The sequence below is a fragment of the Dendronephthya gigantea genome, unplaced genomic scaffold (assembly GCF_004324835.1).
Source record: "Dendronephthya gigantea isolate DGI-Jeju-01 unplaced genomic scaffold, DenGig_1.0 000024F, whole genome shotgun sequence".
NCBI lineage: Eukaryota > Metazoa > Cnidaria > Anthozoa > Malacalcyonacea > Nephtheidae > Dendronephthya > Dendronephthya gigantea.
The window spans coordinates 1,705,107-1,777,195 of record NW_021163034.1 but is presented as its reverse complement, the minus strand read 5'-3'; the positions used below and the strand labels follow the sequence as shown (position 1 = coordinate 1,777,195).

The following is a 72,089-nucleotide window of genomic DNA, read 5'->3' as shown; positions in this document are numbered from 1 at the left end:
TATGAACCAGGAACTTTCTAATGTGGTAACTTTTGTACAGTATAGCAATAAAATGGCAATAAAGCCCTCTTATTTAGGCCTGTTTGTGTTATGAACTTAAATTACACTTTAAATGCATTTTTCTCAACATGCCAAAAGTCAGCAATATCCGATATGGTATGCCAGATATCTCAAGAAGTATTGGAGCTATCTGGCTGACATTTTCGGAATAGAATCAGTACAAGTAGTATCTAATTCAATGGAATGTATTGTAACCTTTTCAATTCTTTTGCCCGTAAAACTGCTAAAACTCCACCAACCTAAAAAGTTTTAGTTCAACTCCTAGATCATGTTATTTTTTAGTAAATAAAAGTTATTTTATCATTTTATAGCTAATGGTTGTGTAGTTATCATGTTTGCAATATGGCATCAATTTTGCTATTAAGCGTGGCATTTTCTGGTAACCGAGGCAACACAATTTTGCAATTGTATATACTTTTTGTCAGTGACCATAGCCTAACAACATACTAAAGTATCAGCTTGGTACTATGAATAAGAAGGTTAAAAAAAATTAGTAGAGGACTCCTCTTAAACATAACTCGATATTTGATTGGTAAGATTATAGACTGGTTATATAAAAAGGTTTCGATGGAGATAATTTAGATTGGTCGTAAATTAACCTAAGGATCAGTTTTTGCAGTTTATTTGGGTAAAATAAAATACTTTATAACGAGCAGTTCGGCTTTTTATCGAGACGTATTTGGACATAAATTTTCCATTCGGAAAAATTAGTTCTATAGCGGAGGCCAACGAATCAAATTAGAATTGCGCAATGCCTCGCATAGCATTATGCGAAGTGCGACCCACGATTTGTTTAATGAAAGCTGATGGAACCATTATAGCAATCATGGAGCTTATCATATCTATATGAGATAATCTGTATCTGTAATCTCATATATTACTGTTATTTAATTAGACTTTAATAATTGTTTCCAAAATCTCGGAATTCATTCAACCCCATATAAGATGACGCATTGCCGTCCATAGTGATCTCATATGGAACCTCGTAATAGCTTTCGGTCGTTTCTGAAATATTTGGCTCCACGTATGTCATATTCGTATCAACATCAGCTCTTTGCAGGGGGAAGTTTTCTTCACATTTGTTTGTCCTGAGCCAACGACGACGACAAAGACACAGAACAATGCAAGAAAGGAAAATTCCAAAGGAAATTCCAGACGCCACCAATGCCACGATAATATACCATTCAGCTCCATAAATTGATTTCTTGGAATCTGTTTTGTTTTCAAATTGAAAAAAGAACGTAAAGGGTGTTAAAAGAATTCAACATGTATAAATTCACGTTAAAAATCCCGTAAAAGTCGTTGTTTTACCTCTGCAGGATGATAAGAAGAAGAATAATGCAAAAAATTCAACACGAAACCAGTTTTTACAAGATGTTTAGAGAAAAATTGATCATTGATTTGGTGGCAAGCAACTGTCTAATATATATGCTCTATAAATGAGTTCAGAATAAATTGTAAAATGACTACATTGAAGAGAACAACATGCACACGCAGCGGCTAAACGAAAGTTTCCTGGGCTTTATACTTCACGAAAATACTTAAGCACTAGAATGTAGCTGGATTTCTCTTTGGTTGAAAAATACAACATGAACTGCATAGATTAAAATAACTCAATTTCTTACTAATATGGACCATATCCATGCAGGTAAAAAGGTACGTTACCTGCACCAGGTCTCTTTGTACTTGGAATATTTTGTGTTCGTATTTCTGGAAATGAAAGTTAAATTGATATTATACTTGAACGATCACAAGGTTCGCTTGCATTAAAGTTGGGTAGCAGTAAATCCACCGAGGGCGGTTGTTTAAAAGCTGTTTAACGCCAACTCTGTGTTAAAATTAGGACACCAATATGGCACTTATATTATTTTATATAGAGAAGTATTTAGGTTAAACAAAAACTACAGAAAATTTTTTTATCAAAAGTTCATTTTTTTATAAAGTTTACTGGTTTATTTCATATATATCTTGCCATCGACAGGCGAAATGGTGGTCTTTGAGCCTTTTTTGAGACGATCTGTTGTTATGGTCCATGGCCAGAGAGACCCTGAATATTCAATAACATTTATATTTAAAAAAATAGTCGCATCTCATTTGTTGTTTTTATAAATGCCGAGTTTTATAGCATTGCATGGACGGACTTCTGATCGATAAATATGATTTATAGATGTAACAAAATCTAGCACAAATGCCAGGAAGAGCACTTTAAAAATGTTTAACCAAGACACTTTCCTTGGTATATAGCTATACCTGTTGTACCGCATTCAACTCCAGCGTCTTCGGCATGCATGCAAAAATGTGTTTCCCATCCACTGTGAGAACAACTAGCTATATTTGGTTCTTTTCCTGTACAAGCGACCTCGTCAAGCCATATTGGGCTTGAGCCAAAAGGAAGCCGTTGGCTACTAAGAGCCCTCACAGCGTCCGGATAACCAAGTTGACGACAAGCAACCCTAGCATCACTGAAATCCCATCCATCATCACAGATTGTTCCCCATCGCCCTTCGTGGAGTACCTCAACACGACCAGTACCATTCGCCTTCAATGGTCCTTGTAACCTGATTAACATTCCTGCAAAGTTTGCAATCTTATTAACTAAATCATGCATTTTCCACAGAAAATAATATTTTGAGAAAGGGTCATGAGAACATGTGAAGTCAGCATTGCAAAACAAAAAGCCGTGTTACACCTCTCTGGCCGTTCTTTCTGGTTTAGACTAAGACGAAATCTGACTTTCTCATAGCCATAATGGCATTGTGTTGCGATTGTAATAAAAACCTGTTGGAATGGGTTGACTATAACCAGGGGCCAGCTGGAGGAAAAGACAAGTTAACTTTTAACTGAGGTTAAAGACAGAATTGGCCAATCAGAGTTGTGTATTTCTGAGTTAACTGGGATTTAACTATGCGAAGTGTAGTTAAGGTGGTCTTATACCAAAAAAAACATTTCTTTCATTTTGAAAAACATAAAAATATTTTCATGACATATTGCAAGCCAAGTTGTTCTGAGTGAAAAAAAAACTTGTAGGAATCTTCAATCACTATATAGTTACCCAGACCAGTCAAACTCAATGGTGGAATATAGACGATTTTTGTGAACACGACAACAAACTAGGTTTTACGCTACAACGACGGAATTAATCTTATTTAGTTCTAAATATTTTTGCCCCGGAGCTATAAAACTTCTACAATCTATCTAAAATAAATAGTCCCTATTTTACTTAGACTGAACGAAATACAACACTTTCATGTTCAAGTCCGAGCTAATTGTCTTTAAAGTCAACCATGAAAATTTCATCAAGCTAGTTTTATTACTTTTTCAGTTATCGCGTGTACGAAAGAGGAGGAGAATGAGAATTTTAGTTTGCTAAGAGAAGCCAAGAAAAAGTTTTGCATATATTCATAAATCATAGAGAACAATACAATAGAAAAATGACAAAATAGAGTAAGCCAATCGACTCCTTTTGTTTGCTTGGGGTAAAACCCTAATTAATTAAACTTTTCGTTTAGGATCGATTAAAGAAACATTTAAGTTTGCATCCCTGGATATTTTTAAAACAGGATAAATCGTGATATTCAATGTACTAGAGTCACCAGACCGGCCTAAAGAGTTTTATTCAACCGCACTATATTTGTTTTTTGTGTCAAAATTTTTGCTACTCATAAAGTTTCACTGTAGCACTTAGAATGAAATTATCATATTTTCATTAGTGCCTATAAGTTGCTGTGTGTTTATTAGAATAGTGACCCTACTTAACCCACTCAAATGCTTTGTTCGGTATAGCTTTACCTGTTGTACTGCATTCAACTCCAGCGTCTTCGGCATGAATGCAAAAATGCTTTCCCCATATACTGTAAGAACAATGACCAATATTTTGTTCTTTTCCTGTACAAGCGACCTTGTAAAGCCATATTGGGCCTGAGCCAGAAGGAACCTGATCCCTATTAAGAGCTCTCACAGCGTCTGGATAACCAAGTTGACGACAGGCAACCCTAGCATCTCTGAAGTCCCATCCGTCATCACAGATTGTTCCCCATTGTCCATTGTGGAGTACTTCAACACGACCAGTACCATCCGCCTTCAAAGGTCCCCGTAACCTAATTGTCGCTCCTGTAAAGAAATTGCAATCATGTTGACTAAATCATTTCCAACAAAAAATAATATTTGCGATGCATTTAAATACCACGCTTGGCATCGTTTGATGCTTTTGAAGATCATTTATATGACACAGAGGAGTTAGAAACCCGCACATTATTCCATTATTCCCTTAATTCCCTCATGTTTTTAATGACTATATTTGCTTCAGAATATTTATAAAGTAACTGGAAATGATAGCTATCGACTTATTAGATTAATTTCATACTATAAACTTATAGGTCTGGCTATAGCTCAGGGAATATTTATGTAATTTGAAATCGCTAGGGGACACAGCTGCACGCCGGAATTTCTAATTAATATGGGAAACAAAATTACTGGATGCTAACTGATTTAAATACCTCATATCGTTTCCTTAAACTATAATGAAAATAAGCGGTTTTTACAAATAATTGTGGTAATACTCAAAATTCCATGCGAAGATTGGTTTCAAGGTCTATTAATTATGCATCAAATTGTATGAGATCTGCCATTAAAAAATAATGGTTTTCGCATTCGAGGAAACGTGCGCGTAATAAAACAATGTGTAAATTGAGTGAAATAAGACGGTTAAGCGTTTTTTCACTTCATTTTATTTCGAAGCCTTCATTACGAAATTCATCATCATTCATTATCCATTTACTCGGGGATAACATGAATGATCTGGAATAAGATCTGGATAACGCATCTATAGATAGTGAAAGTGAAACCGGAAGTCGTCGAGCGCCGCACGACTCGACTCCACCTTTCCATAGATTTGTCCTTATTTTGAAGTACGCTTTGTCTTATCTTGTTTGAAGTACGGTACTCAAACAAAGCCTTTCATTATCTCTGAAATTTTCACCTCTAAATATCCCGAACTCTTACGCAATCATTTGAGCGGTTTAGCACAATTGGCTTAAGGTAAATCATAGTGCGTTCACAGCAAAAGATTATGTCCGCGGCTTGCTCAAAACGGCAAGCGGAAGCTCTCTCACAATTCATATTTAGATTGATTCCTCACAATTCGACCTACCTTTAGATTGATGCAAAACAGTGAAGACGAAAATTAGACCATCAAATACGATGGATCTAACAACGAAGACGCTAAACATCTTGCCCAACTGACTGGAAGAGATCAATAATTATGATATTTAGTCTTGAGGCTTTATATAATATTCAACTGATTAGATATTGACCCTCGTGTATGCATATGTTCCTTAAATTACACAAACGTTGGTTAGCGTGCAGATGTTTTTATAAGGAAAATAAAAAATATAAATTAGGAATAAATATTGCATGGAAGTAAGGTGTATGGAGAGGATTAAGCAAGCTTTAATGTAACCAACCTCCCTATCCATCCATGCAAAAAGAAATTTCAGGAAAAAGAAAAACCTTATTACAATTTGCGTTCAAGTATGAAGCGTTAATTAGGAATTTTGGCCGGATTACTTGCTCGGTGGATAAGACGTTAAGTTCCCTTTTGCGTTTTCCTTACAAAGTATTGGTTATTGCTGATTTGTTTCATGCGATGATCGCTTTTTCTCGAAACCCATATATCAGTGCTGACTAGGCACTTCAGATGATAATTTCCTATAATTTAAGACAGAAAAACTAATTTCTGGACAATAATATAATAATTTCATCAATATCGTGATCGTTCTGTTTACATTTATACGCAGAAGGCTTTTCTAGACTCTAGTCATGTACACTGCTTACGCGTAATAAGTATAGGGAGGTAACATCTATGATGCGGTTAACTCGACGTCGCTAGTCAAATATTTTGCTTGAAATAAACCTAACTTTATTGCAGTTTCATATAAGGTGTAAAACAGCCATCATTTTGCAGTTGCTTTCATGTCGTCGAAAGGCGGTGAAAGTGCCTCCATTTAAAGGCGTCGCCCGTGAGAATGGCAACGCTGTTTTTCCTTTTAAAACTGAATACGTTAAGCGCTGAAGATAGCCCAAATGAAATTTTTGAAAGACATTCTTCATCATCTCATCATCTTTATTTAAAACACCAAGTCCATTTCAAGAAAAAGTGCTCTTTAATGAAGACGTGATATTTATATACCTATAATTATTAAAAAACGTTTATATAAAACTATTTACAAAATACTACATAATTTATACACGCAAAGAAAATTAATTTCCCTAAAGAAATTTTAGAGCTAAACTCGGCGAGAGATTTTGCTCCAGTGAGTTCGACGGGTATGTCGTTCCATTGGATAGCGCTTCTATAGAAAAAGCTCCTTTTAAAGGAATCGGATAAGGGTCTTGCAACAAAAAGTTTGTGATTAGAGTCTCGCAAGTTATGTTCATGCATCACTGAAATTAAAGTAAATTTTCTTGAGAAGTAACTAGGAACCATTTTAATAACTGTTTTGTACATAAATGTGTTAAGCTGTTCAGTTCTTCTTCTTTCAAAGTTGGTCCAACTCAATGGTGATAAAATGTCAGAGGATTTGTATTATAATCGGATCCATGCAGTGATTATTTTTGCAGCTCTATTTTGTAAGCGCTGTAACGTTTGTCCTAGGCCCTTGCCCAAGTTATCTCAGATAATGCAGCAGTAATCAAAGTGTGGCTGTATTAAGGAGTTGTATATCAAGACAAGGGTTGACTGAGGTAGTAATGATTTTAGTCTTCGCAAGACTCCAGTCACCTTAGAGATTTTCGAGATTATAATAGAAACATTATACTTCCACGTCAAACACTCGTCCAGACCCAACACTTATGATTTTTGACTCGCTCGATTTTATTTAATTTAGGTAAAAAAACCGTGCGGGTGAAGCGCGCTTGGTTTTTCTAGCCGGTCACGGTCGCATGGGCAGATTTTCAAAGCCCGCAGGGGTGAAGCAGGGGGTAATTGAGAATGCCCTAAGGTTGGATGTTTGGCGGGGTCCAAGGAATCACGATTAAAATTGCCTAATATGGCTCGTGCTTTGACTAATAAAATCTGGGGAAACCATGGTAATAAAGCTTGTATCATATGTTTCATCACTTTTTCTTAATTAAACCTTGATAATTGCTTTCTACATCTCGTATTGCATTCAACTCCGTATAAGATGACGCATTCCCGTCCGAACTGATTTCATATGGCTGCACGTAATTGCTCTCAGTATTCGTTTCTGGAGTATTCTGCTCCACGTATGTCACATTCGTATCAACATCGGTTCTCTGCTGGGGAAAGTTTTCTTCACATTTATTTTTCCTGAACCAACGACGACGACAAAGACACAGCACAATGCAAGAAAGGAAAATTCCAAAGGAAATTCCAGACGCAACCAATGCCACGATAATAAACCATTCAGCTCCATAAATTGATTTCTTGGAATCTGTTTTGTTTTTCAGAATTAAAAGAAGAACGGTCAAGGTGTAAAAAAGCGGTACCTAGATATTTCTTCGGTTGAAGAAAATTTGTTACTAATATCCATGCAGGAAAAAAGACACGTCACCTGTTCCAGGTCTCTCTGTATTTGGAAAATTTGGTGTTTGTATTCCTGGAAATGAAAGTTAAATTTCTATTACACTGAGGTCCAGTTGCATCAAAGCTGGATAGCGCTATATCCATCATTGCAGAGTTTGCTGGCCTTCATTTTGAACGAAATACTTAAGCACAAGATTTTAGCTGGATTTTTTTTCGGTTGAAGAGAATACAATGTGAGCGACATAGATTAGAATTAATTAATTTGTTACTAATATCGACCATATCCATGCAGGTAAAAAGGCAAGTTACCTGTTCCAGGTCTGTCTGTACTTGGAATACTTGGTGTTCGTTCTTCTGGAAATGAAATTTAAATTGCTACAATACTAGAGTGACGATCACAATTAAGATCCGGTTGCATCAAAGCTGGGTAGCCCTATATCCATCATGGGCGGTTGTTTAAAATCCGTTCAACTGTGTTAATTTTAAGACACCAAGATAGCGTTATATCATTGATTTTAGAAAAAATATTCAGGTTAAACCAGCAGTACAGAAAATTATCTGTACTCTGTAGTGTAAAACGTTTACTCGTTCATTTCATATATATCTTACCATTGACAGACGAAATGGTAGTCTTTGAATCAATTTCGTAACGATCTGTTGTTATGATCCCTGGGAAGTTAGGCCCTTAATATTCAATAACAATTACAATCAAAAAACCATTCGCATTTCATTTGTTGTTATACTAAATGCAAAATTTTAGCAATGGACGGATTTATACCTGTTGTGTCGCATTCAACTCCAGCGTCTTCGTCATGGTCGCAATAATGTATTCCCCATCCACTATGAGAACAACTAGCAATATTTTGTTCTTCTCCTGTACAATCGACCTCGTCAAGCCATATTTTGCCTGAGCCAGAAGGAGCCTGATCCCCATTAAGAGCTCTCACAGCGTCTGGATAACCAAGTTGACGACAGACAACCCTAGCATCACTGAAATCCCATCCATCATCACAGATTGTTCCCCATTGTCCTTTGTTGAGTACTTCAACACGACCAGTACCATTCTCCTTCAATGGTCCTTGTAATTTAAGTAGTCTTCCTGCAAAAGTTCGCAATCTTAAATTATTTACTAAATCATGCATTTCCCACAGAAAATAGTATTTATTTATTCTATAGTGACGACGAATTAAGGTCATGAGAACACGTGCAGGTCTCAGTATTGTAAACAAAAATCCGTGTTAGACCTTTTTGCCGTATTTTCTGGTTTATATCTGACTTTCGTATAGCCATAATGGCATGGATTGAGATTATAATAAAAACCTTTTTGAATGGGTTAACTTATATAATCCGGATTTTTATTAGCTATGTGTCAAAATGTTTCCTAAATTGTTCGGTAGCTATATAGGTACCTGTTGTATTGCATTCAACTCCAGCGTCTTCGGCATGGTTGCAAAAATGTATTCCCCATCCACTATGAGAACAACTAGTTATATTTTGTTCTTCTCCTGTACAATCGACCTCGTCAAGCCATATTTTGCCTGAGCCAGAAGGAGCCTGATCCCCATTAAGAGCTCTCACAGCGTCTGAATAACCAAGTTGACGACAGACAACCTTAGCATCACTGAAATCCCATCCATCATCACAGATTGTTCCCCATCGTCCTTTGTGGAGTACTTCAACACGACCAATACCAATCTCCTTCGATGGTCCTCGTAACTTAATTGTCGTTCCTGTGAAAATTGCAAACTTGTTCACTTAATCATTTCCAGCAAAAAAAATATTTGCGATGCGTGTAGATATCACGCTTGGCATCTTTTGGTGATGCTTTTGAAGATCATTTATATGACACACAGGAGTTAGAAACTCAATAAACCAATATTCTATTTCTATTTCATTGATAAAATATTATTTACGACTATAACAAACAGTAGTTATTTGCAAGTCAAGTCAGTGCATCAGTTGTGGCCAAAAATCGCCTAAATTTTGGATGTTTTTTCTAAACATGAACACTATAGTTCAATTTTATATGAATTAAAGCCGTAAAGAACCTTAATGTTGTTAGATATTTGGATAGCACTTCGTATTTCAACTATACTAAAGAGGTTCAAATGTAAGCAAACCCGCTTGCTTATCATTGCTGTAGTATCTATATACTGTATACAAGCCTTGCTCTAGCGGGATTTTGCTGCCTCTCTTAAGGTGACTGATGAAAGTACCATACAAGGTCCCACAAACTTCTGACAGTTTTAAACGAATACCGCAACACACTGGCAAAACCCATATAACAACAACCGCAACATAATATTCTGGCAAACGTATATAATAACAACCGGATTTAACACACTGGCAAACACATATAACAACAAATCCATCGCGGGCAATATACGTCCGGACTTATATTTTGCGGATTAAAATAAGAAATTTGGCGGGCTATGTGACTAATGATTGTGAGAAGTGTTTTAAATCTACATTCGAAAAAACCTCCAAAAAACCCTTTCAAACATTATTTATTGCTCCGTGTTATAACGCTAATTTTAAGTACCTCTTGTCTCGTCTAGTGTGTTACCGTTAAAGAAAATTATTTTCTTAAACACTGTCTTTCAAATAGAGTTTATTCTTTTAAGTGAACGCATAAAATTTTAAATTGTATTTCCTATTTGATTAAAAATGAATCGAGAATATATTAAATTTGGCGATTGGAATTCGAATACATTCGAAACGCATTTTCAGCTCACGGGCAATATATATAGACTATAGTAGGCTACTATATCAATAATTGCGACTAACATACCTTCATTTTGGTACACGACAAAAAATATACCAACAAATATTTCAGATATAACGACGGAGTTTTTTGCCATCTTTCACAAACCGCTTATACTAATATATTGATATTCAAACTATAGCGTCTGCGTCTCTCTCTCTCTCTATATATATAAAGTTATTCCGGGTTGATATTGGACGGCCTCCACCTTTTTGAGTGCATCTACGTTGTGTATTTCCTTCGTAAAGTTGGATAACACTAAAATAGAAAATTTATGCCGGGAATCAATGAAAAAATGTAAAATAAATATTCAAAAGGTGTAGATGTCATTTGTTATAAAGTAAATATGGGAAATGATGGAGGACATATAGGCGGTTATATTTCCGACACTCGAAACTTCGCCAAGGTACCTTGCGGCGTGCATAAATGAAATGCATGGACTATTTTCAGCCACACATATAAGTGTGTTTTTAAATGTACAGACGGTTTCGACATGACGTCGAACTTGTCATGTAGATCAAATTTCCGCTGTCAACTGTAGAAATAATAGAGTCTCTATTTGCGAATTTACACTGACGTGCGCGTGATGCACTTATGACGTGACTCAAAAACCACGCCAAGACCCTGATTATAGGTTTTCAGGGCTTGTAAATAAAATTGGACTATTGCAAAGTGTTCCTTCCGTTCGCGACGTGCGCGAAGAAGTGATCACATAGGATAAGTTTCAGGAGGACTTTTGTAAGATTGTATACTTTGGTTTATAACTTCTGGAATATGCGTACAGTTAGCGTATTCCAAATCAAATCCCAACATTATTCTAAAACTGCAGCGAATGCAACATTTTGAAAAAACGAGTCAAATGTCTTTGTGGTATTATAATTTTGTGGTCTTAAATGCAAGGAGAACGTTTGCTAGTTTCACCCGCTAGTAATTTTCCAACATTCCCCCATGCAAGTGCATTTTAATTAATTAATTTTGTACTTTTAACGGCAGATTCTTAAATAAAAAGAAGGCATTAAACAAACTACAATTGGAAAATCATCAGAGTTAAAATTTTTCTGTGCTTTAATTAGGTTATTCTAATGCTTTACATTATTCTTGGCTTGATTTGTTAGTATGTCGTGAAAACTGTTTTAAATAGTCCCTGTGTTTGAGAAAAATCATACAATCGCAGTTGATAGAATACTCATGGTTTGGAGAGTAGATGGAAGTACAATACAACTCATTTTCTTTGTTATTGTCCTGGTTTGTGAAAAAAACTAACCAATAGCAATGGCTTGGCTAAGCTCCTCAACCGTGACTTGAACAACATGTTAATTCAGACCTTACTATTGGTTTATTTGTTCAAAATAGAGTAGACACGTGACGAATAACGAACAATTGAATAAATGTTCCCCGACATAGTTAAGGAGTTCTATTGTACTTTTACGTAGTCTCTCAACCATGTATATATTTGTTTATATTTCATTTTGAGTAAAATTTTAGTTATATCTACATGTTGTTTTATATCGATACTGCTGCTTCAAATATGCTTCCCAAAAGGAAATCATTACACAAACCGCAGATTTTCAAATATCATACAACGTTCGAGCCGTTTTTGGGTGTGTAACATGGTATTACGACAAGTTTGCCCGCGGCTGGGCAAATGAAATATCCAGTCAAATTATCACAGCAATTAATAGGGCGTGTATGCACATAAAACTACTGTTTCTTAATCAAACCTTGATAATTGTTTCCGAAATCTTGGATTGCATTCAAATCCGTATAAGATGACGCATTTTCGTCCACAGTGATCACATATGGAACCTCGTGATTGCTTTTGGTCATTTCTGGAATATTCGGCTCCACGTAAGTCACATTCGTATCAACATCAGATCTTTGCTGGGAAAAATAATGCTTTTGGCATTCGAAGAAACGTACGTGTAATAAAACAATGTGCAAATTGAGTGAAATAAGACGGTTATGCGGTTGCCTTTTTTCACTTATTATATCTCGAAGCCTTCATAACGAAACTCATCATCATTCATCATTCATCATCCATTTACTCGGGGATAACATGAATGATCTGGAATAAGATCTGGATAACGCATCTATATAGTGAAAGTGAAACCGGAAGTCATCGAGCGCCACACGACTCGACTCCACCTTTCCATAGATTTGTCCTTCTTTTGAAGTACGCTTTATCTTATCTTGCTTCAAGTACGGTACTCAATCTAAGCCTTTCATTATCGCTGAAATTTTCACCTCTTAAATATCCCGGCCTCTTACAGAATCATTTGAGTCGTTTAGCACAATTGGCTTAAGGTAAATCATAGTGCATTCACAGCAAAATCTTATGTCCTCGGCTTGCTCAAAACGGCAAGCGGAAGCTCTCTCACAATTCATATTTAGATTGATTCTTCACAGATCGACCTACCTTTAGATTGATGCAAAACAGTGAAGACGAAAATTAGACCATCAAATACGATGGATCTAACAACGAAGACGCTAAACATCTTGGCCAACTGACTGGAAGAGATCAATAATTATGATATTTAGTCTTGAGGCTTTATATAATGATTTTCTATTCAACTGATTAGTTATTGACCCTCGTGTATATGCATATGTTCACAACTTTGGTTAGCGTGCAGATGTTTTTGGAAGGGAAATAAATAAAATATAAATTAGGAAATAATATTGCATAGAAATAAGGTGGAGAGGATCAAGGAAGCTCTAATGTAACCGAACTCCCTATGCATCTATGGAAAAAGAAATCCTTATTACCATCTCGTCCATTTGCGTTCAAATATGAAGCGTTAGGAATTTTGGATTACTTGCTCAAGTTCAAACTTGGAATTAACGTTGTGCATTTCAACTTTGAACAGTGGATAAGACGTATGCAGAACCGAATCAAAACGAAGCCTGTTGCTCTTGGTTTTCTAAACAGACGGGTAGAACTAATGATTTTGAAACAAAGAAATACGCCAATGTACGAATGCCATGTCGATCGAAAAGAAGCATGAAATTTGCGTTTCAAGCCTGAAACGGCAATAAGAACGTAACACGAGTCAAATGCTTGCAAACTGGGAATCAAATTGGCAATTCCATCATTTACACCACTGTATTGTTATGATTCAATAATTCACTGTAGCATCTGCCTCGTACCCAGGCGTTTTGTGGGAAAAATGTTAACTAAAGATTGTGTACAGCTGCAATATAGAGATCAGTGGAAATTGACGTCACACTTACGTCAGTGCTCAACAGATGTAATCAACCCCTACCATCTCCCCCTTCCCCCCCCCTCCCTCCGCCAGCGTTAATGTATTAGGAAAAGTACTATTATTACTAATACATTTAAACATTAAGGTACCACTCTCGGTAAGATTATCAACCTACCACAGTCCACTCACTCTCAAATTTTCAAATTCCATCCTCAAAATTATATTTTCAAAGGAAATTTTTCAAAACGCGTTTGGTGTGAATTAACCAACATACAAATTAATTATGTTTCATGTTTGTTAAAATTACAAACTCACCCTACATCATAGAGTTGGCCTGCTTAATGTTTTCAGGACACAAACTCATTCGAATGTAGTGTATTATTATTATTATGCATTATATAAGTAATACGTGTGTTAAAATAATGCAGCACATTATTTTTCTTAAATAACTGCTGAACATCACAAGTTATATATAATATTATACAGAACCTTATCAACCGTGTAAAATTGACGATAGTGCAGCAATTAAAACACATCGGGGAGATATTTGGCTGTAAAAAATTCTGGCATGGATTATTGGAAGCAATACTCGGTTCTATTTGTCTGCATGATAATGAGGACGCGAGTTTTTTTTAAAACAGAATAATTACTTTAACTCCGTTAATTTCCCTCTCGCGTTTTCCTTATAAAGTATTGGTTATTTCTGATTGTTTTATGCGATCATCGCTTTTTCTCGAAACCCATATATCAGTGCTGACTACTGCACTGCACATGATAATTTCCTTGAATTTAAGATCGAAAAACTAATTTCTTGACAATTATAATATAACAATTTCAATAATACCTTTATCATTCTGTTCAGTACATTTACGCAGAAGGCTTTTCTGGACTCTAGTCATGTACACTGCTTACGCGTAATAAATAAAGAGAGGTAACATCTATGACGCGGTTAACCGTTAACTCGACGTCATTAGTCAAATATTTTGCTTGAAATTAGAAAAAGCGCTCATTAATGGAGACGTGCATTTATTTATATACCTAATTATTAAAAAAACGTATAATATATCAAACTATTTACAAAATACTGTATATATACTGTAAATACTGAATATATATATAAATACTGTAATATATATATATATATATATAATTTTGAGATTATAATATAATAGAAACATTATACTTCCAGTCAAACTCTCGTCCAGTCCCAAGCCTAAACACTTATATTCGATTTTATTTTATTTAGGCAAGATAAAATCATTTATAATGAGAAGTTTGGCTTTTTGACGAGAAGATATTTTGACATGCGTTTTTAAATTTCCATTCGGGAAAACTTGGTTCGACAATTCACATAAAGCCGATTCTCCATTATATACGTGCACTCCGCCCGCGCGGGCGAGGCGTTCTTTGTTTTTCAGGCCCGTCATGGTCGCATGGGCAGTTTTTCAAAGTCCACAGGGGTGAAGCAGGTGGTAATGGAGAATCGCCCTAATATTGAATGCGTGGCGGGGTCCAAGGAATCACGATTAGAATTGCCTAATACGGCTTGGTTTGACTAGTCAAGTCTGGTTACACCATAGTAATAGAGCTTATATGATATGTTTCATTACTGTTTCTTAATTAAACCTTGATAATTGTTTTCTACATCTCGGATTGCATTTAACTCCGTATAAGATGACGCATTTCCGTCCGAACTGATTTCATATGGCTGCACGTAATTGCTCTCAGTATTCGTTTCTGGAACATTCGGCTCCGCGTATGTCACATTTGTATCAACATCGGTTCTCTGCTGGGGGAAGTTTTCCTCACATTCATTCTTCCTCGACGAACGACGCCAAAGACACACCACAATGCAAGAAAAGAAAATTCCAGTAGAAATTCCAGACGCCACCAATGCCACGATAATATACCATTCAGTTCCATAAATTGATTTCTTGGAATCTGTTTTTTTTTAAAAGAAGAATGGAAAGGGTGTAAAAAAACGTTAGCTAGATTTTTCTTTGGTTGGAGAAAATACAATGTGAGCGGCATAGATTAAAATAACTCAATTTGTCACTAATATCTATGCAGGTAAAAAGGCAAGTTACCTGTTCCAGGTCTCTCTGTTCTTGGAAAATTCGGTGTTTGTATTCCTGGAAATGAAAGTTAAATTGCTATTACGTACACTGAGGCGATGATCACAATTAAGGTCCAGTTGCATCAAAGCTGGATAGCGCTATATCCATCATTGCAGAGTTTGCTGGCCTTCATTTTGAACGAAATACTTAAGCACAAGATTTTAGCTGGATTTTTCTTCGGTTGAAGAAAATACGATGTGAGCGACGTAGATTAGAATTAATTAATTTGTTACTAATATCGACCATATCCATGAGGGAAAAAAGGCACTAATATCCATGCAGGTAAAAAGGCAAGTTACCTGTTCCAGGTCTTTCTGTACTTGGAATATTTGGTGTTCGTTTTTCTGGAAATGAAGGTAAATTGCTATTATACTAGGGCAACGATCACAATTAAGGTCCAGTTGCATCAAAACTATATCCATCACGGGCAGATTTTTCTGGCCTTTATATTCTACGAAAATACTTAAACACAAGATTTTAGCTGGATTTTTCTTCGGTTAAAAAAAATAAAACGTGAGCGCCATAGATTAGAATGAATTAATTTGTTACTAATATCGACCATATCCATGCAGGAAAAAAGGCACACTACCTGTTCCAAGTCTTTCTGTACTAGGAATACTTGTTGTTCGTTTTTCTGGAAATGAAAGTTAAGTTGCTATTCATACTAGAACAATAACAAGTTTAAAAGCCGATTAACGCCAAACCTTTGTTAAATTTATGACACCAAAATGGTACGTAGTTAAATTATTATTTTAGAGAAATATTTAGGTTAACGGGATATGGTGATAATACCAAAAAACTATCACTTCGAAAATATCTTGACAAGTAATAAAGTTAACAAAAATTCGTATGTAAACGAATTTTGTAAATAATTATAACGTTCTTTTAAAATACACAAGAATGATTTTCATTGCCGTGTCTCTTTAAGGTGGCTCGATACAGTTTTCAAAAGTTTTCCATCGTTCATCACTTTGACACGTTCAAACAACGCATTGTTTTATATATTTTGATGTTTCTTCTTTTCAAGCGTATTAGTCTTAGTAACAAATTATATATATAATATATAAGATATATAATATATATCTCACCAAGGAAAGACGAAATGGTGGTCTTTGAACCAGTTTTGGGACGAACTGTTGTTATGGTCCGTGTCAAGAGAGATCCTTAATAATCAATAACAATTATCACTATCAGCGTACTAAAATTATTGGATGCTGATTGGTCGAGAGGAGAAATATTATTTCACTAATTATATATCTTCTGTAATATTTGGCAAATGCTGAAATTTTATTGGCTAAGAGGAGTTCGATTTCGGCATTAATTGCACCCTTTGCGTGCTGTAATTGCACTCTTGCTCATGGCTAATAAAATCGCTCTAGGATATACAAATAGGCAATCACCATTCAGGATACAAAATATGAATTTTAAATTCCTGATATAATTCCAAATTGTACAATTCCTCGTAAATACCAAGCAATTGTTGCGATAAAATGAAAAATTTATGTAGAAGTTCAATAAAATAATTGTATCTTTAGATTTCAGGCAAATTTTCTTCGGACTTCTGATCTATAAATAGGTGATTTATAGATGTAACAAAATCAAGCACAAATGCCAGAAAGGGCGCTTTAAACTGTTTGTGTTTAATAGAATAGTGTCCCTATACTCAACCAAGATACTTTTCCGGTGGCTGTACCTGTTGTACTGCATTCAACTCCAACGTCTTGGGCATGAAAGCACCCATTTACTCCCCATCCTCTGTGCAAACATCTAGCCATATTTTGTTCCTTTCCTGTACAAGCGACCCCGTCAAGCCATATTTGACCTGAGCCAGAAGGAACCTGATCCCTATTAAGAGCTCTCACAGCGTCTGGATAACCAAGTTGACGACAGGCAACCCTAGCATCTCTGATATCCCATCCATCATCACAGATTGTTCCCCATCGTCCATTGTGGAGTACTTCAACACGACCAGTACCATACGCCTTGGAAGGTCCTCGTAACCTAATTGACGTTTCTGCAAAAGTTTGCAATCTTAAGTTATTTACTAAATCACGCATATCCCTCATTTTCCTATTTATTTAAGGCCAGAATAACACGTGAGTTCACAGTATTGCAAACAAAAAGCCGTGGTACACCTTTTTGCCGTATTCTCTGGTTTAAACCAAAACGAAATCTGACTTTCTCGTAGCCATATAATGGCATGTGTAACGATTGTAATAAAAACCTTTTTGAGTGGGTTACCTTATAATCCAGACTTCTATTTTGTGTCAAAATATTTGCTACTCATATTAACTTCAGTTTACAATGAAATTATCATATTTTCACTATAGTGCCTATACGTTGCTGTGTGTTTAATAGAAAAGTTAACCAAGATACTTGTACCGCATTCAACTCCAACGTCTTCGGCGTGTTTGCAATTATTTACTCCCCATCCTTTGTGCGAACAACTAGAAATATTTTGTTCCTTTCCTGTACAAGCGACATCGTCAAGCCATATTTGGCCTGAGCCAGAAGGAACCTGTTTCCCATGATAAAGAGCTCTCACAGCGTCTATATAACCAAGTTGACGACAGGCAACCCTAGCATCTCTGAAATCCCATTCATCATGACAGATTGTTCCCCATTGTCCATTGTGGAGTACTTCAACACGACCAGTACCATCCGCCTCCAAAGGTCCTCGTAACCGTATCCTAATTGACGCTCCTGTAAAAATTGCAGTCAATTCATATTCACTAAAATAATTTCCAACAAAAAAAGAATATTTAAGATGCGTTTAAATATCACGCTTGGCATCTTTTGATGCTTTTGAAGATCATTTATATGACACAGAGGAGTTAGAAACCAGCACATTATTCCCTAAATTCAAACAATATTCTATTCCCTGAATTTTCGTCCATTTCGATCAGTAAAAATTACACTGAAATGAGGAAAAAAAAAATTTAATTGATAAAATATTATTTAATATTCTTGTACGTTTGTATGGTGACATCAAATAAGTAAATTAGCTTGTCGGTGCAGGCACCACGTAAGTATTAAATACTCCAAAATAATGATAAAGGACTTCATCTATTGCACTGATGAAGGCCCGGGTTTACGTACCGAAAGCTTTGCAGTATTGAATACTTACCTGGTGTACCTACAAGCTAATTCATTAAACGATATTATTTGCTACAATAACAACATTTAAAGTGCAAGTCAAGTACGTTTTTCGTTTCGGTTCTGCTCAAAAATTGCTTAAATGTAGATGTTTTTCTGATTCGAATTCATTTAAAGACGAACTTAAATGTTAGATATTCAGACAGCACATCGTATTTGAAAAAGTAAAGTTCGAAATGTGAACGACCTGTTTGTTTACACAAGCTTGCATATTTAAAATAGAATATAGAGTATTTCGTTAAGAATCATTGCGGTTAAACCGCATTCTCCGAGCTGGGCAGATTTAAATAACGATATCAGTACTTGAATGCAGAGTTCCTGCATGCAACGCTCTGAAATACCAGTAATGTATGTCTGCATGTACTAAAATACAAAAGGACCGGTTTGGCCGTTTTTACCGTATAAAGGAAAGACCCTACAAAGTGCAGACACGCACTTTCAAATGGATACCGCATCACGTTGGCAAAAAAATAATATTATTATAAATAAAAATAACGACAACTCTATCGGGCATTAAGGCGATTCTCCATTACGCACGCTTCGCCCGCGCGGGCGAGGCGCGCTTTGTTTTCCAGGCCGGTCACGGTCTCATAGATAGATTTTCAAAAGCCGCTTCGCCCGCGCGGGTGAAGCGGACGGTAATGGAGAATAGCCTTTAATTACATGTACGTACGTCATATTTTGCGGTTTGAAATGAACAATTTGGCGGGCTAAAGCAGTACTGCATTGGCTTCAGCTATAGTGGATTTGCTGCTGATATACGTTACAAGACAACACTAAACAGACTATAAAACAGCCATCGAAGTGAATTGGATCCAACAAAATTGGATCGTGTAAACAGACGTTAAGATATATTCTATTCGAAAAAACTCCATATTCCCAAAAACCCTTAAAGATTATTACAATGGTTACATAGTTGATGTTCCTTGGTATAAAATTGTTGTGTATATATTAAAACGCTAAATATAAGTGTCTATTGTCTCGTCGTCTAGTTTGTTGCCTTCGGAGAGAATTCCTTTTTATACACTGTCTTTCAAAATAGAGTTCATTCTCTTAGGTAATATATAACATTAATACATTCCCTCCCTATTTGATTAAAAATAAATATATATAGAGACTATTAAATTGATACTATATTAAATTTGGTGATATGAATAAATTCGAAACGCATATTCAGCTTACGGGCAATATATATAGTACTATCAATTGCGACATACAACATACCTTCGTTTTGGTACACGACAAAAAATATACCAACAAACATAACAGATATAAGGACGGAATTTCTTGTCATCTTTCACAAACCAACTATACCGATATATTGATATTCAAACTATAGCGTCTCCACATAAATAGTTATTCGAAGTGGATATTGCACCTCCTGTCTGGTTCCTACACCTTTTTGAGTGCATGAAGATTGTGTATTTCCTTCGTAAAGATGGATCACGCTAAAACAGAAAATTTATGTGGGAAAAAGTGGAAATGAAATATTCCAAAGGTGTAGATGTCCGTTGTAAGAATTGCATGACACTTTAAATGGGAAATGATGGAAGACGGTTTAAATTAAAGGAATCTCCGGCGCTCAAAATTTCGCGAAGGTACCGTGCATAAATGAAATGCATGAACTATTTTCAGCCACGCACAAGTTTGTTTTTACAACTGACTATAATGTATACAGACGGTTTCGACATGACGTCAAACTCGTCATGTTAATACGCACTTCTAATTTCCGCTTTCAAACTGTAGAATTATTAGAGTTTTTATATCCAAATTTGTACAGACGTGATACAGTTATCACGTGAATCAAAAACCACGTTAAGACTGATAATAGGTTTTCAAGCCTTGTAGGGAAATTTTGTATTATTGCAAAACGTCCCTTCCGTTAGACGTGCGAGGAAAAGAGATTGCATACGGTAATATTCAGGAGAATATTTGTAGGATTGTACTTTGGTTTATAACTTGTGTAATACAGTTATAGCATGTTGAGTTATTTTAAAACTGCACTGAATGCAACAATTGCATTTTGCTTTGTTGTGATTCATAAATTTTGTATAATTAATTCATTTAATTAAAAAAATTAAACGATACTTACCTTGAGTTGATGTTTGATGGGAATTCTATCACATGACATAGGCGAGGCAGGAGTTCACATGAGAAGCACTACATGCGGAGGGGTAAAACGAGAATGCCCGTCGCTTTGTCGAATTGGATCTTTTACACACACTTGGGAATGAAACTAAAAGGCAGGAAAGTATAAAATTTGTAAGCGCACCAGCTTAGCAAAAATGCATCAACTAATTTGCATCCCAGATCAGGGTTTCACGAAGCACAGAAGGATAGTTGGTGATTAAGGCGGCTAGCAAATAAATCGATATTCAGATTTGGTGTAAAATCACTGATTTTGCATATATTCCTGTTCAACTGAAATAGTGCGTGACTGATAACCTATCTGCCGCGATATTAGTTACACCTGACACATGTACGGCAGATACCAACAAATTTCGTTCGATATACACCAATTCCATATGTCAATGGACAACAAATTGAGGTCTCTCGATCTAGTGCCACCTATGTTGTTTATGCGGGCAACCGCTGTGCAAAATAATCCAAATAAACCTGAACATGCATGGGATTCTTTCAAAAATTTGAAAAATGATTTAATAGCAAAAAATCTCCAGATAATTAATATGATATAAAGCTTCGTTGGCCATCTTATATATATCTTTCCTGTATTTAGACACTGTCATAAATTATACCGCCCCTTTCCACCAAGCCAAGTGTTGATGCGTCAAATTTGATCTGCTTCAATTAGATTATTCTAATGCTTTATTTACACTATTCTTGACTTTGTTAGTATGTCGTGAAAATTCTTTAGACAATCATGTGTATGAGAAAATTCATGTAGCTAAAACATAATTAAGCATGCGAGTTGTTTTCGTTTTAAGTAAAATTTTAGTATATAATTTATTTACAAGTTGTTTTATGTCCATACTACCCCTTCGAATATACTTCCTAAAAGGAAATCATTACACAAACCACAGTTTTTAAAATATATACAACATTCAATCCAGTTTTATTCTACCCTTTAGCGTTTTTGGGTGTGTAACATGGTATTACGAGAAGTTTGCCCGCGGTTGGGTTAATGAAATATCCAGTCAAATTAGCACAGAATTAATACAGCATGTATGTGTACATAAAACTAGTGATTCTTGATTAAACTTTGGTAATTGCTTTCTACATCTCGGATTGCATTTAACTCCGTATAAGATGACGCATTTTCGTCCACAGCGATCACATATGGAACGTCGTAATTGCTTTCAGTCATTTCTGGAATATTCTGCTCCACGTATGTCACATTCGTATCAACATCAGCTCTTTGCTGGGGAAAGTTTTCTTCACATATATTCTTCCTCGACCAGCGACGACAAAAACACAGCACAATGCAAGAAAGAAAAATTCCAATAGAAATTCCAGTCGACACCGCGAATGCCATGATAACATACCATTCAGCTCCATAAATTGATTTCTTGGAATCTGTTTTGTTTTCCAGGAATTAAAGAAGAATATAAAGGGGTGTGAAATATATTCGCGTTCAAATTCTCGGTTTTTTACATCTTTAAAGCACAAATTTGCTATAGCTAGCTTTCTAGAAGATGCTCATGAGAGTTACATTTTTTCCCAACTGATTCTTATTGCTTTTAGGCCAAAAAGTTCAAGTTCTTTGCAAACAATCAAACCTGCCTAAACTATCCCTCTTAATATATCCTGTACACAAGTTTACAGTTCACAGGGGCTAGTTGAAAATTTTCGTGTTTTCAAAAATAGACAAAGATGGCGGCAATTGTATATAAACCCCGTCCATTTGTTTACAATTTTTGAACTGTTTTCCTATCGGTCACATTAATATGTTAAAACAGGAAACAACATTTGCGGTATTCTGTCTTGACTCGCTTAACGGGAGGAAATACAGGGTGTATCAAAAAAAATGTCCCAAATGTAAAAATTCCGTTTTTCAGGATATTTTGCAGAATTTGGGAAATTTTTGTGTTCCTAGAGATAGTTAAGACTTAGCTGGTATACCTAGGCCAAGTTTGGTTTTACAGTAACAAAATTATGTTACCGGGGGGGTGGTTCCTTTCCACTGATATTGAGAGGGCTTGCGCGCGAAAATGTGAAGCTGAAATTGAGATATTATTTAGCTGTCTAAAAGTAGGAAAGCTTTTTAATAAACTGTCAAAGTTTCAGGAAAAATAATGCATACTGGGAGCAACGAAATGGTGAATGAATGAAATGGTGGACATGCTGTGGATTAACATCACGAATAAATCGCTTTGTTTTTGTGTTCAGTTTCTCGCTTTAATTTATTCATTTGCACAGCCTTGCATGAGATCGGTCACGCTAAAATCAACCATGCATTTAATCCACTGCGCGCAATGAAATATTTGTCACTTTTAGTGGTCGCGCGTTGCTCCCAGTTTGCATTATTTTTCCTGAAACTTTGACAGCTTATTAAAAAGCTTTCCTACTTTTAGACAGCTAAATAATATCTCAATTTCAGCTTCACATTTTCGCGCGCAAGCCCTCTCAATATCAGTGGAAAGGAACCACCCCCCCGGTAACATAATTTTGTAAATGAAAAACCAAACTTGGCCTAGGTATACCAGATAAGTCTTAACTATCTCTAGGAACACAAAAAATTGCCAAATTCTGCAAAATATCCTGAAAAACGGATATTTTACATTTGGGACATTTTTTTTGATACACCCTTTATAGGTTGAATGCAGGTATAAAAATACTCCTTTAGACCTACCGTCAACAGGTGGACTAGAGATCGTTGGGTCATTTCTGGTGGAATAAGATTCTTAAAAAAAAGAAAATTAAGTCAAATTAGGAAAAGGCATATCTTTTATAGGGGAATGTTAAAGGAAAATTTTGAAGAATGGTGCCTCTGATTGGTCTAACGATTAATTTTTGCGCACCTAAGTGGAAATTTCAAAATGGCGGCAAGTCGTGTAGTCAGTATAGTCAAATTTACTCATTAGGAAATTAGAAAGCTGGAAATTACTTTATATATATTTTCATTATAATCCACATCTGTTTTTATTCTGAAAAATCATTCGCCTTGGGCTCCGTGAATATCACTAACTAAAAACCGAATAAAACTGAATTTGTATAATTTCAATAATTATTTTATCATTCGCTTCTCAATTTCAGTGTCCTATACGGTTGGTTTGTTAAAAAATATTCGTAAAACGAATCTCCGAAGCGAGCCATTGCAAGCCCCAAAGCAGCCAAGTTGTTTACAAAATGGTCGTTGAAGCTTATGATCGGAAGCTTTCATGCTCGCAGCCTCGCAATTAATCTTTGCAATAAATCTACCAAACAAAACTGGGAATGCAATAAAGTAAATGATAATAGAATATATAATATATGATAGAAAATCTGAGAAAAAACACGTATGTAAGGGTACATGAAGCCTGTCGAAAACTAAGAGAGTTTTTGTAGCAAGATTAGTTATAAGACCCTTTCAATTTGATCCTATAAATTTCCCGAAGCGCATGATTGTATATTTTTGCGAGCTTTGGCTGCACTTGTGCGGATCTTTTTCATGCCATGTCTAAAATTTAGTCTTCTTAAAGTCATTTAAATATCTTTTTCTTTCATGCTTTTACCTAATGTGCGACATTCTACTCCAACATCGTTGGAATGATCACAATTACTTTGATTTCCCCAGCCATAGTGATAACAATGGGATATCTTTTTCTCTTTTCCAATACAAGAAACGCCATTTAACCATATGCGTCCAGAACCAGGAGAAACCTGGCCGCCTCGAAGAGATCTAACCGCATCTGGATAACCAAGTTGACGACATGCAACTTTGCCATCTTCTAGATCCCATCCATCATCACAGATCGTTCCCCATCGCCCATAATTGAGTATTTCAAGACGGCCAATACCGTTTTCACTCAAAGGACCTTGTAATCTCAGTGATCCAGTCTCCCCTGTTTATTATATGATGATGACAGTATATTTTACCAAATAAACTCATCGGAACACGTAAAATATTAGTATTGCAAGCAAAAAGACGTATTTTAAGGTGGCTCCATACAGTATCTCGAAATTTTTAGATGCACATTTTAAACAGGTATATTAAGCATCTAAATAGTTCACTATATATATAGAAGCCTAATATCCAGTGTTTAAAATATAAACCATATGTTTATTATAAACACATTTCCTAGTTATTTTGTTTTTTAGTGTTATTAGTTACTTAATTATTTTATTATCTAGCTTCTTACCTTCGGTACTGCATTCCACTCCAGCGTCTTTGCACTGTCCGTATACATATCCCCATCCACCATGAGAACAACTGGCTATATTCTCCTCACTTCCGTCACAAGCGACTCTTTCTAACCATATTTTTTATACTGAACAGTATAAGCCGGAACCTCGTCGTTTCCACCAAGAGGGCGATGAACATCTGGATAACCCAGTTGACGACATGCAACCCTGGCGTCGTTAATATCCCATCCATTGTCACAAATTGTCCTCCAATGTCCATTGTGAAATATCTCAACGCGACCAATACCGTTTGCACTCAATGGCCCACACAGCCTAAGTGATCCAGGTGACTTTCCTGTGAGAGCTGTTTGAATCGTTAAAATAGACACTAATGTTATTTTGTGATAAATGTTTATGGTATTATGTTTATGGTTATTCTTCCGATACTTTTAAAAAGTCATCTCACAGCTTTCGACGAGCCGGAAGACAAAAATGTATTTTAGCCTACAGCCTACTCTAAAGTAAATTTTCATTTACTTGATAACGATCCAAAAAATCGCTTTAAAATTATAATAATTATTAAAAAAGTACAGTTGATGTTCCCGAAAAATATGTTGCTTTTTGACCCTCCTAAAAACTTTTATCATTCGGCAGGCTCGCGACCTGGGCTAAAATTATAGCCTCAAGACTGGGCAGGGCCAGAAACATGCATGTATACCCAATAGCAACAAATCTAACACATGCTTTTTACAGCGTCTCTTTAATTACTGTTTATTCGCATGGTAAAGCAATGTGAATTTAATTGAAACATATTCAGTTTAAAATATACTGAGTATTTACCATATTTACATACCTTTACATTTACACCATACAGAACCTATACCAAGAAACATGGATAATATTACGATGGAACGTCTTGTTATCATTTTCAAAACAACTAAATTGACATATTCATACTTGAGCTGTCAGCTATATAGCAATTCCGTATAAAATAATTATTGGTTTGGACACTGGATTCCGGCCTGGCTCATTCCTTTTTCGGTGTGAATGATGTATATGTTGCCATCGAAAGCGTTTTTGGCAATTGGAATTATAAAAAAATAACATGGGAAGATTTGACACATGACGAAAGTGTATAGTACGAAATATTTACTAGGCGTAGGTGTCCATTGTTGAAGTAGCGTAACGCTTTTGAGAGGAAAATTTGTTTATAGTGTACTTTGCACCATGCCTGCATGATCAAATGCGTGGTCTATTTTTACCTATAAAGAAGTTTCTTTTTTACAACGGACATTAATGCACACCGACGGTTTTACATGACGTCAAGCAGTCGTGTTGATGCGCACTTCAAATTTCCGGCGATCGGCAAACTGCAGAATCTAAAACTCTACTAAAGTTATGACGTGACTCGGAATACCACTATTATTATTAGTGTTGACTATTATCTACGGAAAAACAATAATTTGTGGCTCATGTTTATGCATATATTCATGCATATATTCATGTTAACAGCCTTGAAAGCAGGGTTGGTAAGTTACTGAATAAATAAGCCAAACATTGTTATTGGCGGCCCTTTGATTCCTTTGTTTTAAACAAAGAAAACAAATGTTATGTTAATATATTTGGCTTATTTATTCATAAAATCTACCAACCCTGCTTGAAAGACAATCGATTTGAAAAGTTAAATATAAATCTTCACAACTTAGCATCAAATGTGGTATAGCAACTGCCTGAAATAAACAAAACACTTCTCGACCTTTCGACCTGATGACCTGATGACGTTAGGAGAGTTAGTATGACGAAAGCCCTCAGCTCGAGAAGTGTTTTGTCTATTTTAGGCAGTTGTTATATACCACCTTTGTTGCTAAGTTGTTAGAAGACGCCGCCACGCTGCTCCCTGGCTATGTTGGAATAAATCTACACAATAGCAAGAATCCCCACACAGAGATTAGCCTCCATATACGGGTTTCCACAACTAGACAGACACGAGCACATTCATATAGGCAACTATATAGGAATTACCAGGACACGCGATACATGCATGAGGAATGAAAATTAAAAAAATAACCTCGAAGTTGCAACTTAGTTAAGACCATGGTAACAGTTGAAAGTATATATGTTAGTGGGTTAAATAAACTGTTTATCCATCCATTACCATAATCTAAGAAACTGGGCAGTCAAGCAATCAAAAAAGTGTAATAAATTCGGCAATATGGTTAACTTATTTCCTTTCCTAACGTGCCAATTAAGATTAGGTGGGTTTTAAATTTAAACCTTGTGAGCTTTTATGGTCAGTTCCTTTTTAGGTTATTGCCTTACAAGGCATTTCGAAAGTTGTACATGCAGTATTTCTCACAACTTTGTTATTGAAATTGTTTATTTCCTTTGTTAGGAAACAGGTTCATTCTCCGGCTAATGTGTACATGCGATGGTAGTTTGTGAGTAGAAGAACAAAATATTTCAATGTTTGGAATCTTTTTTATTTTTTTTTGAATTGTCTGCTCGCCGTGGTTACGATTGTATATTAAATCTCTTATGTTGTTGAGGTACATGACGTAAATGAAAAAATGAAACCAGTTTAGAATTTTGAGTGTTCTGGAGTCAGTTGCAGTATATACATATATATACCAGCCACCCTTGAATATTATTTTCATATCAGGGATGCACGGCATATAGCGCTAGCAATCGGATGGTGATTTTCTCCACCTTTCTAAAAATCCTTGAAAAGCAATTTTCGATGAGTTGTTTGCGATACAATGTATGCATAGAAACATTATCCGGTAAATAGCGCCATCCGGCTTTCATACAACTGGCCGCTGGTTGGGATATGCCTTTTTTCTTCGTGAAAGATATTTTAGAGGACAATTAATGTTCACATGCATGCTTGCATGTCTGAGTTGAATTGATTAATCTTGAGCTATCAGCTAGATAGCTACTTTCACACTAAACCAATATATCTCCCTGTGTATGTTTAATGTTTGTGGTTACTTGTGCTAGAAATCAATTGCACGGAATTGTTGTCGAAAAAGGGGGCGTGGAATCAGGAAACGGAAGGCGTGGGGTTGATGCACGGATGACGGTTATAGCTACTTATTATAAAGTTTAACAATAAGGAATCCTAATAGCTATATTATTTATTCCTTAAAACATTCATTTAATCGTTATACATTTAAAATGAGACTGAAGCTCTCCGCTTGCAGAGTCTTTTCAAACGGTCAAAATGCAAATATACGTACAGCCGGTACAGGAGGGATTCTTAAATAGGAAGATATTGATGCGGACGTCGTCGTTGAGGAAGCCAGAATCGCGTGACTTTATGCCGGTGTAAATTAGTAGGATGGGCGACTCTTGGGAGAATCCGAGAGATGCTTCCAAAACCCAAGGCTTAGCGGAGTGTTTTACATGCTTTTCGGGACACACGACGAGCTTTTTTAATTCTTTTATAATATAATAAGAAATTACGAGGCTAAAATAAAATTTATTCATAAGATCAAACATGAAATTCTTTTTAATTATTTGTTGCTTAGCAACGAAAACAACTCGGTGCAAACGGCTCGCAACATTAAGTTCATAATTTAGGCGAGTTCTTGCTCAAAAACCTTTCACAATGAATGAGAAAAGTACGAAACGTTTTGGATGGACTCTAAATCTCATCGATATTGGTGGTACCAATCTTTTTTTACAGTCCTGTTTTAGCTGCGCTGTTTCATGTGCGTTCAGACGTGTTCTTAAATGTAGTTCGTACGTGCCGATATTATGATTGAAGTTGCCGACCTTAGCAAACTCATTATAGGTATACTGTATGATCTAGGTAACCTTGAGCTTGCCTTGAGAAGAGTTCCGGAAACTAAAATGCATTGTGGCAACGTCTTAAACAACTACGGAGGAAATGTTGCATAAAACTGCCTAAAATGGGTTACTGAAACTAACGAACGCCAAAAGGCAGGAACGTCGAGAGATCTTTTTGTTCTATTTTAGGCTGTTGTTATGCCACATTAATTTGATGCAAAGTTGAAGTCGTTGCCACGGTGCTCCCTGGTTTAGAATGTATCTGCATGTTAGCGTGCGACCTTGGTCAACCTAGCAAGCCAGGCGTCTCTATACCTACGCCCATGTGATTCTTTTGTTACGTTTATCAAAACAGCGTGTCTCTAAACATCGAGAGAAAGCTTCCCTGTGTCGAGGCAGTAGCAGATAAAATGGAAGGAGGATGAGAAGTTATGATATTCCTTGCTTGTTTACATTTTGTTATCATGCAGAAATAGTCCATATTTTAATATTGACCAAAGCAAGTTATTTGTTTATTCGGAAAAAATATCTTTGGCTCGCATGTGCTGGCGGTTCTTCAACAGATATCGGAAATTGCTAATATATCACATCCTACCGTTGCTGTAATGCTGTTGTGCTGCAAAGAATCGTTACGACAGGCGTTCGAGTATCTGTATAATATTGCGAATGTGAAAGTGAAAAAGACAATTGACTCTAATATAACAAGCAGACATGAAACCCTCATATCCATAGTAGAATTTTTTAAACACCGCATGCAATAGCTCCGCGCTGGCGCTGGGTGTACTTGGGTTTAAGTGAATGATGGATTGTTCGTTAACTGCACGCGAGTAACCCCCGTGGTAACACGAGCCTCTCTCTTTAATATGTACAATGTGTGTTGGCTTGATAGTTCTTCAAAAGAACCAGCAACCGGCGAATTTAGCGTGATTTTGAGCTGATCTCTACTAGATATATACTGATCTTAATTGAAGTGAAGTTTAACTTAATCAATTTGACTACCTAATCAGTAGCAAAAAGACTTTTTATTAAGAACAAGCTAGGCTATATTGCATGTGTCCATTGTCATTCGAATGAAGCCATTAATGAATACTATATAAAAAGCTATTCAGTGTGTATATATAATGCATGCGTTTTTGTGATTGTGGTATACGACTTGCTTTTGGTTTTAAACACCAAAAATCTTGTTCCTTGCAATTGATAGTATAGTAAGTCATACTACATGTGATTGTATTACAACTCAATCATGTCAAAATGTGCTAACCTTCGCTAATTATAAAATAATATATCAATAATATATCAATAATATCATAAAATCATCAAACTTAGTTGCTTTTGAAAACTCCAAAATTCGTAAATATTGCGTCGCGTTGGCGAATCGCAACTGCATGCCCACACAGAAAGGACGAGTAGAGAGAAGAATTTTTCTCTTTTTCAAAAGCAAATAAATTTTAACCTATCACAGTACTCTTGCAGATTACTTATTATATAATACATTTTGGCTGCTCTGGCGAGCATAGATTCAAAATTGTGCTTCCATAATTTAATCTATATGCTTCCGAGAACTCGCGTCGCTTTGCCGGCCGGGCCCTCTAAAGGTCGAAGCACACCGGATGCGACCGCCAACGCGCTGCGTTACCAAATCGCGTGCTGTCTGCATGTGTAGACGTTATAGTAACTCCTTAATAGTAACCAATAACGTGCCATACTGTTATCTTGCGTCACAACTACTGGCGCTTTCCTTAAAGCGGCCAAAATGGTCGAATTATCATATTTAGCATTGAAACAGTATTTTTTGTGCTAGGCTGATGTAAATAACGATATATATGTAATATGCAATATTCAACATATATATGTAAATGTACGATCGCCGTTTTTTCCGTATAAAGGAAAGCGCCCTTTGATTTGGTAATCTGGCAAAACTATATTTGTTTAGTGCGATTAATTATCTACAGCAGTATATATTTGTATATCCGACCTATATTGCGTTATCACATTATTGTTGTTAATCAAGTTCACAAATATCTATATTGATTCTGTTATATACCTTAATGAAATCAAAAATAAATATTCAGGCCCACCCCACAAGGTGTCCGAAGAATTTGAAAGAACGTGAGTGTATTTTTACGGTTAAATATGGCTGGTATTTAGTTATCATGTAGACGTATACATATATAGTAAGCCGTACAGTGAATGCATAATTGGGTTACCCCTTAATGTCAATATAAACTTAATAATATTTAGCGATTGATACTAAAAAATAGATTAAGCGATATTATAGACCCGATTTATACCATATATATCCGCCTGGACGATGATCCGTCTGACAGACAGATCCGATTCGTGTGAGTAAAAAAACAAGGCAAGCTATCTAGACGAACTATACGTGGACGAATATAGATGTCAAACAAAACAGAATCGGGCGTCAAGAAAGTGCACGGAACTGAGAAATTATTTATGTGGATAAAACAGTGCACAATTATTCGAGCCGTTTTATGATGAATTTTTCGTAGTTCGTGCATCTCCTTTTCGTATTTATACTGACGGATGATCCGTTTGATGATCTGTTTGCCAGTGTTTACACAAAGACAAACTAGAAGACGAACTATATTCTTTTGCTTGCCCAAGTTCGTTCGGACGGATTATCCGTCTCTAGTATAAATCCTCTAGCTGTATGCCGGCCAGCCCTCTAGCTATTTAATGATTGATAATTGTTCTCCACATCTCTGACTCGATTTAAATCTGCGTAACCTGGTTCATTCTCATCAGTTGCATGACTTGCATCTCCCATTGACCAATAATTGTTTTCTGTGTTCATTTTTCTGAGATTCACCTCCTCGTATATTCTATCCTCTACTTTGTGTCGCTTCGCGTGGCGTTTCTGTGTCGGATTACGATGGCAATGACGACGAGAATACACGACTACGTACGCAAGGAAGAGCCCAACAACAATCCCTGATAACGGCAGCGATATGTAAACTATATAGTATTCTGAGGAAACTGCTGTTTCTGAAACTAGAAAAGTGCAAACTCCGTGTTAATTTTCATAATTTTAAAGTCAATTCATTGACGGTCGCAAAATATACAATATATAGTTTTTTAACAACTAATACCTTTTCTAGGAATCTTTGTTGTTGAGCGGTTTATCATTCGCGTTCCTAAAATAGAAAAGTAGAATGAGTTGATCAGCTTGGATCGTATATCAATTCTCCATGAAAAAAGTACACCTTTTTATTTTGCCATGAGGTTGGTTTTATTTTTTCTACGAGTAAATCGAGTGTTACTGACCAATGCAAAGGGAATTTCACGCCTTAAAATATGACAGCGAAAGGCTGTACTTTGCGTCATAGGAAGCCCAGACAAATGAGTTGAAGTTAATAAAAATCCGTAAAACACTTGAGATATGTGTTAAAATTAATTAAAGTATGTATTATGCTACAAAACTACTGTTAGAACCATGTATGTAGCGTGCTCCAGTGGCGCTGCCATTTGACTATGCAACTAGTGACGTAACTTACTATATCATTAGGAAGGATGGAAACTCTCGCCTCAATTTTCAACATGTTCACAAATTAAAACACAAATTACTATAGTAAAACGGCACGTCGACTGCTAAATGCCTACCCTAGGTTTAAGTTGAATAATCAAACTATACTTTCATCACAAAAATAATACTGAATTCAAAAGAAAGCGCTGGAAAAACGTACACAAACTTTGTAAATTTGCCGAAATTTACGTGAATTCATGCGGGATGTAAGTACCTACCCAAAATGGCAGCGGCAAAAGAATCTGATTGGTCGAAGATCATTCTTTGTTTACCTTTCTCGACCAATCAGATTGGTTTATCATACTTTGTTTACCTTTCTCGACCAATCAGATTCTTCTGCCGCCACCATTTTGGGTAGGTACTTACATCCCGCATGAATTCACGAAAATTTCGGCAAATTTACAAAGTTTGTGCACGTTTTTCCAGCGCTTTCTTTTGAATTCAGTATATTATTTTGTGATGAAAGTATAGTTTGATTATTCAACTTAAACCTAGGGTAGGCATTTAGCAGTCGACGTGCCGTTTTACTATAGTAATTTGTGTTTTAATTTGTGAACATGTTGAAAATTGAGGCGAGAGTTTCCATCCTTCCTAATAATATAGTAAGTTACGTCACTAGTTGCATAGTCAAATGGCAGCGCCACTGGAGCACGCTACATACATGGTTCTAACAGTAGTTTTGTAGCATATTACATACTTTAATTAATTTTAACACATATCTCAAGTGTTTTACGGACTTTTATTAACTTCAACTCATTTGTCTGGGCTTCCTATGCTTTGCGTATGTAGAACTGGGAACTCCCATCATAGGAAGCCCAGACAAATGAGTTGAAGTTAATAAAAGCCCGTAAAACACTTGAGATATGTGTTAGAATTAATTAAAGTATGTTATATGCTACAAAACTACTGTTAGAACCATGTATGTAGCGTGCTCCAGAGGCGCTGCCATTTGACTATGCAACTAGTGACGTAACTTACTATATTATTAGGAAGGATGGAAACTCTCGCCTCAATTTTCAACATGTTCACAAATTAAAACACAAATTACTATAGTAAAACGGCACGTCGACTGCTAAATGCCTACCCTAGGTTTAAGTTGAATAATCAAACTATACTTTCATCACAAAAATAATACTGAATTCAAAAGAAAGCGCTGGAAAAACGTGCACAAACTTTGTAAATTTGCCGAAATTTTCGTGAATTCATGCGGGATGTAAGTACCTGCCCAAAATGGTGGCGGCAGAAGAATCTGATTGGTCGAGAAAGGTAAACAAAGTATGATAAACCAATCTGATTGGTCGAGAAAGGTAAACAAAGTATGATAAACCAATCTGATTGGTCGAGAAAGGTAAACAAAGAATGATCTTCGACCAATCAGATTCTTTTGCCGCCACCATTTTGGGTAGGTACTTACATCCCGCATGAATTCACGTAAATTTCGGCAAATTTACAAAGTTTGTGTACGTTTTTCCAGCGCTTTCTTTTGAATTCAGTATTATTTTTGTGATGAAAGTATAGTTTGATTATTCAACTTAAACCTAGGGTAGGCATTTAGCAGTCGACGTGCCGTTTTACTATAGTAATTTGTGTTTTAATTTGTGAACATGTTGAAAATTGAGGCGAGAGTTTCCATCCTTCCTAATGATATAGTAAGTTACGTCACTAGTTGCATAGTCAAATGGCAGCGCCACTGGAGCACGCTACATACATGGTTCTAACAGTAGTTTTGTAGCATAATACATACTTTAATTAATTTTAACACATATCTCAAGTGTTTTACGGATTTTTATTAACTTCAACTCATTTGTCTGGGCTTCCTATGATGTATCTAGACATTTGGTGAGTTACGTATCTTGTATAAATAGGTTTGAACGTTTAAGAGCAAATGTTTATTTTGCAAAGTATTTTGTAATTCGTAGGCGATATTTTAGCCATATTTTGTAATATTTTCTTTACTGTTATTTCTATACTGCTAGAATTAAACAGAGAAATTGTGTCTTAGGTTTATGGTGCACCATCTTTCCCATTCTGATCGACTTCTGAAGTAGCAGTACAGAGGACAGGTAATAAACCGTGATGCTAATTGTTAACAAGCGTAAAGGGATTGTTTTGGGGGTGCACTTTTTAACCACCACCCCCCCCCCCCCCTACCAGGGTTTTTCGAATCATTTGCAACCTCGCTATCTCCAGTCCTTTACTGCGCTTTTGAAATGCCTAATAAAAGAAAAACTCCAATATTTGAATAGATGGAACTGTCCTAAAAAGTTCGAATTTTTTGAAAATTGGTGTATTGGAAGTAAAATTTCCTACCGTTGAAAGATAAACTGACCACCTTGGAGCCGTTTCCGAAGCGGTTTGTCGTGATGCATTTGTATGAACCTGCATGACGGTATTTCAAAGCTGCTATGATATACGTCTTGTGGGTGCTGACCACATCAGAATCGTTATGGACTATAATATAACTCGGCAGTGGCATAGCTTTTGCTTCACATGTTATAACAACAGTTTGCCCGATCACAGGATTTTCAGGACGGAATGTAAGAGACGTCACTGCAGGTGGAACTGTTTCTATAAATCAAAGAGAAGTAACATCGGAAATTAGGAAAACTTCTATGCTCAGGCTACCAATACAAAGGCAGAGCACCAGCCTGCTCCCTAGGCCTCTTATACGTTCCTTGGAACAAAATGTTTTATTTTGGCTAAAGTGGGAACTTTTTGTCCCCACTTTGTGTATTCGGAGGTTAGTTTACGATCTACGACGCGTTAGCCTGACCTTGTTCGACGTCGCTAGTCAAATATTTTGCTTGAAATAAGATACCGAAAATTAATCATGCTGCCAGGACTTTGAAATATTCATACAAACGTTCCATTGCAATGTCATTCGCTGTCAATGCTATCCGGCGACTATCGAGTAAACTCGAGTCTGTACGCACATGTTTATAATTATATACTAAGCTTCAATCCGTTAATTTCAATTATTCTTGCTTCCTTTATTACGGTTATTGTTGTAAATCGCAAATATTTACTTTGTAATAACAATTTTGATAAAAGACAACGTTAAATGGGTGGTTATGGGCGGTTATTTAGTGCTAGGCCCCTTGCGCGTGTTTCATTCGGTGACCTGACGAATTTTTAAAACCCGAGCAATGAGGCCTAAGGACTAGGCTGGGCTGGCTGGCAGGGCACGGGTACCCATTTTAGTCGTGCCTTGCCGATAAATCGAATATAGTGTAAACCGGGCTTTGATAATTGTAAAATAAACCCAGTTGGGTTAAGTCGTTTATAGATAAAAAGCCTTCCTGCATGTAAAGTATTTTCAAATTACTATTTCATCGACTTCAACTAAAATTACTTATGAATACGTACAGCATGGCACGAATTGGAAGTTGTCCCATCATGTGAAAAAAGCAAACGCAAAAAAGTAATTTCACCGGATATCACCTATATCATATCACATTGCATAACAAGAAATAAATTAGATGTCAAATTTAAACCCAGTGTTTAAACCTAATTAAATGCTTGTTTTGTGTAGCGGTGTAGTTTTGCTTTGCGTAACATTCAAGCATGCAGTTCACACGAGTGAAATAAGCACAAGGAGAACAAAAACTTGTCAAAAGGCAAAACAAAGAAATGAATGAGCGTGTGACATAAGCACAAGCATAAAGCCTGGTTCACACGCGTGAAATAAGCATTAGCAGAAATACAAAAGAAATCTTTTTTCTGGGGTCAAAAAGATAAAGAAAAATCCAAAGGAATTTCATTTTCAAATGACTTTTGTTTCAGCTTCGATTATATGCTTCAGCTTCGATTATACGATTATGTGTCAATGCTTATATCGCACGCTCGTTGCATTCCTTTTGTTTTGCCTTTTGTTTTTCTTTAATGCAAATTTGAAGTCACATAATTATCTATTTCGTTAGAAATTGTTGTTTGTGCAAGCTAGAACACCAAAATATTAGCATAACCAGGATTAGGTCTTCAAACTGGCAACGAGAACAACCTGTGTCTTTGAATGGCTATAAACCATTTTAAACTACAGAAAATTGAGTAATTTTCAGATACAAGTCGGGTCGATCCTGTGCTTCTCTTTCCAAGTTTTCATGCAGCACGCAAAATGTCAAGAAATATGGCATATATCACTGTTTGTTGACGTATTATTCAAGTTACGTTTGAAACCGGTTGCCTATATTCAAAATACGTCTTATTTTGCCTGTTTGAACGCTGTTCTATAAACTGAGGCTTGTGGAAAACATTACACAAAGCTGGTGAGAGAATATGAAAGACGGATGGACTTGTAAGTGGTAAGTCGTGTTTCTTTTATAGTATATTTCTCGCGATTTGATCATGACGGTGTGATCAAGACTAATTCTATATCGTAAAAGCACCATCCCAGTTAAACAATGTGAAAGCTCCCGTACGCGTAGCGATATCAAATTTTTTAACCGCTGGGATTTTAAATTTCATAACCTCGGTTGAATAGGATATGTCAAATACAAACCAACTTAACAAACTCGTTTGAATTGCACGATTTTCTCGAAACAGCTATATGCCTATAGCCTATACAGTGTGTATCAAGAAAATTCGAATCCAACTTTGACAAGCTGCTGTGTATAAAATACTAAAGTAAGCGATATAATTTTTATATGGCAACAAAGATAAGCTTATTTAGTTTACGATTATACCGTTCTTATATCGACCCGACCAAAACTGGCCGAGTTATCGTCTTTTAAAAATTGTTGCTCGAAATCAAATTTTTCCGCTCATGGGAATTCGAAATGAGACCTCCAGACAAAAGAAAATGCAAATTTAATTAATGAAGGCATTGTGTTCTTCAAACTTCTATCGTTGAACATTGAATAAGCAGTATTTTTGCGATAAATTTGCGTTTTAGTTTTCAGTAATGATTAGATTGTAAAGCCCTTTAGGACTAATTTTCAATAAAACAAACGTCCAGTTCCCATCGGCGGAAAATTGTGATTTTTATGAACTTTTTTGTCGAACCAGTACTTCTTCATTTTACACACGTAACGTGTCATTTGAAAGAGAAATAAATGAACTTAACAATGGTGTAAAAATCAACCAAATTTGTCAAATATATTTTGCATTATTACACGCAAAATTTCGATTCGAATTTTTTTATACACCCTGTATCGCTTATGAATTCGACATACTTACGGTAAACAATTATTTTAATAGATTTTTCAGCGGTTAATGCGTCTCTGTGGGCAATACATTTGTATGTTCCGCCGTAACTTCTGTCAACATTTTTCAAAGCTAATGTTTGTTCTTCTTCCCCCATCTCAATCTGCATTTCATCTTTATACCACGTCACATTAGAAGCAGTAATCCCATCTTCATTTGTGCATACACATGCGACATTATCACCTTCGTATATTGTGACCAGGTCCGAACAATTGACTGTCACAGTTAGTTTCCCAGGCTCTAAAAAATTGATTAAAAAGCTGAGACTTCGCCATCAATCCACTTTATCTCTGACGTACGTATTGTAAATTCGGCCTGCGAGTTCGCAAAAATTTCAAAAAATTTCAAAAATCGTATATAATCTGCAATATTTTGCAGAAATTAAACTATACACGAATATACTGAGTATAGTTAAACTCATATTGGGAATTGTGTGGAGGGTTTCAGCATAACATTCATTATGCATTACTTCCACGTCGTTTTTAGGTATTACCTTTGATAGAGACGCAAACTGAAGAAGATGCATTCCATTCTGGAGTGTAAATTTGAAGGAGATAATTTCCGGTATAACTTTGATTAACATTCCTTAGAAGTAATGTCGCTGGCTTCTCGACTGAAACTCCAGATAATAGGTGAGATAATTGTCTGAAGGCCCCTTCAATAAAGTCTGCAATCGGCTCTCCTTTAAAATACCAAGCCAGTTTGCTCTCAGATATATTAACATCGAATGACCACTTAAGCTTTGCTGTCGAGCCGGATGTAAATGTTAAGTTGTGCCCACCAGCCGGTAGATATATTTTTCCTAACAAAACGGTATGAGTATTTGGCTATATATGTCATCGTTTCAGTCCACTACGCAGAGTTTGTACTTGTACTCTGTTAATGTTGCGGTGTCAAATTAGCACCAAAAAAGTGTCAAATAAAAAGGTCAGAATAACACCATTTCGGTGCTAAATTGACACCCGGAAAGGTGTCAAACGAACACGATCTTTGGTGCTAATTTGACGCCTATTTGCGGTGTTAATCTAACACCTGAAGTTGGTGTGGTTTTGTTTTTCCACTTTTAGGGTTAGCAATATGGGGCGACTAAATAAATAGCAATCATACGAAGTATCCAAATTGTGATCTAAAAACATTTTTCTATATACATACAGTATGCTGTGACAGGAAAAATCTACGTACAAGAATGTATAAAATGTCTGACTAGTTTTGAGTGACTATAGTTATAAAATACCGATCAAAATCAAAATCAAGCAAACCATTTTTTTAAATAATATCCCTTCAAATTTCATTGGAGTTGTTCAGGCTAGCATGCTAAAATAAAGTCTTTATATGTATATGTAATCCAACTGTTATCCTCGCAGTGTATAACTTACATTTCCACCGCTATATGGGAAACGTGCGATGCCACCTGCGATAGGCCAAATTCACGTGATAAAATGTAAAGACTAGTTTAGTTTTCTGGATTCATAGTTTACGCTGAAACACAACGACAATAATTTTTTTCTGTTAGCTAATATCTCTGTTAACTTTAGACCCCACGATTGTGACATAGCAACCAATTTTGTCCTGCATAAACGGAACTGCATTGTAAAGTACAACCCCTCCCCCTGAAATAGAACGCTTTAATAGAATCGGTAATATCATTTGTGCGAACAGTGAACTATATTGAGAAAGAATAAAACACCAATTTAAAACATCGTGATTTATCACAAACATTTTCGATTTCCAAAATTGTTTAAACGTCCGGGCATCTAAATCGATTTTTTTTTCAAAATATTAATGTTTTTGACTTAGAAAAAGAAAAAGTTCTGAATAGTCGTTGACTATTTGATGTCTTTTCAGCGGAGTTTTTAACGCAATACAAAATATTGCATCAACTTGCTCAGTTGCGTTGCTCGTGGAAATCATGTGCATACATGTATATAGAACAACTTTCTGTTTACTGTCTTTCTATTGAAAAGAGACACTCTGCACTTTGAGCTGGCCTGACTCTTTATAAAAGTATGCATTAATTAATTAATTAAGTAATGCATAATGCATCAATTAGTGTGGCAATGAAATATTCGTATTAAAACAAGGAAATATGTATTAGACTGAGACAGTAGACAGAGTTGTAGAGAGTGAGTATATAGTAGACAGAGAAAAGTCGATAGTTCAGTTATTTCAAGGTTGTAGGCGTGGATTGGTTATAAGTGGTATTGGAAGTGGATTGGTTATAAGTGGTATTATAAGTGGTATATATTGGTTATAAGTGGTACTTTTTTTGAGGACTGGCCTCCATGAGCAAAATACTTGTCACTATGACCATGTTTGTACCCATACATGGCAATCCATCTCTTACCAACCCCATATAGCCGCAACTTCGAAACTCTTAATTTTGCCGTTTGCGAACGAAAATTTCTCAATAATAATGATAATTATTTCTTATTACCAAGGTACAGTATCGGTATCGGTATTTCCGTTGTTGAACATGCAGTTAATGTGTCCAAATTATTTGTCCGAGTTGTATTTAAAAATCATCTGAACATGCATATACTGCATTTATTACAATGCAAATGCTAAGTGCGATGTACTGAGGAAATCATTGGGGTGTTTTTGGATTGACAAATTCCATTCAAGCATAATATGCAAACCGCAAGTTGACGTCATCCCGTTGACCTCATCCCGTTTGATATCATGCGGTTACGGTTTGAACAATATAGGAAGTATGTTTTATCATTTACCTCAGTATTTTCCATTTTAATTTTATCTAATTTCGTGATAACATGTTGAGTATATGCTTGGCAGATTGCTTAGCCTGCTTGTCACTGCTTGTGAGCAGAATACAATTCTCTGATTTCCTCTAAGGAAGCGACCAATCTTTTATTTGATAATAAAAGTTTGGAAACGTGACAAATACTATTAAACACGGTGTCGCACCGTTTCATTGCTGACTCTTCTAAATAAAAGTTCTTTGTGATGCTTTATAGTTAACGGCGTTTCTTAATATAAGCTATAAGAATTAACCGAAGAAATTTAACAGCGAACTACATTTGTATATAATATGGACATGAGTTTTGTAGAATCATTTCAAACTAAATCAACAGATTTCCAACAACGTGAATTAATGTCAAACCCCTATCATGAAGCTTGTTTTCTATAAGCTAAGATAAGCTAAACAACTGAACGATGATAACCACCAACTTCAATTTCTTTCAATTTCTCGGTAACCACACTCGTGTCATTAGAAATTACAGTCTCAACTTATCGTAACTAACCTCTACTTCCTTGAAGCCCATAACTTAGGCCAATTAGAACACCAGTCATGTAGACGAGGACTGTCATTATTGCACGTTTAGCCATGAGCAATGAAAGATTGGAAATGAACATGCTTGAACGGTTCACATGGACCACAGTCACGGGTTATGAATAAATATTTCATTTTCGAGCAACCTTTTGGCTTTCGTGATAATTGCATGCAAACCGCCAGGGCCCTCTGCCAAAAACCTCAAAACTTGTATAAACGGAAGTTTACGGAAGGAAATGATGGCAATAGGTTTTTTAATACCCTCGTACCTTATATATAACCAATATACTACAAAAAATTAATGCATTATTAGATCGGCAAAACGCAAAAACAAAAAACAGCAAAAACACGTACACACACTGCATCTGGTTAAGTCGTCGGACTGAGTGGACTTCTGCGTCTGTCATGAACTGTCCCGCAAAAAGTAGGCTTTGTGGAGATAACGTTATAAGTATGCTGATTACATAGAGAGTTAAACATAGATGCGCGGAAACATGGAATTTATTTCGAGTGCTGAGAGTTTTTTATCCCCCTTCCTTATTCCAGATCGGTGGATCAAACACGATAATCGCACATGTGTTATTATCTTGAATAATCGCACATGTATTATTATCGCTTTTCAAAATGGCGGATTCGTCAATAAAACAATGCATATTATATAATAAAAGCAATAATTTTAAAGTGTTTCAGAATTCCAGGAAAACTACTTCTCGTCCATTCGAACAGCAAATTCCTTTTAAGAGAGTCTCAAGAATTTCAAGTTACAAAATATCCCATCAGTGAAATAGTACCCACTCACTTCCGGCTTTCAAAATTGAACACTGCGGATGTGGAAGTTCCAGCAGTTATAATACGAATAAAAATTTAACAGCTCTACTCGTTCATTAAAAATAATTTATATTTGACTTAGATAAAAAGAATTCGACTCCAATTACATCTGAAATCTAAACAAAAGTACAGTCGGATGATGAAATTTTTGCGAATATGTTTTGGCCCAATTCATAAAGTATACGTACCTCAATCAGCGCCAAGTATTCAATAATATAACTTTTTACAACTAATAAAGTTTTAGTTTTCGAGTTAACATGGGACTGTTAGATTTTAGAAATTGTTGTCATTGTCATGTATTTGGTGATCATTTTGCGTGTTCGCGGGTGAAAATTTTATTCCAACTTTTTATTCCAAACTGACACCGCGGAAATTGGTAAGAGTATTGTATAGACTTAACCGATATTCTCAATACTTAGACTCTAAACATGATGAGAAAAGATTTCTTAATACTCAACAAATATGTCTTGCACAAAAGATTTTAAACTGCACACGACAAAAACGATTCGTCTGAATAATAACATTGTGTACACTTTAACCCTCAAATTGGCTTTTTTACAACTGTCAGATGATTGTGTATATGACGAAATGCGTATCAAGGGATTGCAGAATGCGTGAATGCTTTTAAAGTTATTTAAAATTTCGAGCATTGCACATGCAGCATTCAGGGGCCGGTTGTATCAAGCCCGTTTAGCTTAAACAGTGGTTAAGTTCAAAATAGAAAGCAAGTTTATCGTTTTATTTAACAAGCGAACTAAATGTTTTTGACTTTAACACAAAGATACTGTTTGCAACTACATAATTTTATTCAGTGCATAGAATTCAAGTTGACTCATTCAAGAGAGATGTAAGAGTGTTATTTAATTTTGACTTATCCACCGTTTATGCTAAACGGGCTTGATACAACCGGCCCCAGAACTTTATATGAATTATCGGATATCAGATACGCAGGTTTATCGCATGAAAGGTGCGGTAATAAGCACGTGGAAATTCATATCATGATTGTCACGAGTGAGCACAAGGGCAACAGTAGTCAATATCGAACGAGTCGTCGATGCCGAATCGTCGAGTTAGGTCCGATTTAGGAAAAAAGAGGAAATATGAAAGTCTTTGCAATAATATCGTATGTTGGTGTCATTTTATGCAGAATATGACGACGATCCGTGTACTCAATTATACGGATCACGGCAAAAACATAATGGTTGGCACCCGAAAATTAAGTGCACGCGTAAATACTATAAAAAGTAACAAGTTCCATGTAGAAGGATTCTTTGTTGATCAATTAAGCACTAACTTCCGGCATTTGATTGTAGCGGTTTTATTTTGGTCAAGGGAATATCAGTATATTTTCGATTTTGTTTGGGGAACATCATTTATGTTGTGTTTAGAAGAATTCGTTCAGTTTTATCACTTCTGCACAATGCAACTAAAGATTTCGTCTTGCAAGTTGTACTAATCGAGAAAGGGGTAAAAAGACAATCCCATCTTTCCGCCTTTTAACTGTCTTCTCTAAAACTTCCTGGCGTGGGTGTCGCATTTCTGTACAATGATCGAAAAGTTAATTAAAGACCATTAACACTCCACAGTCTCGTGCCCAGAACGTGCACAAAGTTCCTCGTTCCGGAATCCGGATGAACTTTACAGAGCGGAACTTTGCCTAAAAGGAGCCACAGATCCTTCCTTTTACAGTACCTGAATGCGCGTTTTTGGCTTTTTCAATGAAGCGAAGCATACAAATCTGACAGAAGATGCTGTTTCTAAAAGGAAAGGGATGTTTCTCAGCTCGGGTGTGCCGGCACCATCGTCGTTTCTTCACAACGACCTACGTTCCAAAAAAAATGATATGAACTCGTGGCTGGTTTGACTGAAATTCGGATTGCTGCACATCTGTTGTCTCAAAACTTTCGTGTTGTTGACTATGATGAAGATGAATCCATTAATGGCTTCGAACAAAGAAACCCAGCTAAATTATCACGAGTTGTTGAATAAGATGGTCCTTTTCTCCTCTCTTAAAACAATGACGCTATATGTTCCATTTGAACTCCTCGCCTACGCTAATGGTAGAACTTGCACTTGCTACTTGAAGTCTTTGTTTGTCACATACTGAAATTTTTACATTCTAATCAAAATATTATGATTAGCAGGAGCGTCTTTGCGTACAAAACCGATTATTAAACATACATATCGCTGGAACATTTTAAACCCAATTTATCTATTCTTGCTTATAATTTCGTAGACACTGCCTAGACATAATAAATTATCGTTAATTAAACTGCAATCGAGATGCTGTCATTACCGTAGTTGCTATTCTAAGCAGGTGGGGACGCCAGATCGCTAATTATGCATTCGCTGATCTCGTGACATACACTGAAATGTATACTTATTCTAATAATATATCGACAGTGTTGTTTTGAACGGGTTGAAGAAATAGCCAGCTCTGCGGGCATATGCTAAACGTAAATATTTTATCGCAGCTGTTAATAAACTTACAATGGGCAAATACTAACAAGCTATGCTGCAATATACTCCGATAATTATGACATTGAGTCAAAAACAGCCTCGCTCTAATGATTTTTGAACCATTTTTTAAAGTGAGGTCGTCTCATTTCTTTTTAAAGTGAAGTTTAAGGCTTGTTTTATGTGTCTAGCCTATACGAGCTAAAGTCTTCGTTTAATCGAGTTCATTTGCATTCGATTTGGCACATGAAAAGTACGTCTGAAACGGACCTAAGGCGAATCCATGATGTTTTTATGATTAGGCTGCACCATTGAAGCCGTGAAGTAATGCAGAATTTGGAGGATAAAATCAATCTAGTTTCCCGGTGTTTTGCTCAATATAACAGCTGAATAGTGTCAGGGGGGGGCTCAGTGGGCTTATACTGGTGACTAGAGTTCGAGAAAGCATCCATCTGGAATTAGATTGTTGATTTGGGATTATACTGACAAAATGCAAGATACAATCTGAGGCTCATCGGTGGATTTGATCCTGCGAGAATAAGGCTGTCATCTTTTACGAAAATGCTTGCTGTTACTACCTATAAACGTTTGTAACTGAATTACTTTTAACATCCAGCGATCATTATATCCTGGAACTGGCTCTATTTATTACTCGTTCCTTTAATAATAGCCAACTCCCCGACTTAACTCAGTTAAGTAGACACTGAAATATGTCCTCCTGGTACATGCAACCTTACAGGGTCGATGTATTCGACCGGTTGTGCCGATTATTAAACCTGTAAACACTCATTTTTGGAAGTTCTGGATAGCTAGGAAGAATTTATCCGTTGGAAATCTGAGGGTAGTGCCGAACTCTTTCAAAATTATCCGACTTCCCGTTCGACTGTCGATCATCCGACGCATGCATGGTTTACTGCAGGTGCATGCAGTCTGCATGAAGTCCCGGCGAAAATATCACCCGTTAGTCATCAGTTATTCTAACAGGAAACACCGTGTATAGCGTTTTTAAACGGGAAACTCTGTCTGATGTTCTTTCTTGCAACTCTTTTCATTAAATTTATTTTGGTCATTTAGTCTGCAGACTTTATAACAATTATACTGAGGATTCACAGGTCAAAGGTTGAGAGACTCGTTTCAAGTAATACATCCATTCCGCCCATTCAACCCGCATCTCATTGCCGTCTAACCCGAGTCAGTTTAATTATTTTAATTTTTCTAATGCCAATAACCCCTATTTTAAAGGATTTTAATATAGCATTTTTGTCGTCTGTAATATAGGTTCACTAAATTCTATCAGAATGATTATATATCAGAGGAGTCTATTTCCAGGGCCAAAAAAATTAATTTTGCACAATACCACTTTCGCCGAAATTCTTTCGCCAAAGGATTTTTTTGAATATACGATAAACACAGTTTTTTTAAAGTTTTATCTTATTTAAATGTCAAAGCGGCAATTGAGACCGTTTAAATTAAAAGGTTTACCGGAATACGGATGTTTGTGACAAAACTTGTCATAGAGACTTTGCAATTCATACACACAACATGTACATGATCGATTTTGTCACGGAAATTTTATGGAAATTTTTAAATATTAGCACAGTCTCTGACTCAAAAATTTTGCCACCTCAAAGTTTTGTCCATGAGAAACCCATCTCGTTGCCTATTGCAAAGAACTCTAGCCTATATATGACATTTACCTATTGCCTTCAGTTCTTAGTGTAAATATGGACATTTATTCTAAACAATTTCACTGTCTGCTAGGATGTTTACGAGCCAAAATTTCCGCCAAATTGTTTAATGAAAGCGTCTAGTTTTTTAAACGCTCTCAAAATCACTTATAGTAGCGCCATATATTGCTAATATTTAGTTAACAAGCGTATATCAGTCTGCAGCCGTGCGATTGGTTGCTGTCTCGCGTTGCTAGTCACGTGGTGTGTGATCTTCCCGCCACCTGTTGCAAGCATGGTTCGTTGCCAAGCAACATGCTGTTGGATTATCTAACATCTGCCATACACCTGTTGCTTCCCAGCGTTCGGGAATATATCGTTAATTTAACCTTGATTTTGACGATAAATACGATATTTGATCTCATTACGAGATGACTACATTCGTGACAGTATAATAACAAAAAACTTGACCGATTTTGTGATGTTATACGCTATACTTAGAACTATTCTGATGCAATCGACCTATTTCATCTATAATGTGGATAAATTTACGTGCATGCTCTAGTACTTTAGGAACTAATTACACTAGTGACAGTGCTATGAATTTGAAAAACATAACTAATAATCTCTCTTGCGTCATTGGAATTCGTTCTCAACTAGAATCGCAAGCCGTATAACTGAAAATTGAGAGAAGTTATAACTGATATCATCATTTCTCACAACTCACAACGCCGGGAGCGTCCAACTTATAAAACTGACTGAGTTGTAGTCCGATATACAGGTTGTAAAATGTTGTTTGAACATCATATTCGCTTTTTAGTTTGTCAAAACAAAACGTAATCAGGGCCTAAACCAATATCAGTCAGTCGAGTATATTTGCCTCTGAAGACTGTTGGACTTGAACCACGATGTCTATAGTGTGTAAACGCAAGCTTAACAGCTTATTGAAAAATTTCACTGTCTTGGTAAAAGGTCACAGTTCCTACTGTAATTTCAATCTAGATTCATTTCACTCGTTAAAACGATTTAAATCGATGCTGGATGGAAACAGCGTCGCGAATATAACAGTGTATTTTTAATTTCAGTGAAAAAAGACATCTGCTTAATATAGTTAAAAGCCACAAATATCTTTCAATGAAAAAATGACAAATGCATGATGTAACCACAGTGATATGCGACGTTTACACTAAATAATACCGCACCGTGTCCGTAATGATTTGCGATTTGCGACGGCATTTCCCATGGCTTTGGAAATAGGTTGATTACATTTTTCGCCGCCTCAAAACAATATTAATATTTAATAGGCTGCAACAGGTTTCTGCTGGTCAAAATGAGTAGATCACAAGACGAAGGAACAAACAACCTTCAATCGAACACCGTGATAAATGAACAGATAGTGTATCACATGCAACGCGTATAACAGCTAGATCATTATTATTGTTGCTAGGGTCGTGTGCATGTATGTAGTAGGCAAGATCAACAATCTATTAAGCTACTTCGTACATGTGTATAGTAGCCACTTAAGTCACCTTTTCCCCCCAGGTCAATTTCAGTTTACAACCTGCCTGAGAAAAGCAAAACAAATGCTTTTATTTTGAAATATATGTAATGCCAAATGTTCGCGTATTCGCAATATTTTGCGGATCTCAGTCTTAACATTTTCTTAATGTTCCAATCGCAGTTACTTCATTGCTCCATATACCTAACTGATCGCATGCTTGAAGTGCAAATGCGTTTGGCAAAGTTTTTGGCATTTTAAGAGACGTGATAATTATGATCTTTTAACAGGATTTTTTTCTTGTGGGATATGTCACGAGACATGGAACAAAAAGAAAATTTACGATTACCAAATTGCTCTGCTTCAAATCATATAGTAGCCCGTGTTGTCCTACTGAAATTTCAAATATTTTTCTCGTATATGTTTTACTCTGACAAACGTATGCTACTTTTCACTATTGTCGCGTCTTCGCTGTTACTCTCTACGTTAATCATTACTCAGTGTTACTGAAGACGGCGCCTTCCAGTGGGTATATACAGCTAAGGCGATGGACTGTGACCCATGCCATGGACTGTATATAAGGTTGATTCCATGTATAAATGACTTCAAATCCCGTAAATGCCGCTGGTCGAATCTTACACTGTCATTGATTGCGGAGTTTTCATGCATGAAATACTACAAACATTAGCTCACTAAAGAATACAGGATTTGTGGAATCCAAAACACCCCTTGGCTTTGGGATGAACCAGATAAATTTTACTGCATGAACTTTATTGCGATTGGCATCGTGCCATCACGACACGGCATTCCATCAGTAGCAGAGTAAATACTTGCTCTAATTTGACTAATGTTTTGAAGTTCGACCAAGCATATACTGAATTTGATACTGAATATCACTACAGACGCCAATGTACGGTCAAATCTGTACATCCAGGCATTCATCGCAATTTCATAATTTCATATTTCTTTTGGTGGTGATATTATAGTTACTTGCCATGCATGCAAATGACCGTCGTTGTTGACATAGCTGTGCAAATTATATTCATCCTATATATTGCATCTTCTTTTCTTAATTGTGACCACAATACCGTTTATAAAAAATCGACTTATTTAGCTACGTTGCAGTCGTATTGATTTAAGTTAAAATGAAACAGGGGACAATTCCGACGTATAACAAAAGCAATTATATATTCGTAATAAAATTTTCCAAACATCGTCTGGGTTGTATAATCAATGGATTCAATGCAATTTGTATCCAAGGTTCGCCTAGCTTTCAGAAGGAATTAGATTCGAAAGCTTTGTAATTTCGTCTTTTTTTTATCAAGTGAGATGTTCTCGTGCTTTCTATGCGTATAAAAAACAAACTAATAAAATATTTCATCACTCTTTGCCTCTGACTAACTATATAGTCAGTCCTTTCATTGCTTTGATATTTTACTGTTCAACAAGCTTACACTATAATTGAATCATACTATATAACCAGTGATATTTTTATGTATTTATAATATGGCATATATATTTTGAGTTTTAAAGTTATTATATATGATAATTTATATACAATTTGATGACTTGCGTGCATGCGTGACCGCGTGTCTGTCAGCCTGTGAGGATTACATCAGATTGCTATTCGTCGCTGAATCGTGGATACCTGCAAAGTTAGGTTGATCTTAGATGCGACATAGCTCAATTTGCATGTCTCTTTTAGAAGATCTACTTACTTTACGACAACCGCGTAGATAAATATGGACCGACGTGGCACGTATACTGACCAACCTCGAGATCTAGACAGTATATACATGGCTATGATTTCGCTTTAATGCAATTTTCCGATTTTAATTTGTCTACCTGCCAAGAACGGGCTGCATGGGTTATGTTGACTTAGCTGTGTTTAACATATATAATTTGCTTTTAATTCCTCCGTCAATATGTCATCGCTCTTACGGGTGTGTAAGAGGTACCAGCAGACATCAAACACGCTAGTATATTTATGAGTTTCAAGTGATTGCTACAAAACTAAGGAGGTCCATTTATGAAATTATTAAATTCAGGCGTTTGACCACCCATGCAAGAAAGCGATAATTAAGACCTTCCTTTGTCAAGCAGCTATAGCTATGCGTGTGTCCTTGCCAATCTGACCACGCAGTATATTTGTAGGTGTTTTGTACGTAGCAGGATTGATTAACTCGTTACGTCCACGGTTGGTTTTGATTAAGGCAAAAATTACTTTGGGTTCTAATAAAGTCACACAGATACACGAAGTAGCTCTAATTGGTCTCCTATGAGACGAAACATTAATTTTTTCAAAGTTCTATTCCTGGCAGACTGATAGTGCATTATTAGAAGCCCCATTTTTCTCTATATTTTTTTAAAATTTAATGGAACAAATGCTTTCAGTGCCACCTGGTTGCCCTGGAAACTTCGCGAATTTTATGCATCGATCGACATGATTTTGTTATTTGGCAAAAGAGCAGTGGCCAGTTAATTGATCTGAGGTTTCTTAGGAAAACCGACAATTTTCGGCCTTCGATCATTTTCTCACTGGGGCCCCCAGGACATTTAATCCAATATTTAAGAAAACATTTCCTTTACTGAAAAACTTCCTTCTTTTAATATCCTACCAGAGGGTTGAAAAACAACTGACTGACTTCGCTTTTTTTTACACTAGCTTTGGCCATAGAACTGGGAATTTAAATCGTTCAAATTTAATGAGGAAAGAGTTAAGTATTAAAGCGTATATTTAGTACCTGATGCAAGACTAATTTGCATTAATCCTGCCTCTGCATAGTGCATAGCCTGACCACGTTCATTGTGAGACCACAACAGAAATACTACGGAAATTTACTGCCCATAGTCGTAGGCTATTATATCATTATCGAAATCTCATCACCTCTCCCACCAATTTAAGTCTGAGTTCAAAGTTCAGGGCCATTTTGAATATTTTTTATGCTCTCCAAGAAAACTTGCTAAATTTCGTTTAAAAGGTCAATCGCGGTAACGTCTATGAATGCAAATCGTTTTAGAATGAGCAAATTTTGTATAACATCATTTGCATTGCAATGGCAAGTTGTCACATGTTACATTTTAATGGCGTCTTTAAAACATACACCAGTCATATATTTTTTAAAGTAATTATTTTGCTCAATCAGTTGGTTTTTGGCACACGAAATTTTCGGCAAGGCAAGACGACGCGGGTTTGCCGAAGTTTGTATACAAAACATATCAAAAGGCCAAGGCTAACGATTATATAATTTCTTTATATTATCCGAATGTCCAATATAAGCTGACCTCAATTAGCTGCGCATGACTAGAGTTTCAAGTGCCTATCCAGTTGCGACATTAACAGTATTGCCTTCAAGTAAAATTTAATAAATCTTCGGATAATGACGTACATAAATATTACAATAATGACTCATATATTTTTCATAGTACATATTCAAATATTTCAATAAATAAAAAATTCACACTTCATAAAATTTACAACGTAAGGTTAATATTATTGTATGTATAAATCAGTTTTTATATAAGTTTTTGCAATGTGTACGAACAAAAGACAAACTATTGTTTGTAAATTTATATTAAATTTATATGTACATGCGAAACAGATAGCTCAAACCGGCTATAGATTCTAGTAAAGGTGCGTGTTACATAACTTGTTGCAACGTTTTGGGCCTTCCTAACCAATCTAAATTTGCATAACATCCTGTGGCAGTGTTATTTTAATAACTATACAGTTTAGCTGTTCCAAATTGACCGCAAAATATCTTTCAATCTCTATCCAAAGTAAATTTGAACGCAATATATAAAGTAGTCAAAATATCAAATCTCGTGCAAGCCACTGGCAGTTGACGGTATAAAATAGTGAATATTCAAATTAATAAAAGTCAACAGAGAGCACACACAAATCTATACACACACGCAAATGCTATCTATTTTGGGTTTTATTGGCGCAAATATAAGCCAATATCCTCAACCTTGAAAATATTCTCTGGAATTTCTGCACGAGGAATCTAGTTAAAAACTCGTAAAGATATGTAGCATGTAATAAACCATATCAGTCTCTGGCCTAATTGAGGACAGCATTCGTATTAAATAGTTTTTCCTACTCTATCATTACCGAAATTGCGACTGGGCAATAAATTCTACAGTAGATAAACGTCCCCCGCTTCGAATAAATTGCAACAATATATAAGTTCTAAAATACTTATCTACGAATAAAATGGACTACATGTTCGTAACTTGCCCAAGGCTATTCTCGAGCCATTGGCCTTGAATAAGTTCGGAAACTTCAGGTGGCGTGTACATATCAGGAAAGTCAAAATGCGAATTTCCTGTATTAAAGTCTAACAGCGGCGACATGGAGAGGCTGTTAATGTTAAGTCCCGAAAGTTCAAGGTTGGGCCACGACGTAGGCACTTGTGCTGGCGCATTTAACTGCCTCTTTATGCCGTTCAGGGCTGGTTTTTGGTCGAAATCTTCGTAGAGCGACAGCTGGTCGATGTGATCGTCAGGACTTGTTAGGATCGAGTCGGGTACGCTGCGAATTGGCTGGTTAGCAATGGGTACAGTCGCGAACCCATCGTAACGTTGTTTCATGTTGCTGATATCGTTGTTAAAGAGCCGTGCGTCCGGTACGAAATTGTAGGCGGGGTTAGGTTTGGGCAACCCCATGGTTGCCACCTGTCGTACTTGGAAACCATTTGCATCGATCGTATTTGGCAGGGGTTTCTGTGGTTCAGTATTTGGCTTCTTTGGGTTTTTCTTTTTACGTGGTCTGTATTTGTAATCTGGATAGTCTTGCATGTGTCGTATACGAAGTCGCTCCGATTCCTCGACGAACGGTCGTTTCTCGGCTTCGCTTAGCAATTTCCACTGCTTTCCCAGCCGTTTACTAATCTCCGCGTTGTGCATGTCCGGGTGTTCCTCGGCCATTTTACGCCGTTCGATTTGTGACCAAACCATGAACGCGTTCATCGGACGCTTCACGTGGTCGTTCTTGCTGTTCACATGATCGCTTTTATCGCCTTTCGAATCGTGCTTGCCATCGGAATTTTTAACCGGCTGGGCTGTCGACAAGGCACACGACGAGTTAGCTTGCCCGTTACTGCCTTGTAAAACCATCCTCGCGTAGTTTTCCAGGATTCAAAATACACCGCTCGGCAGACCGAAATATATGAATATGTCAAACGCTAATTCCCGCGCACAAAACTCTTCGTACGTTCCAGCTAATTGTCCGGTACTTATGACTGTGTTTTCTCTCGACTGTGTTTTCCTTAAACTCTCGACGAGATAGCTGATCTTCCGTTCGCCCGTGCAGGGGATCAAATTTGACACGCGTGGTCGTTGATGTGTTGACCGTTAAAGATCAGTGCGTGGTTTACGTTCAGCTGTTCAATTGATCGACTTCTTCCGATCTTATAACATCAAACGGCTGAGCTCGCGAAAGGTATACAAATATACTACAACGTATATCTCCGAATTCCCGCAATAGTAGTTGGGATTATTATAAGGTCAGCAGAAACTCTTGTAGCTTTTTAGTGTTTATGCATCCAACTTTTTGTCCACGATTCACGGAAGCAGTTCTCACTGAAAGATATACAACGTTTTGAACAATCCGTCGACGTGAATTCCACCTCGAATGTATTTTCTTAGCGAGAAACCGTAGGCTTGTCCTTATATTTTCTCAGCTCAGGAAGTCCGTTTCAATACAAGTTGCCAGAGCGAATCGATAAATATAATACTTCTTGTAGCGCTATATATTTAGCTGGAGTACACAAGAAGAATATATTATCCGTGTCCAGTTACACAGTGTCTGTAATCTATCTGAAATTAGTGCTAGACGCCAGAAGGTCATTAGAAGTGGGTCAGTTCTCTTCACTGACTCGAAGCTATTGAGTAACTAACTCGCAATGATCTCTGTGGTTTTATGCCCTTCGGTACGAGCAGCGACGCTACGTTCATGCATTTTATTGACACGTCAAGCCATCGCAACATCGTGAGGACGCCGGATGCCAATTTTAGCAACACTTCAATCTAATTGGTCCACCGTGGTAGCTATAGCAACGGCTACAGCGAACCGGCATACGAAATTTTGCCTGTGACCGCAAATAGTGGACAAACTTCGATCAATTAGTGAATACGGGCTCTCGCTCGAGTTTCTCTGGCGTGATTTCGATAAAAATTTTCGCATTTGGCTATTTTAAGAACCGAATACTGTCCCAAGCGCACAATGTGGTCTAACATCGCTAATTTCTGTCGGCCACGTGTCGGAGACAATAGGCCACGCATATTTAATGTTGTGTAGGGTGGTCAGGCATGTGCCATGTGAAGTTCCATGTGAACCATAACTTAGTCAAACAACCATTCCTATATTACATAATTCTGGCTCTCTCATACGCTAGTTTGAACATGGTTTGTATAACGGCAAGCCTGCCTAGGATCCCTACATTCGTAGGAACGATCCAATAAAACGATGGCAAATGCTAATATTTTATATGTTAACAGATCATATATTATCGCTTATGCGTCAGCGTTTTGACATGTGTCACAGGCAGAAAATTATCGGTGAAATTTGCTGATTCAAGCCGAGTTTAATTTTGTCTTGATGACTTTTTTTCGTGTGTATCGTGTAGTACAGATTGTATTAAGGTATATCGAATAGTCTAGGTTATTCTACTTTGTAGTTTGTAAGCCGTCGATACTCGATGTTTATATGTATAACCAAGGCTTTAAACGTATGGCTTATATGAGAATCTGTGATACTAAACTACATGAAAATTTCCTCAGAACCTGGAAGTTTCAAGCGAAGCCACTCTTTGGCGAAAGGCCAAAGTTTGACAAGAAACGTAGAGTTAGCTAAAGGTAACGATTTACTAACGAAGCTCACTGGGCTATGTTCCATAGCACGACTGCATGCCGTTGTTTTCAGAATATTTAAAAAAGTTTAGCCGCAAACTTTACATAGGTGTTGTGGGAGATCAGAATATTTTGGTTTTTGATTTTTGAAGTAGGCCCTACCCATAGCGAAACAGGAAATAATAAAGTCATTAGATAAATTTGATATCTAAGCCCCCGCAAATGTGACCGAGGCGGCTCGTGCCAACCCGTGACTTTCGAAGCACGTTAGAGTTTTAACTATCTAACAATTTCAAAAGTTCTCTCTTCAATTTTAACGCAGATGGTACAGCTTCGAGCAAATATCGATATCTATCAATACACACATAGCTATACACACTTTGTCACGGGAATTTGCAGATTTTTTTTAGGGATTACGTATACACCACCGAATTGATAAGAAAGCTGTACCGGAAAAAAAAAGCAGCTTGATTGCATTTTTCGCAACTTTTATTGATTGTCGCGAGGGTGTATTGGTTAGTGCTAGTCTAAACTCAACTCTTTGACGTACGTTTTCATTTGAATCGGTGCAATCAAACAAACGAGATGGCGGAATATATTATCAACATTTATTTCAGAGATGCACCACGCAAATTTATTGTGAAACATTATTTCGGTCTACAGATATTGACCTGGAACTTTATTCGGTCAACTGTTGTTTACATCATCATTACATTATTCGTCTACTGAAACTGATATTAAACAAGGTTAATAAAAAAACGGATGAGCTTTTAAATTCATCCGCTGACACAATCATACTGTGATATGCGCGTATAACTGGAGTCCAGATTTTGGTTTGAATTGTATTTTTTTGAACATTTCAATGTGACTGGCTTGACCGCTGTTTGGTGAACGTCCTTCAGATCGCTATGATCTGGTGGAGTGAACAGACCATAGCTCATCTCGTAATTGCGGCATTTAATACGAAAACTAAATCCGTACCTAAACATGGATTTAAACATTTGAAAAATTTGAAAATATCTAGTTAAGACATGCCTCGTTAATGCACTCCGCACGTAAAGCACACGTGAACAGCAACCCTGTTTCAAACTGAAAACTACTGTGCACGTCTTCAATGCAGGCTTCCTACATTTATTAACACTTTATAAACTTATAAGCTGAGGACGTATACATCAGAGCATTTGTAACTTATTACTTGTTCACATCTATATCAAAAGAAGAAATTCGCACATAAAATTGCAGCAAATGTCGCAAATGTAAACGGGCCTTAAGATCCCTAACATCCCCGAATAACCGAATTATATTTCAACGGCCAGTGCATGACATTCATCCAGTTACATACATTGTTACGTATGACGATATTAAAATCCTATATTCGTGCAATGAAGTCGATTAATTCTTTAGATCGAGGGCTCCCCCAGCCCTTGGTAATAAAGGGGAGAGGGACAGCTGCCTTTAACCTCACAGATCCGGCGTCCCAACAGAAAGGTTTAGCGGTCTGACGTATACGCAGAAATCTGATAAATTATTGAAAACGTACATCTTATTTTAACCCCTTACGTCAACAACCCAGCGTATAATTAAAAAGCGAGGTACTCAACTGAACTCCTTGCCTGTCATAGATCAATGTCATCATCCATTCATTTCCAAGCGTTTAATTGGACAGTTTGAAAGTCGTATAACTTCGCTGAGGGTTATTTTTCTCGGTCGAAATTAGTTTTCATCGTCTCAAAATCCATTAGCAGCGAATGAATTACTGTCACAGCTTATTATATGAATACAAAGATAAGCTTTGAGACCGTTTTAAAGTTTTTATAGCGTCGATTGATTGCAGATTTTATCTCGAAAATGCATATGAATTCATGAACGATGTCACTGACGCACAAATTGAATATCAGATTATAGATTTAACCGTATCTTATGTCTATATTCAAATAGCTCGCTGACCCTCGCTCGTGTACATGCACTAAAACTTTTAAGCGTCGAATTGAACTGCATGATCACCTCGTATCGCTATCCTAGAGTTCCATTCGAACAGAGCTTACTGATTTCAAGTTCACCGACACAATAAATCTTGTCATTGGTTGAGAAAGGCGAGGAGAAGAGCGCACTTTTTGATCAGCTAGAATGCTAATTTTATGTCGTACTCCGTGAGCATTAGTGTAAGTCGAGCTTTTTGCAAGGCCGTTAGTGTACAACTCTTGGTATATGAGACCTTATGAGTCTATGATATGATATGTTGTGTTTGAGATTCGTAATTTATATAGACACCATGCTGGCTTAAGATTTGTTTTCGGAAATAAACGTTTTCCTTTTCCCCTTTACTTACGATCGAATCGATAAAGGATAGTTTACATTTGCACAATCTACCTTAATTTCTCAGATCACCACAGGAAATTGCGGACAGCGATATTCGGTCGGCGATAAATTTTAATAACAGTTAATGAGAGTCAGGTTTGTTAGCTGTCGGGTATATAAATATACACATTTATCGAGTTGAACTTTTTTAAAAGGCCATGCAACAAATGATCTTATCAGCTAGGCTGACAGCGATATTACAATATGTCACTGAATTCATTTTTATTTTTAGCTGTCGGTATATAAATAAGTTATCAAACTACATATTTAAAAAACAAATTCTAATATATCTAACGACGATAACTAAAAAAGGAATGTTCTTCCTGCATATGCTGACGTACATGGGCATATGGAGTTCAATATAGTATAACAAAACAAATTGTAGAATTGTTAATACAATTCAATTCAAAACGAATTATTGACGCCTACGGTCATTTGATATATTTTTACAAAAAACAAATGCAGCATCTGCATCATAATGATGACAAGGATGATAAACCTGGTTTCATAAACACGAATAATTGTTTTTGATTTGAAGCATGTTGCTAGGTCGTAACACACGCCTCTAAGTTGTATATCTACCTCTTTTGGTCGGCTGTTAGTTGTAGCTTATAATTTCAACCCAAATCCCTTTTTGCGCGGGTGAATCACCCGCTTCCCTCGAGTGACTATTTGACTTCTTTATGTCTATTTGTTGCTTGTTTATGTCTATGTCTACTTTGTCTATTTTTTCTCGAATAAATGTGGCCAAGTAGCTTAATAAGGCTATGCCTTACCTCCTGCCTCACAGTTTTAATCTAAGATGTTATAGCGGTCCAATTTTTGTTTCGCTACTAAGTACATATAGTGATAGAGGCACTGCTCCAGAATCGCGAAGCATAAATAGTTTCGATTCCTACCGGAAGATTCGAGTTGTTCTCATTCTTTATTGCAATTTTCTGGATTTTATATAAAGCCTTATTGTTCCGGTCTAGTTGTTATTCTCCTGACAGACCACCCATAGGCTTACCAAAAAACAACTCAGATTCGATGATAAAAAAGAAATTAGTATTTCTATGTTCTAAGTTTATACTTTATAGCATCCGGTGCGAAGGTTTTAGGAATGGAAAGTTACCGCAAGCTAAACCCTATTCCCGCCCCCCGAAACACCGCAAAATTTAATCTTTGTTTTATCATAAAATTTTAGTGTGTTTGCTCGTGCGCGTGCGTGCTTGATCCAGGGATTAATAATCCCCAATTAATTGACGCAAACGCCCATTCTCTCTCTGGCCAATGAGAAGCGCCGAATAGCGGCACGCTCGGCAGATGTCCTGAATATGTGGGAAATCGCAGCCACGGCTATGACGTTATAACAGCCGGAAATGTAAACAAGAGATAATGAAGGAAAATCAAATTAAAAAGCTGGGAAATTATAATTTTCTTGGCAAAACGCTGGGAAAAGGCCATTTTGGCTTCGTTGAGTTGGCTCTCCACACCTTGACAAATATAAAGGTAGTTTGGTTGTGTTTGTTCACTTTATAGGAAGATTCGACACATAGTTTAGTAGTTATTCAAAACACAATTATCTGCACTTATGCCGCAGATCTATCACTCTCCTAAAAAAAACTTTCTGAAATAATCTAACCTGCCTCCTCTAACAGACCAACGGTCAAATTGATCGCTTCAGAGTTCGCATTGAAGAATATTATTACGTGTTATCAAATCACATCGAAATGTTTCGCCTGGCAATGCAGTTTTCTCATGATAAAAAAGAACGAAATATTTTTATTTGTATAGTATTCCTAGTGATTCAATGTGATAGTCTATATATCAGACTGACAGAAATTCTATAGCGTACAAGAAACTGAATTTCGTCAGTGCCTTTCGAAAGTACCGTGAAATTTTACACAGAGTCAGAGAAGCGTAAAACGTCTCCCTATATATTTGTACATATGTACATGAGAAACTAGAAATAAGTGAGTTAAAACTGATATGTTAAGATTTACTTAATCAATTCTGAACTATTGCATATAACTTTATAAACAACAGTAATGGTCGTAATCTTTAACCTTTTCTCAAAACTCGCCTGAAAATTTTTCGACAACAGGTAGGGCTTATATGAAAAGCCAATTTTAACAGGCATATGTACAACATGAATTTCTCCCGAAAATTCTTATATTGAACCCTACGCACTTTACAATGAATATTTAATTTAATCGTTTGAATGATCAGATAGATTAAAAACTAAATGTCCATTAGTACTTGAAGTGATTTTGTCGCTATAGGAAAATCGGGATATTTGTGGTGACGTAAATCGTCCGTTTTCATGGCTGTTCTTAATTTTATCTGCCATCCCTATTAATAAGACATTATGATCCATCCTAGTTTAAGATTAGCAAATATATTTAATGTATTGACGTGGCCGTTTTGCCGGATAAAATTTATCGACCAAGCTTTGGCGAATTTGTAGTCTACGACAAACAAGTAGGCTTTCTTTAAGCGAATGAAGACTGGCAAACTGTTTTTGCTCGCTCAATAAATTTCCACTGAGCCAGAGAATGTCGCTATAAAACGTCTCCTTATCGTTTGCAACATATATAATGTGCCTTCACTGCCTTGTCCAACGAGATCTAACAATTGCAAGCCAACTTGGCGAAGGGCTGAATAAAAGTATAAAACATTCTTTCAGAGCAAAGAAAAGGTTTTCCTGACCTATTTTACAGCCCGAACTTGCCTACAGATTCTTTCTCTTAACTATTTCAACCTAGGTTGCGATCAAGATCACAGAAATACAAGGAGAGAAAGCAGCTACCATGAGACGAAACTATTATCGCGAAGTGTCCACGTTGAACAAGCTCAACCATCCTTGCATCGTAAAAATTCACGAAACATTCAAGACAAAAAATATTTGCTGTTTGATAATGGAATATGTCGACGGTGGAGATTTGTTGAATTTCGTACGAGGGAAGGCGGAAGGAAAGTTGAACGAAGAAGATGCAAGATGGTATTTTGAGCAAATCGTTTCAGTTCTCGATTACCTTCATCAGAGACGAATCGTTCACAGGTGTGATATTTATCTCTTTACTGCACCCAACTACCGCCTGCAGATAGTATTAATAAATCGATAGTGCATGACCCAGGTTATCTTGTACTAAAGTCCAATTTACGCTACAGTGGCACGGCTAAAATTGGTACGCGAGCCCCGTTTTACCCGTGCCAAAGCTACAAATACAAAGGCCGAGCACAAGTAAAATGGGCACTGCAGCACTGGCCGGTACCCATTTTAGCCGTACCGTGCCATTAAACCGAGTTTAATTTAAAGTGGACTTTCAAAGACCGGCCCAATTCCAGTCTGGCACTTCAGTATCTTCAAGCTACTCAGCCGGTGACGCCGAAAAAACGATGCGAAATCAAACACGTGATAGCTTGGCACTTCTGGATCGACGCGTGTGCGTGCTTGAAAACAACAACAATTGGCATTATCGTCAGATGCTTTCGGTGTCCGGGGTCGCGCTGGGGTCGCTGCGTTTTTTTTTCCAGCAAATCCATTACTTTGAAGAGGTGTAATTTGCCCTTCACCCAGTTAACACGAAATACCCTGTCAGAGTATATATCCATGTTTAAACTGCTATGGAACTGGTCATATAAAACTGGTCATGTACGCTCAGGGAAGCCTGGGTTTTTTGCGTGGCCCTCGACTAGACGTGTCAATGAATATTTTATGTTTCATTCATATCTCAGTGTGGGACAGCCCTCTACCCAATCATATACTGATCAATATAAGTATAAACCCCCCTGTTTTTGATCAAGTTTCTTGCTAATGTCCGCAATATGTAATAATCAATTGTTATTTTATAACCACGATGCATCTTACGTTGAAAAGTTGCCAAACTGAAATTGTTATTAATATGCAAATGTGGGGTGCATGCATATTGACAAGTTAGTGGCTACCCTCAATGTATCGTTACTTGGCGTGTATTATACAGGGTGTATCAAAAAACTGCAGCAATATAACAAACGATCGTAGGCCTCTTGGAATTAAGGTTGCAATTGCATTTTTTTCATACACCCTGCATTGGCAATGAAGGTACATACACTGTATATGTCATGTTACATATTTGATTATATCTGCACGTGTTTAGTCAAGTTTCGGAAGTTATGGGTCGGTTATACAGGGTGTCTCAAAAAAAACGCAACCACTTAAATATGCAAGAATATTAATATTGTTCGGGTTTGCACCACAGTTCAGCTAAAATGACTTTTAGCATTTTAAATGAAGGATTAAGAGCCATCATTTTCAATTCCCAGAGGTGCTTATCTATTTTGCTTCAGAGCTATATTGATGTCTTGCATATCTAAGTGGTTGCGTTTTTTTTGAGACACCCTGTACAATTATACAAAGCTCTTAACTTTATTTTGGGTGGTTAAATCTAGCGCTTAATTTCGCCTGACATTCGTTTGGCATTTCAGCCATTTAGTTAACGTTAAATACCTCTATAAAACAGACCGACGCTGATTAGGTTGGAGACAGCTATTCAAGATACAAATACGACTAAAACAAAGTAATTTTTGAGGCCGTCACTGGCGTCACAGACCACTATTTTGGCACAAGACTGCAAGCATCATCGACACAAATATTTGTCCGGCTTTGGTGCCAGAAATTAGCGGACGCCAGCTGACAGCGACGGCACGCTTGATTGAACCGTGAGGGAAAACCCGTGGAAGCACGTGGAAACGGGATTAGTCGTTCCGCTTTGTGTGGCTCGAACACGTGTATTTATTTGTATTGATTTTATGACCTTTAACTCGTGTCTTGATTGCATTATAATTATCGCCAATTATCGCCATTTATCGCCTACGCTAATACTAAGCGCTCAAGTCTGGTTGTTAAAAGCAAGAAATGAGAGGAAGGTTATGTACCTGATCTGTTTCATAGCAAAATATTCTTTCATCAAATGTGTTTTGGCAGCATAATAAACTCTCCAGAGACCAGTTAAATAGAACCCTTTCCTACATTTTGTGTAGTTAAATCGTAGTCATTTCCAAATACTCTATTCATATCGCCATTTATCGCCACGCTAATAATATGCGCTCAAGTCTGTTGTTTGTAGCAAGAAATGAGAGGAAGGTCATGTACCTGATCCTTTTCATAGCAAAATATTCCTTCATCAAACGTGTTTTGGCAGCATACTAAACTCTCCAGAGACCAGTTGAATAGTTTTTCTACACTTGTGCAGTTAAATCGTGGTCATTTCCAAAATACTCTATTCTGATTGTTCGATTAACTCGAATTTAAATCCTTAACTCGAATCATCGAAAAGTTTCTTCGGTATATTTTGAGCGGAGAATATTCCAAGAAGCTGCCAAGCTGCTCTCCGGCCTATTTTGAAATGTATAACGTACAAGTTATGTTTTGCTAAAATAATTTCTTAGGATGCGTTCAGATTTGGACACAATTAACTTCTTCCAAATGAAATAGGTCACGGTACCCAAGAACGGTGCTAGCCCTAGAGGTAGAATTCGACAATGGCACTGTGCTTTTACCAGTAAAACCGAAAGCTTTGCAGTATTAAATACTTACATGGTGTACCTACAAGCTAATTTACTTATTTGATGTCAACATGCAAACGTACAATAATATGGTTAAGCCAGGCTTGTTGAAAGATCAGGTCAAAGGCTAAGGCTAGCCCAGATATATAAAATCCGAGGCCGAATGACAGAAGAATATGCCGGCAAAAAAATACCTGACTCCTGTCATTCTGCTCGAAATAACAGCAATTCTTGCAACCCACTTTAATCCTTTTGCAAAATTTCAATTTAAAGCCTGCCATTAAGCTTTATTATTTCCAACAACCTCAAACGTGCGAATTAAAGTCATATCAACATGCATAGGAAGCTTCCCGCTTCGTAGGAAACTTATGGAGTTAAAGTGTTTGTCGAAATGCGACGTTCAAGAGGTGTCAAGTGGTGGTAATTCGGGCAAACTAAATTTGATCAATTAGTTACTTGTACCGTGCAGTTAGATGCAATTGTAAAAAATCTATATCCCAGTGCATGTATATACTCTGCAGTTTAACGATGAAATACTTGGTGTTAATACCTATATTTGTGTCGTATTCGGATCGCAGACTGTAAAATTGTTATGTCGCAAAGCGATATTTGGTAAATTCATAATAGTACTGGCAACATCAGTGTGTACATTTATTTGCATGGGATAGTCCCGCATTCAAAATGTCAACATTTTGAGGTAACTTTGATCTGCTCGTATTGATCGAAGCGCAACCAAAACCAATATGTTGACACGACATCGCGAGCACACGACCTCGTGCGCGTGCTTACCAGTGCATGAAGCGCGTCATTAAAACACGTGCTGAAATAATGCACCTTCGTTATCACAGCTTGACAGGAGTGCTTACCTAGTTTGTTTCACACTCATAGTTATATTTAGAGTTTATTTGAAGAGTTGGCAAAAAATTAAAATCACTATAGCCAGTCCCGTCAATATGAAACAGGAACATATCCGCAGTACTTTACTTGCACATACGTTGTAAATCTGGGAGTTTAAAAGTGAACTGTTTAATGGGTGTTTCATTAGTTATTCATAAGGTACCTATCTTTCTGATTCGCACAGAAATTAACATTTCAAGCCATCCGGGTCACTATCCCTGAACCTTAACACGGATAGCGACTGTACTGATAAAAATTTCTGGCTAAACATGGTGCATAATCTTGAAATTATCCAAAAGTGAACTTGTGTTTTATTAGTCATTCATGGCGTGACTGATTCGCTGATTCGCACCGTGATTAAAATTCCAATTTCGAATTCCGGGTCTGTATCACTGACCTTAAAATACACTGGACGTGACAATTTTAGCTTCAACTCAGTTTCCGGCTTCGCTTCAGATTTCTGTTTTTCTCTTTGTAAAGGGATTTGAAAATGGAGAATATACTGTTGCAAGGCGCTGATAAGAGAATGATCAAAGTAATTGGTGGGTTACTGAGCTTTCCATCTTCACACACATGGCTGAATACAGTATATTAAAAGACAACTTTAATTAAGGTTTCGAACATGAATAATGACAAACACTGATTAGTAATGATTTGAAGAAAGGGCGTGCTCCCTTGGTGTTTTTACAAAATAGGGGAAAATCCCCCCTCTCCCTTTTTAACGACACTTGAGCAAGAGTAAGAAGCAATTGTGTAAGTTTTTTACTTCGTCGACCGTCGTATTATTATGAATTGACCTCTCTTATTAGATTTTGGTCTCAGTAATGTCTTCTCCAAAGGCGAATTTCTCAGCACAAAATGCGGATCACCGGAATACGCAGCTCCGGAACTTTTTCGAAGAGACTGTAAATATGGAACTGAAGTCGATGTCTGGAGTTTGTGAGTGGAGTGCGATGTTTTCTTGGTAGTAAACCTCATTCACGCTCTCACTATTCCATTTCTCGTTGTATATAGAGGAATCATCTTATATGGAATGCTAATAGGCCAACTACCATTCAGGTAATGAATATATTCACTGAAATAGTAACCATATTACATATCAGTTATTTACACCCTAACAAAATCATCGTCGTTTAATTGTTTCTGCTTTACCGATGTTTATACGAAAGTATATGTATTCTTAATGTTTTGTCTCGCGATTTATAGAAATTGCAATTATGGAAAGTTGGTCAGCCTTATCTCTAAGGGATTGACTAGAGTTCATCAGGAAAAGATGGAAGTTTTGAATCCAGGTTTGTTATAAGAATCGTGCTGTAAACAATTCAACTCAGTATCAAAGATATCTTTTTATAATAAGCTCTTTAATAATCCACCTTAAGTTAAAAAGTACAGTGGACTTACAAAAAAGTATGTACATACAAGTATTAAAATATGGATTCGTCTAAAACGTCCAATTAATATATGGTATATCTGGTATATCAATATATATGTACAAATTATATATATATATATATATATATATATATATATATATATATATATATATATATATATAGTTATTAGAATATTAAATAAATTAATACGTCAAATCGGTATACGACTAAAAATTCGGTGTTTTAATAAGCTCATATGGTTACATAAGCTCATATGGGAGTTTGCAGACACTTGCTAAGTTCAAGCTTGCCCAATTCAGTTTTAATCAGCTCATTTTAACTCAGTTTTAGTTCTGATCAATCTGGTTCAGCTCATTTTAGTTAAGTTTAGCGGTCAATATGAACGGACCGGAGTTACGGAGAGGTAAAATAAGTTCGAACACAACAGTTCAGTCAACTGTATTTTAATCTCAGTTTATGCCGTGTTTATTCTTCAGAATGTGCAGTTTTGCTATCAAACATCCTACAACCTGATTCATCGAGAAGATACACAATCCAGAACATCATCATCCACCCTTGGTTATGTTCTGGGAGGAAGAAGCAGGCGATATTCCGGTCACCAGATGTTGACAAAGTGACAAAACAAAAGGTAAGTCCTATTAAAATGGATTCAAACACAAAAGTAGCCTATATTTAGGAAATGCGTCGCATTATCTAGATTCAGAATGTGCTAATTTCGAAACTTTACATCTGTGTCTGTGAACACAGAAGACCTTGGAAACGAGGTTGCTTGGATTCCAGAAATTAGCCATTTCCCAATCGAGCAGGGTACTAGGTCGAGTCGCGAACCACAAAGCATCTATGGACTGTTTGGAGAGACAGGAAATATAGGTCTGAGAGCACGGGTGGATCCAGCACTAGTGCACTAATTTGCATTACAAAACAAAATGGTTATTTTTAGCAGTTTTCTTGTGTCATGCAAATTAGTGCACTAGTGCTGGATCCACTCCTGTCTGAGAGCATTTGTCCCTCCTAACAGTCCATAAATGCTTTGCGGTTCGCGACTAGACCTAGTACCCTGTTCGATTGGGAAAAGGCTAATATGGATGGAGTCACTTTATCCCGATTCTGATATGCACAAACCAGGTGGAGCTCGCTATATATAAACCTGTATGTAAATTTTATATTATAGTTAATCAAAGCTGTCGCTGGGATTATGGAGTTGTCGAGAACTGAAGTCAGTTGCGCTGTTGAGTCAAGACAATGCGACTCGATATTCGCCGTGTACAATATCTTGCTTCAGGAAGAACTGAAACAGAATCTCAACAAAGCTGCCAAGACCATCTCGTCGGTAGTAATTTGTGACCACAGCAACACGGCCAGGATTGCGACCGGCGTGACCGCCCAAAAAAGACGGAAAATGGACGACGAGAGCGAGACGATACGTTCCCGAAGTATTTTACAAAAGAGCAAACTTCGAAGTTCGCAGGTGAAAAGACATTGGGCGGTGAAGAAGAGAGCCCAAAACTATCATAGGTTGGTGAACACTTTCTAGTCAATTTCATCACATTTGAGTGAAAAAGTTCCGTAGTATAGAGATGCATCCACATTAGAAAATCAACCATTTCCATAAGCTTCATCACCATGTTGAAATATATGGTGGAAACTAGTTTCATGACTGTCAAATTATGGATTTTCTAATTTTGGTAATATTTTCAATTGCCCATTTTTTTTCACATGCGATCCTGGAAAAAAACTCGCAATTTGAAGAGATTTAAATTAACATTTTTGTACATCAGCAAGAATTCAATCTGATTTTTTAAAACTCTTTCACCTTTCAATTCGATGATAAGGGAAATATTTGACGGAGTCAGTTGTGTAATTGGAAGAGGTATTGGAAAATCGAACACCCAAGACGATTTGAGTGATGATAAGGAACTGAAAAGAGTGGAGATGAAATGCAATAAGCTGCCTAAGACCACGTGCAGTAACATAGCAGGTTTGTATTTAACTTTAAACGTAGGACAGACTGAAAATCACTGATTACTGACATTGTTTTAGAAAAGGTGTTTTCTAGCAAGTATACTATACCCAGTCGCGTTTCACAAAAGGTGGATAAACCAGTAAACGTAGGGTGCACTCATTTACACGGTAGAAACAGTCAGACAGGTCCTGTTGTATATCAATACAGACATATTACTGGTATTTTAGTTTTCTTTAGGGGTTTGTTTTCTCTTTTAAATGTTAATTGTTGGAACTAAAATTAAGGTCAGAGTAATTTAGCAGCGCCGTTGCAGACGTCCTACCATCGAGGCAAACTTGAAAAGAAAATAGTAACGAGGTTCAGACTTGACCTCCATTACCTTCGCCATTGAGGAAACATGAACCAATCAAATGCGAGAAGTCTATTTGATTAACCAATCATAAGCACAATAAATAAGCAAATGGCAGCGGTACCTATAGTGGAAGTCATATCTGAATCATTTGGGTAGAACGAATAGATATCTGTCGTTTATTTAACTGCTTTTGAAAGGATTTCCTTTTCCTATTGATCAAGCAAGCTCACATGAAGCAGATGTACTGGGTGGGACAGACGCCACAGAACAAACGAGTGTAGATGGTTTGACTGCTAAAAGCAGTAAAGAAAGCCAAGATAAAGAATTTTTCATAGAGCGTTCTTTACCAACGGAACGAGGAAGTGAAATTGAAAACAAAAAAGGAAGCATAGAAAGCGAAACAGATGTGGAATACAATGCAAATGTAAGTTTAATATCTTCTACATCTAGTATATGTGCTATGATTAACCTATAGCTATATATAATTATCTTTACACCAGTGTTCACGGGTTCCCCCAAAAAAGTTGGAAATTACGGACAGATTTGAATACTTTATTAAGTATTTTTTTAACTTCCTCTAAAGTGCAAAATTTTGGAACAGCGTAATGCCTTTACAAGGCGGGGTAATTTACTACGCATTGTTAACTAAACAAGAGAAAATTATATTAACCAAAGGTATGCTCTAGACACAAACAAAAACACCACTGAATAGATTATTATCTGAACTCAGCATAGCTGCTGTTAACTATGTAGTATAGTCACAAGCATAGACACCGCGTAAATTTAGCAACAGTCCTTTCAGTTTGTTTATCCTACGCCACGCATGGTAAAGTTTGCTTCAACCAAATGCTTTAATTCACGGCATACACCTTTGAATCTTGCATTGTTCACCTCTTTTGAGAAAACATGTACATAAACGATTACTTCGCGCATGATCCGACGCATTTTCGAATCAGTACCATTAACCTTCCCAATACAGATATTACTATTATGAGTAGTAGGATCGCCAATGGAGCAACGACTAGGATATTTTCGATCGTACTGAAGACGTTGAGCAAACGGACATTGTCTGAAAGCGATGAGAAATCCTCGCCATAATAAAGGCTTTTAATTAAAGTGAAACCACAAAGAACGGTCAAAACAGAAAGTGAGAGTGATTCAATGGCATTGACACTTGGACGAGTGAAAGGTTTAATGTACATGTGAGATGCGAGAATAGCGACACAGAGTGTCAAAGTTAGCATCATTTTGACTCGATTATCGTGCACGAATGTGAGCACAATTATAAGAACCAGCCTTCTGAATATCAAGTAACCTTCCCATGGAACAATAGAGTCAGGGATGCATAGGAATGCTTTGTGACTTCTGAATGGACCAAGAAGAACCCGAAGAATGGCTTCGTTGTTTTGGATCTTACAACTACTCTCGCTGCATGTGGGCCTGTCCTCGCGTATTTGCTCCTGGCAACAGCTGTGTGTGTGTTGACGTTGACAATGTTTTTGATCTGCTAACTGCTGGATTGGATGATCTTCAGAAGAACTTTTCACGCAATGATCTTCACTAGCCTCTCTAGAATTTTCGCTGGATTCCCTAGTGTCATTGCCAGCTCGTTTCTGCCAACGATACTCCCTGAGTAGTAAATAGATCCAGAAACAACAAAATGGCAACGGGAATATGCATGCGATGAAGAATTGTGAAACGGAAATGCGATTTATTTTCAAAAGATACGCACCAAGGACAGGAACGAGACAAAACGGAAACACCGATGATACAACGTAGCCAAGAAGAATATATTGAAATGTTTGGTAGCATTTTACATTCCCATCAAGAAACAGAACCTGGTTGTTTCCAACTGGTACGCAATGGAGAAGAGAAAGGCAGAGCTGGGTGGAAGAAGCGTACATCAATAACGATATGTAGGTAAAAGCTGAAGCAATACGCGCCTTGAACGTCCATGACTGCCTGGCCTCTTCATTTGCTGCTATGTTCGTCATCTCGTTGTATCCAGAGTTTAAGAATTTTCGAAGTCTCTGAACAAGAACTGAGATGATGTAAAGTATTCCCAACAATCCTAACAGGAAATAACCAACAGAGTGCAGTATCGCGGCTTTCTGAACGGGTTGAAGACTTTGAAACGGACAATTCAAAAGCGTCGTGTCGACAAAAACCATGTTCAAAATTCGTGCGATGAAATCTTCCAGATTTCCGATTATGTGGTTTCGTTTCTGTGATCCTACGGTGCCTTGAAGCAATCGTACCACTTGGTAGTAATAGAACACCACCTTGATCATTCCACCGCGTCGATTCCTTTCATTCGATGGGGCTCTAGCAAGAATTCGCCGCGAGGTGAAAATCTTCAAGCTGCTAAAAAGAATTTTCGAGATAATCCTTTCGATCTCCTCGTGGTAAAGGAAGAAGATAAGGTAGAGAACCAATATGGCTAGTGCACTTGGGATGAATAAAGATACTGAGCATTTTGCATTAGAAATACATGACGAGCTGAACAAACCATCGGACATTCCGCTGGCGCAATGACCGCAGAGCGTTCCAGTTCGGTTACCATAGCAGCTATCATAGCTGACGCAATTCTTGAAATCGCAGCAATATCCCGGCGGGCATTGCGCGAACTTGATCGAGGTGTTAGCTTTGTATCCCCAGAAATTTGGTCTCGCTTTGACGACACCATCAAGACAGCTTCCCCCTCGAGGACAAGGCTTGCATTGAACGTTGTCGATTGCAGTAATCGTGAATTGCGCTCTTTTGATTGCATACGTTTTTTGCGGACACTTCTCGCAGCTTATGTAAACGTATGTACAATGTATTTCGCGTCCATAGGTTTTGCACATCTTTTGAGATTCCAGTACATACCCTTGTGGACAAAGGACTTTGACTGAATTACCACGAAAAGCAACTACCTTTTCTTTCAATTTAAGCAAAGGCGTGCGTAGAAAAACTGTTTGGTCAGTGTTCAAAGCGGTCATGTTAAATACATTCGAGCCCATGAAGGAAACCCAAGTTCGTCCACTTGCGTAGAACTGGCATGCAAATGAATTGATTTGACGGTTTTCAAAATGACAGTCAGTGAATGTGACGATTGTTTCTTCTGAAACGCTGACGACTCCGGTGAACGGCCTTTTACTCACTTTGTTGTCAAGGAAACGACATGATGTCACTCGTAACTTCCCTCCCTTAAAAAATATCGCTGATGAAGGATTCAATGAGTCAAAATGGTTGAAATTTTGTGTAAAGGTAATGTTGCGTAGAAAGGCTGTTGCGCTCCCTCTCTTCTTACTTCCGTAATGGAAGAAGTTATCGATCACTAAAGCACATGAATTATTTCTAAATACGCTGTCCAGTATTTCTACCAGAAGGGGAGATTGTGCGTTGGATGTCACTATGATTCTCACAGGTGACAAATTGTTCTCCACTTTGATATTCCTTAATGATACGTACGTTATATTACGTTTGCTTGGATTATGATCACTTATTAATAACGGCCTAACATTTCGATCCCCGTGATTATTTGAAAACGTGGAACTCCATATCGAAACGTTTATTCTCACTGCATAGGGACTTACACAAAACATATCTCTTGGGATTGCAGTGTATTGACCGTCAAATATGCTTCGACGGACAAGCACCTCGAACGTTTGAGCGTCTTCGCGATGCTTGTTGTGAATAGTTCGAAGTATAATTGAATTTCTTTTGAAAACGCTGTTAGTTATATGTGCTGTGAGGTTAGTACAACACAGCCAAATTGCCTCATGTGATTTTCCCTGAAATATTGAATTGTGAATCTTAATGTCGCAGTTTATTGAGTTCCTACTGTATACGCCTATTATGTTATCTGTGAAGGTAGTATTCTCTATGATTACTCTAAATGCGGTGACGTTGCATTGCACAGCTGTATTTGCGGATTGTAAAACTAAGCTGTAAAAGCCCACGTTAACTCCAGCCAAACGTTTGTTATTTATGGCAAAAAGTGTAAAACTCCTCTTGCATCTAATTATCGGTCTTCCATTTATTCCGTGAAAAGAAATCGAGCTTTTCAACTGGATGGAGCTTGCCCACAGTTCAGTAACATTTTCGCATTCCATATAAGGTCGTCCTTGCGCGTGTTCGATATAGATTTCATCTCCTTCATTAGAGATCTCCACTGCGTGCCGCACAGTGCGACATGCCGTAGTCCAGTTGCGACAGTCATTGAGATCAGTGGCAGTACTGCGTTGACTTACAAACAAGGGTTTCGAGAGCACGTACTCGTTTGCTAAATAAATAGAACGCTGTGTGAGTGTCTATCGAATGACATTTAGTGCATATGACATATTATTTTTCAAGTCAACGAACAGAACATGTCAACACTCTCAATAAGAATGTTTAGCTTCCTCGGTTCACAGACAGCGGTCTATTCCATTCTGTCTTCATGAAAGTTCTAACTAATTAATTGTTTGCTCTCTTCTGATTCCAATACCTGTCCATTTGGAAAGTGTGTGTTGACGAAGGTATTTACGGCACGACTGAACTTAAAGTAGCAGGCGCAATGACAAGCTTCGTGAGGCACGTCAGGCACCCAAAATATGTACAGAAGTGGTTTAATTCAGTGTAACTTTGGTTTTGCCGTTTGTGTCTCTTCTCAGCTTGTCCTGAACGATGGGGAACTTTAGAGTGGAAACATGCAATAATCCTTTTTCCCAATAGCGACAGTAACCCTGGTCCAATCGGAACACGCTTTCTAATTGACTAGTACTCAGTATTCAGGCATTGTTACACAAGTATTACAAAGTGCTAGTTATTTGATCATTTAGCATCAACCAATCAGACATGGCCTTTCGATTGGTATAATCCATATGATCCCGGGACTACAAATCGTGGTATTTACAGGTACTTGCATGTTTCGCTTTGACTTCGAAGTCGAAATTGAAAAATAAAACATGCCGGCAAAACTTTGCCCAACTTTTCACTGATCTGCAAATGAGGATCGAACCCTTAAGCTCCCGATTACCAGAAATTTGCGACATGGTGATTTGCATATAAACTAATTTGCATATAACTTTTAAACAATAATGGCCTTTAACTTTTACTATAAATACATACAGGGTGTATCAAAAAAACTGCAAATACCATAATTTGTATGCACGAGATTATACATTAGAATTTCAATGACTGTGCAACTAATTACGTTTCTGGGATTTGAAAATACGTTTCCCAGGGTTATCAAAACCAGCACACAAAGTGAATTAAACTGAGTTCGATTACGAATGGCTCAGTTGTTAAGAACAGAACTAAGATCTCAGAAGCGTAATTAGTTGCACAGTCATTGAAATTCTAAAGTGCATACAAATTATGGT

The 72,089-nt window shown here is 36.9% G+C and overlaps 3 protein-coding genes and 1 long non-coding RNA gene across 5 annotated transcripts; 2 read left to right on the top strand and 2 right to left on the bottom strand.

Annotated features, from left to right (window-relative positions):
- Positions 1–14,761: 14,761 nt before the first annotated feature.
- Positions 14,762–20,972, bottom strand: LOC114522966 (scavenger receptor cysteine-rich type 1 protein M130-like). Of its 2 annotated transcripts, XM_028543759.1 has the most exons (9): positions 20,933–20,972; positions 20,065–20,288; positions 18,067–18,387; positions 17,378–17,698; positions 16,773–16,847; positions 16,274–16,318; positions 15,984–16,028; positions 15,655–15,699; positions 14,762–15,508 (listed from the first exon to the last, which is right to left on the bottom strand). In XM_028543759.1, the coding sequence occupies exons 2-9, from the start codon at positions 20,132–20,134 to the stop codon at positions 15,174–15,176; spliced, it is 1,257 nt and encodes a 418-aa protein (XP_028399560.1). In that variant the 5' UTR covers positions 20,135–20,288; positions 20,933–20,972; the 3' UTR covers positions 14,762–15,173. The 2 variants fall into 2 exon arrangements, with proteins under 2 accessions (XP_028399560.1, XP_028399561.1); XM_028543760.1 differs by lacking the exon at positions 20,933–20,972 and having other exon boundaries at positions 20,065–20,299.
- A 29,818-nt stretch (positions 20,973–50,790) lies between these two features.
- Positions 50,791–53,378, bottom strand: LOC114522930 (transcription factor SOX-4-like). Its single transcript, XM_028543714.1, has one exon. It carries the CDS (start codon positions 52,512–52,514, stop codon positions 51,618–51,620), a length of 897 nt encoding a protein of 298 aa, XP_028399515.1. The 5' UTR covers positions 52,515–53,378; the 3' UTR covers positions 50,791–51,617.
- A 4,657-nt stretch (positions 53,379–58,035) lies between these two features.
- On the top strand, positions 58,036–64,335 carry LOC114522792 (NUAK family SNF1-like kinase 2). Its single transcript, XM_028543539.1, has 6 exons — positions 58,036–58,097; positions 59,354–59,649; positions 63,513–63,574; positions 63,842–63,971; positions 64,047–64,091; positions 64,239–64,335. Exons 2-6 carry the CDS (start codon positions 59,399–59,401, stop codon positions 64,333–64,335), a joined length of 585 nt encoding a protein of 194 aa, XP_028399340.1. The 5' UTR covers positions 58,036–58,097; positions 59,354–59,398.
- A 576-nt stretch (positions 64,336–64,911) lies between these two features.
- LOC114522962 lies at positions 64,912–66,339 on the top strand. The gene is made up of 3 exons (XR_003686967.1): positions 64,912–65,054; positions 65,598–65,941; positions 66,259–66,339. It is a non-coding gene; the product is annotated as an uncharacterized LOC114522962 (long non-coding RNA).
- The last annotated feature ends 5,750 nt before the right edge of the window (positions 66,340–72,089 follow it).

Excerpts from the sequence above, each read along its gene's own strand:
- LOC114522966 (XM_028543759.1), bottom strand. The coding sequence starts at position 20,134 with ATGACAAGAAATTCCGTCCTTATATCTGTTATGTTTGTTGGTATATTT. Across the intron at positions 16,029-16,273 it reads TACAGAAAGACTTGGAACAG|AAAAACGAACACCAAATATT; the intron begins GTAGTGTGCCTT and ends CTTCATTTCCAG. Across the intron at positions 15,700-15,983 it reads TACAGAAAGACCTGGAACAG|GAATACAAACACCGAATTTT; the intron begins GTAACTTGCCTT and ends TTTCATTTCCAG.
- LOC114522930 (XM_028543714.1), bottom strand. The coding sequence starts at position 52,514 with ATGGTTTTACAAGGCAGTAACGGGCAAGCTAACTCGTCGTGTGCCTTG.
- LOC114522792 (XM_028543539.1), top strand. The coding sequence starts at position 59,399 with ATGAGACGAAACTATTATCGCGAAGTGTCCACGTTGAACAAGCTCAAC. Across the intron at positions 59,650-63,512 it reads CAGAGACGAATCGTTCACAG|GGATTTGAAAATGGAGAATA; the intron begins GTGTGATATTTA and ends CTCTTTGTAAAG. Across the intron at positions 63,575-63,841 it reads GAGAATGATCAAAGTAATTG|ATTTTGGTCTCAGTAATGTC; the intron begins GTGGGTTACTGA and ends CTCTCTTATTAG.